This window comes from Sebastes fasciatus, chromosome 6 (genome assembly GCF_043250625.1).
Source record: "Sebastes fasciatus isolate fSebFas1 chromosome 6, fSebFas1.pri, whole genome shotgun sequence".
In the NCBI taxonomy this organism is placed as follows: domain Eukaryota; kingdom Metazoa; phylum Chordata; class Actinopteri; order Perciformes; family Sebastidae; genus Sebastes; species Sebastes fasciatus.
In genome coordinates, this window is record NC_133800.1 from 32,040,017 (window position 1) to 32,111,723 (window position 71,707).

The following is a 71,707-nucleotide window of genomic DNA, read 5'->3' on the forward strand; positions in this document are numbered from 1 at the left end:
TTTGATTGTAATGTGATTATATTTTGTATTAAAGGGACTGTTTGTACCTTTCAGAAATGCTTATTAACAGCGACACCTGTGGCCGTTAAGTCAATGAAAGTCTGCGTCGGGCTCGTGCTTGTGCTCGCTCTAAATAGACATGAACGAGCATCGCTCAAAACAGTGAGGCGGCACACGTCAGCTAAAAGCACAATATCACTCTATATTTCAGCTGCTTGGCAGCAATGTTAGCTGACCAGACAAAAGTCTCTCCATGAATTACTGCTGATCCTAGTGTTGGCTTAAAGGCTGAAGCAGGAAAAGCGGGTCGGTGCCGGGGCTGAAGCAGGAAGAGAAACGTTGTCGCCTCCCGACTGCGCCCGCAGGGAGACACCGGCACCCGGTAACGGTAACGTTTCTCTCTGCGGAGCCCCGTCACTTCACAAGACACGGGAAACCTCTGTTGGTCTGCAGCAGTTACTTCTGCACAAACGTCCACCGTACATTCACTAGATATTCTCAGAGCTAAACTACCTCTTCTGAAGTGTGGAGCGAGCGCATGCAGGTCTAGAGGTGGAGAGAGACAGCAAGGACGTGCGCAGTGCGTTAGTGAAGGCAAGCAGGCAGATATGCAGATATGCAGAGACTCCAGCCACACGCGAGTGCGCATGGGATCCCGACCCGGTAGATTTATACGTGTAAAAAGTTACAAACAGTCCCTTTAAGTTTTATTTATTTGTTTATTTTTTTTCTTATTTTATTTCATTTTTCTCTCCATTTTGTTTTATTCATATTTCATTTTTATTTTATTTTGTTCTGAGGAAAGGGAAGAAAAAAAAAAAAACTCCTCAACTGGCCGAGCATGGGCCATGATGCCTCAAGACCAACTGGGCTCCTCCTCCATCTCCTCTCTCCTCCCTCCAACCATTTCCTATGGATAGAAAAGGGCAGAAGCCCTAAGCTATCAAACCAAGCTCACGAATTTACGAGTACGAGTGGGTGACACTGTGGGTGACACTGTGGGTGACACTGTTGGTGACACTGTTGGTGACACTGTGGGTGCTTGTATGAGCGCAGGTTGAGAGAGGAGACAGGTCACTTTTGTTCCACATAAGAAGAAAAAGAAGAAGCAGAAGCAGGGCGTGGCCTCTGTGTGTCTGGATTACCATCTGAATGCAGCTCAGCGATGTAGAATCAAATCATATACCTCTGTTATTAAATCTTTTACGACCAAAATCTTCCACGTTTTCCCAACAGCAGGCAGTTATAGGTCCAAACAGCCCAACCACACCCTCTCCAAACAAAGAGGCTGCAGGCAGCTCCCACACAAACCATCAATCAGGGCTTGGCTACCAAAGTGTCAGACTGGGTCAAGAAAAGGATCAACATGTTAATAGCTGTAACACTCCACATCCACCTCCAGAAAACACACAAACAACTTTTAAATATGTCTCAATCAATTAGAAGAATGCAGCAACAACACTGTGTGTAAACTTTATTCCTCTTTCTGTATATGCATGACTTGTGCAGATAAAGGGAGTGCTTCGTGTGCAGCTCAGGCTTTCCGCTTTGACAAAATCCAAAGTTGACACCATGTTGGGACAGAGCTCAGTGCATCATCATCATCATCATCATCATCATCATCATCATCATCATCATCATCATCATCATACAGGGACTGTCCAGCACAGGAAGTAAACGACTAAACCGTCACCGCTTCCAGCAGCCTCGCCTCAACACTTTGCTGTTTATTATTAACCTGCTGTTTTTTGCATTTTTTGTCATTTTTCTTACAAAAATTATTATGCTTTTTTTTTAAGACTACAACTACACACTATAGACAATACATACGGTATTCCATAATATTTGACTTCTTTGATTAGTTAAGGTATTTCAATATATCTTAAATTATACAATGTTTTCAGTACAATAATGATTATTTCTTTTTTTTTGAACCACCAGGATGTGAGCTATAATGTTCCCCCCTCATGTTTGTCACCGTCTTTCTGTTAGTCGGGTGAGAAAGTTTTCATCGAACATCACTTCGTTTTTGACACAACATTAGTAATACTTGATATACTTGAGTGTAACATGAAAATTGTGCTCCTGGTTGCAGCATTATAGTTTGGCAGCACATGCACAGACTACAGCATATAGCATGTTTTTGTATCATTTCACCTCCTTTCTTTCTTTCTTTCTTTCTTTATGTCTTTTTGTCACAAGCATCCTGAAAGGTTTGCGGCTGCACGGGGATGGATATTTCATTGAGTGTCTCTTGGTTTTGGTGTCGTATCCCTCGAAGGCTTTAGAGGCTACACACACACTCACACACATACACAAACAGTACCGTAAATCCGTACAGCAAACACTTTGTACCTGTCGTGAGAGGACAAACAAAACTATTGCACAGTAACCGTCTTTCTAATCAGAGCATGAGACAGTTGTGAAATTAAACACTTGAGTCCGTTTTTTTGCCACCTCCTCGGAGAGTATAAGGCCGTAGCAGTGCGCCTCCACTCCTCAGTTACAAAGTCTCTTCCTCATCAGTGCTGCATGTCTAGGAACAAAAATAAAAAAGCTGCTCTATGGTTAATAAAGTCTACATGGAACAGCAACAGGACAGAGTGGTTTGGTGGTAATGTTCATATCTTCTTCGGTATGTTAGTTTCTCTAGGAGCGGAGAGGTGACTTCATGCTGTGTGGATCAGTTATAATGTCCGAGTGGGAAAGAGAAGAGAAGAGGGGAGGAGAGAGGGTCCAACAGCCTCGCGAGAGCCAGTCCTTCTGCTGTGTGTGTGTGTGTGTGTGTGTGTGTGTGTGTGTGTGTGTGGAGAACGTAGACATGACGGGTTTCTATTGCAGTTTCAGTGGAGTCTCGTTGGGAATGAAGGCCCAGTTAAGTTTTCAGGAGAACCAGAGCAGCGCGGTCCAGTGTGGTTCAGGTCTGAGGTGTGTGAGTGTGTGCAGGGGGAGAGAGGAGAGGAGATGGGTGGATGTTGTCTCTACATGTTGTTGAAGCCGTAAGCGGGCTGAGCGGGGAAGCCGGCGGGGGCGGCGGGGTAGCCGTAGCCCGGGTACCCTGGCTGGGGAGCCGCAGGAGAGGGAGAGGGAGGCAACATCAGCTGCTGGCCTGAGCACACAAACACACACAAACAGGGTTACATGCTAATAGACAAACAAAAAATACAACTAAATGCACATTGCTGTACTGTTAATGTTCACTGTCTTTCACAGAGATCATTTGTCAAACTGTTTTTACCAAAATGGATTTCTTTGTCATCAGGTTTTCAGTTAAAGCTGCAGTTGGTAACTTCAAGCAAATATGATAAAAAGTTATTTTTATCAAACTGTCACTATATCCTGACACTGCCTCCTCCTAGTTTCCACCGCACCCGAACAAAAACAACCAGAGCCGAGCTTCTCTAAAGTAGCTGTCTATCACTGTTCGCAAAACTCGCAAACTCCGATCAAACTGCCAGACTATCTGTCAAGTTTCTGTTACTGTAACGCCTATTTCTCGCCTGAATTGTTTTCAGAAACATATTGTAGTGTACTGATTAGCTGTAAAATTAAAAAGTTTGCTGTGAGCGGTTGTTGGTTTTTGCTTGACTGCTTGTGTGCTTCAAGTTTCAGTGAATGGCTCATTACCTTCATCCAATCTGTAAACCTTTGGTTAATGTTGACAGACATTTTCTAATCAGGTTTTACATACAGTTTGACACACACACAGGTAAATACAGCAGCTCACAGCCTGCTGTTATCACAGCGGGAGGCAGTTTTAGGCCTGTAGACCTACCAAACACTATCGGCTGAGGCTCCGTCACCTCCTCTTCAGTTTTCCTCTGGCTGTCGGCCTCCTCCAGTTTGTCCACCTGAAGGCAACAAAGAAAAGAGAAGAGATCAGACGAGGATCACTCACACACTGAGCAGAATAAAAGGAAGTACATACATTGTAGGTATCCTGCAGAAACCTTGTTACTCCATGTACTCTGCTTGTTTAAACTTAAAGATTTTAAATGCACATTTAAAAATGTGTCCCATTAGTGACATTATATAAAACAATGTCAGCTGTCAATAAAAAAGAAAATATTATGAATATAAGATTTTTGCCGGACACCTACAATGTAGTGATCACAGTGTGCCAGTTATATTTAAATTACTATGTATTTGGTGTACTACAATAGACCATAAACTCAATACAATATAGATAACACGGTAGACTTATCACACCCAATTCTGAAAGACAAAACTACACACAGTGCTTCACAGTGCAGCTACGGTTGGTTACCTGAGAGAAGATGCCATGCAGGTTTGGTGAGAGTTTCTAACACAGCGTCCAGTACAAATGTTAAGTCAACAGTTAAAGTTAAAGGGCCGGTTCACCCAAATCACAAAAAAACAACAACCACTCAACCCCCTAGTGGTATCTGACCATGCACTGCTGAGACTTCTACTCCTACTATCACTACAATTCAATAAAGTAGAATAAAATTCAATTTATGCTGCTAGAAGCTGAAAAATTACATTTAATAAAAACCTCCAAAGCAACGTCTCTTTCCAGATATGATGTCCTTGTTGTTTCCAATTAAAACTGTTGACAACAAGGTCTGTGGATTATCATGAATAACAAGATAGCAAGGACATCATATTTGGAAAGGCACTGCTATTGAGTTTCTAAAATTACATTTTTTTAATGTTTTGAGCACCAGAAATAAAAGCAGATTCACAACACCTACCTCAAAAACACAGGAAATAATCCTAAAACTACATGCTGGCTAGATACCACTGGGGGAATATGTTTGTTTTCTTTTGGGATTTGTGTGAACTGACCCTTTTAAAAGTAAAACATATAGTGGGATTCAAGGTTAAAGAAATATTACATTGTGTATTAAGTAAAGGAGGAGCTATTCATGCCTATATGCTGACATTTGCAGCCATTCACAGTTAACAGTCTCATATCAATTAACGACAATCACAGCTTCCACATGCATCCTGTCAGCAGGCCCTCCTGACACAGTTTCACTGAGTCTATTTCATTAAAATCAAGCTACATATTAGAATATTAGCCAGGCATATAGTGTTTGTGCGGTGAGCTGGGTGTACTGCCAATCTTCCTATAGACGCTAAGTGCGAAGAAATGATCAGGCATTGTGCTTCAACTGCTGAATACAAAAGGTTTCTGATGTAAGTGGAGATTAATTAAAAAACAACGGTTCTGTTAAATTAATCTGGTTGTGTAATGTGAGTCAGAATTTCAAGAAATGAAGAAAAGAAATTTGGACAAAATAGTGAAATGGTTAAACAGCACTTTCCTGTATATGACAACAAAACATTATATAGAGTGTGAATAAAAAATTATTTCTGAAATGCAGATTTGAAAAACAGGATTCATCTAATAGAAATGGATGTGATTTTAGTATAAAACGAGACATCACTTGGCTGTGCTGCCTGTCGATTGCCAACAGTAAGATGTCAAAAAAATGTCTCTCAGTGTCATGATTCCATAACAACCAGTCTGACCAATCATTTATGCAATAAAGCGTTTGGTCTCTTGAAAATAAACTGTATGATGAGCTGAAATAAACTAAGAGAATATCCGCAGAGACAGAGGAAAAGGTGTCCCCATAACCTGTAATTAGTGTTTGTAGCCCTGCGCTGATCATATAGTATAACAAATATACATCTAACAGTTAAACATCTGAACCTAGAACGTGTTAACCTGGAGTTAGAAACATGGGGATGCATCTAACAGGTCTGGAGTGGCTCGCTCTCCTGGAGTCTTTGGAAAGCATTAGCCAGGTTTTATATTATACTGTATCGTACCAAAACATCAATCTGGTGATTTTGCATCAGCACGACAATAGTCAGGATTTTAAAAATGCCACTTAACACGAGATGCAGCCCCAAGAGAGAGGAGTTAGAGGGTGAGAGGTATCTGTTAGGCCAGGATGGACTGATCCTGGAGAACAAGATGGTGCACAGGCTTTGGCTCCAGACATCAACACAGCGTTTAAAGTTAAAGGGGCTCTCGACTGGTTCAAGACTTTCACGTTACACCTCCTGGATACAGTGAAAATCTGTTCAACCATCGATCATAAAATGCCAGAAAGTTAGGAGTCTATAGAAAATACCGTAGAACTAAAATACTTTTGTTGCATATTTACATAAAAGCAGCAGCTAAATATATTTCCGTTGTTAACATACAGTCCTTCATAGTGGTTCTTAAACCCTTTTAGTCATAAATAACGATAACGATTATTTAATCTGTCGTTTATTTTCTCGATTACTCGATTAGTTGTTTGGTCTATAAAATGTCAGAAAATGATGAAAAATGTCCATCAGTGTTTCCCAAAGCCCAAGATGACGTCCTCAAATGTCTCGTTTTGTCCACAACTCAAAGATATTCAGCTTACTGGAGTAAAGAAACCAGAAAATATTCACATTTAAGAAGCTGGAATCAGAGAATTTTAACTTTTTTTTCTGTAAAAAATTACTCAAACCGGTTAATCAATTATCAAAAAAGTTAAACTAATCGATTAATCGTTGCAGCTCTAGTCACAAAACTGTTAAAGCTGCTACTTCAAATTGCAATAAGCTATTTCCACATTTAGCCTGTTGTTTTATATTTTTGCACTGAGCATCACTAGACACCTCATTTGCCTTTTTTCATATTTTCATGAATTTGTTTCTGCTTCGCTGCTGAAAGCCTTTATTTGAAAAATGCTAATTCTTTAACCCATAATGTACCAGCGAGATAATCAGGTTCCCCAGGAGGATATAATTTAGAAACTGTTTCCAGCAGATGAACTCAAAATGTATTAAAAACATGTTGTTGTGTTGGCGCTGAAGTGGAACAAAAGCCTGCACAGACCACCACAGCTCTCCAGGACCAGAGCCGGTTTAGGCCGTTATACTCAGTCTACAGTCCATGCTAGGTTCCTACATCAGAAACCTGAGAGATGAGTTACAACAAAACAACAGACAGAACACGTAAGAGGAATAAAAAAGAGGGCCAGAGACCGTCACCTTCGCTGCAAACTCATCAACCTGGAAAAGAACCCAAAGAGATGACCTCGAGTGACCTCACATGTCTACAGGTCGGCATTTTAGGAAATCATGGTGACCAGAGGGAGTTCACTGGTAAATATGCTTAACTACCATTACGTAAGAAACTAAACCTCCCTGTATGACCTGTTTTTAAATACCTCCAGGAGATATTACAGACTACTGTCCACCTCTCACCTGTCAGGAATTTAAACAATCTACAAAAAATAAACCAGTTTTAGTGCAAAGTAAAAATGCAGAACTTGTTTCCTCTAAAAAATATACAATAATTAAACCTACTTTTACATTTAAACAGAAACTTAAAATGAACAATAAAGACCATTAACTCTTTGTATTGCTCTTCAGTGGAGCACTAACCTTCGTCAGGTACTCCCTCATGACCTGGATGAAGTACGGCATGGCAAAGTCCATGATGTTGTGCCTCCAGGCCAGCTCCAGCACCACGTCAGGGTGCAGCAGGTCGTAGGAGGCGAACAAGCAGGCGGCAAAGCACTCCTTCCTGTCCTCCTCCAAGAACCACTGGAGCAGAGTCTCCGCCAGCTCGGCGTCCTTAGACTCTGCGGCGTACAGCATGGCATCCTGGGAAAGACAGGAATACAGTGTATGTAGTAGTGCACTGACATGATTTGCTTGATGTTAGTGTTACTGTCCATGTATCCCCATCTCTAAAGAATAAACAAACAAACAGCGCCATCTATAGGAACATGGAGGTACGTGCAAGAGCTTTTCTGTCATTAAAGGTTTCTTTTCTCACCTTGTAGAGTTTGTCCTTCTTGCAGAGCTCCACACTCTGTCGCCAGCGGTTGTTGCCTTTGTACAGGTAAGCAGCGATACGTCTGAACTCGATCAGCTCGTGTTTCTCTAACCTCTGCGCCAGACCGATGGTGTCAAAGTTGTCATAGGCGTCGATGGATGCTCTCAGGCCCTGTGGATAACACACAGAATAAAAAAATATCACATCACAGACCAGAAAGTGAGACAAGAGATACCTGAACCAGTTAGATTCTAGTAACTGGACCTCAGCAGTGCCACTTAATGACCACAGAAGCTGGGTATATTTATTACCAGAGGTGGGACCAAGTCATTGTTTTGCAAGTCTCAAGTAAGTCTCATGTCTTTGCACTCAAGACCCCAGTCATGACGTGCTCGTCACCAAATGTAATGCCATTTTAACAACAGAGTAACTGGCGCCAACTGGCGCTCAGTAACGTTAATAAACGTTAGTTCTTCATGGTTTTCTCCTGCAACTTGATTTGATGCTGTTGGATCGGTTCAAACAAAGTGGATCTGGGTAATTCAGTGTAAGATAATCAAATGCAAGTCCCAATAATATTCACCAAAAATAAAGAGATAAACAACAAAAGATAGAAATTCCCCACGAGTAAATCCTCTTCCTAAACAAATATAGGATCTTTGTTCAGTTGGTTCAGTTTAGTTATTTCCTCACGAGTAAGTCCTCTTCCCAAACAAATCAATAATGGATCTCTCAAAAAGTAAATAAACCCAACATCTCTGATGCTGTCGGAGTTACCCCCGGTAACGGGCAGTTGATCGTCTTCGTGCACACACTTTTTAAATAACTTACTTTTTAATTTTTGGGTTTGGGGGGAAGGTATCAAGTCCAAGTGAAGTCACACGTCAGTGGTGTTAAAGTCCAAGTCAATTGCAGGTCTTTTTTTTATTTTGTCAAGTCTAAAGTCATGAAATTCGTATCTGACTGGAGTCCACACCTCTATTTATTACTAAATGAATTTAATATTTTAAAACTTCCCCTCAAACACCATCTACAGTGAAGCAGCTACTGGGAAAGTCTAAGTCCCTTTTCATCAGGTGTTTGCATCATTTTGTCTACTTTGTATTATCAACATGAATGGCTGAGAGACCTGGTAGTCTTCCTCCTCTGTCAGCAGGTTGTTGAGGGCTTCGTTGACCGACTTGTTGTTGGTATTCTGGACTGACCTCAGGTAAGGCTTGACCAACTCCAGCTGGTTCATCTGATCGAGAAAAAACAACCCAAATCATGTTTGTCTCTGCATACTGAATGTAAAGAAGGTTTGGTTCACAGAGGTTGACCTCGTCGCTGGTTACCTTGCTGAAAAAGTTGACGGCTCGGCTGTGGTCCAACCGCGGGGACAGGATGGTCAGCAGGTCATTCAGTAGGAGGGGTTTATATTCCAGGTAGAAGGAAAGAGATTTATAGTACAACTCCACATTGGCAACCTGAGGAGAAATAATCATACATATCAAGATTACAAAACGCAAAGATGTTTGAGAAGAAAATGAACGGTTCAGTCACTCTTTTACCTTAGCAATAATGTCCTTGAACGGCACTTCTTTCCACGCATCTGTCGCATGTGACATCATCGTGATGGCAGCGTTGTCAAACTCCTCATATTTATCGTAAAGGAAAACAAGCTCTGCCCATAAATGAGACTGCTCGGCTGCACGAAGGACCTGCAGAACACAGAAAACACAGAACAATGTCATTCAGGGTTCAAACTGAAGCACTCTTTCATGACTGTCAAAGCTTAGTTTGGTTAAATTCGTGGACTCAGATTTGGTATTTTGGGGTAAAACTTGACATTATATACATCATGTCAAAAGACAGACTTAATTTGAAACACACACAGAGAGAGACATGCTGTACCTTTGGGATGTTGACCCTGGACCAGAAGAGCTCCAGGTGCTCCCTCATCTTCTGAGGTTTGAACTTGGAGTAGAGGATGGCGAGCTCGGTGAACATGCCCATGTGGGCCCGCTCCAGACCCAGCGCGGCCTCCAGCAGAGCGATGAGCTCCTCAAAGTAGCCGCGGTCCTGATAGTAGCTGATCAGGTCCTCCAGCTCGTCGGCGTGGATCACGATGTGAAGGCCGCAGATCTGCGCCAACCGAAACTCTTCGCCGTCCACACACGCGAAACACACCTGATGATCGGAGAGAGGATATGCGTGAAATCTTCTGTCTATATCAAGGTTATAATAATTTTGAATTTTGAATTAGTTTTTATTTTATTTTATTTTTTACTTTTCAATTTCATTTTAGTTTAGGTGATAAAATCTTCTGTGATGGAAAATAAAGAATCCCAATTGTCACAGTTTAAAAGAGGCTAAAGGTGTTTGTGTGCCAGTTACCTCCTTCCATGTCCGTGTGCTGTTGGCTTTCCTGGCGCTGTCCACAGCAGCCTGGTACTCTCCCAGGTGGACTAGCGTCGACGCGAGGCGAGCAAAGTTGGACACATTGTTGTATAAGAGCTTGGCTGCTTCATACATGCCTTCATCATAACATCTATCGCCCACCTGGAGAAAGAGAGGGAGAAATTAGCAGGTAGATATACAGCTACTAGAACTACAACACTCCAGCTGTGGTGTTTTTCTAACCTGCTGTATGTGAGCATTGTTGGGCCCGCTGATGAACTCCTCCAGCTCAGCCAGACGGTTGGTTTTAGCTAAAGCAAAGATCAGCTCCGTCTCCACATACGACTCTCTGGCTTTCTTTCGAGCCATCTGGAGAAATTTAACCAAGTCCTCCCAGTTATCTGCAAAAACACAAAACCTCAAAGATCAACTCAGATCAATCACACAGGACAGACGATCAATGTGAGTGCCAATCAGTCTTACTGTTCTTGCTGGCTGCGTTGACCACCTCCATGTACGCCGAAGGGTCCACAGCTTTGATATACGAGTCAATGGCCTCCTTCACCAGGTCTCTCTGCAGCTGAGCTCTGGCTAACTGGCTCCACACCGCAGGCTCATTACAGCGCTCAGCAAACTCATAGGCACGATCCAAGTTCCCAATGTGCTCTATCAAAACCTGGAGAAAACAGGAGAGAGATGCTTTAAATGATCTGATATACAGGCACGTACAATGAGATTACGTTTTTTAAAAAGTCCTAAGAGAGATGCACTGACCTGCAGCATTAATTTCCAATACAGATTCTAAATACTCAAATGAATCAATACTTTTAATGGCCTGAACTTTGGAGAGAATTGCACAAATCCTTTGTTAACAATGTGTAAGTGAATAAATTCCTTACAATAAGAAAAATATGATCAAAATTAAAAATGCAACTTGTGCTAAACAATGTTTCTATCTGGGACGTCTTGCCTTAAAATCAGTGCAGCTGAAGCAGTAATACTGTTATTCTACCTGTATTGCTGAGGTGTTGACATCGAACTTCTTGAAAATGGCGAACGCTTCTTCAAAGAGCTCATTGCTGATGGCGATGTTAGCGATGTCTGGAGCGTCGTAGTTGTCTAGTTTGTTGATGTACTCCATCACACGAGTGCGGTCGGCCTTGATGGCCGTCAGAATCAGCAGGTTCTGGAGGTTTCTGGGAAAATAGAGGGAATACTTGAAAACAAGTATTGTGGTTAAATTATTATGATGCCTAACAAGCTGTACGTCTGCTGTACCGGTGTTCACTGAAGACGGAGTTATCAAGCACAATCTTCTCCAGCAGTTCGATGAGCTCGTTGGGAAGGTCTGCAGTCATGAAGGCCTTGACGGTGACTGACACCTCCTCTGGGTCCTGGGTCTCCGACAGGGCCGTCTGCACCACCTGAGATCAGATAGAAAACAAACATAAAACACTATTCAATCACAGCCTGCATCACTTCAGCTGGAGGACGCCTGACCTGGTCGATGAGTTGTCTTCTGAAGGGGTTGTTCTCTTCCAACACGTTCGCCCAAAGGTCCGGATCTTTCCGTCGCACCAGATACCGAGCCTCGCTCTTGAATAAAGAGTTCTCATTGCACACCTGAGAAGAAAAGATATAACGTGATTAAAGATTCATCAATGCTGGAGTTATGTAAATAATCATCTACTTAATGTGATCTACACACTTTGATGAGGTCCAGGTCACATTCTCCTCTCTCGTAAGCAACACAGGCCAGGTGGGGGTCCCTCTTCTCGCAGTATTTTCCCACCACGGCGCTGTCGTAGAACGTGTTCTCCTTCAGGAAGCGCTCGGGCGTGTTGTTGCTGTCGATGTAGATCTTGGCCAGGGCGTTGTGGGTAGCCGGCTCCTCGCATCCGTCGTGGATACGGGATTCCAGCCACGTCAACAGAAGTTTTAACCTGAGAAGATGAGGGAAAAAAACGCACTGTTTTGAATATCATCTTAACTAAATCACATAATATGCAGCATTTAGAAGAATCTTTCAACTAATGTGCATCAATATTTAAGGGAGAATGCTCTCTAACCCTCAATTATGTTACTGTTACTGTAGTGTAATGCACAGACACAACACTAGATGTCAGTGTTGTGCATCCAGCAGTGTCATGCTATACTGGAAGTATTCATGTTCACATTCACTCTCTAATACAGAGGTGTAACAATGGGTTTGCAATGAAAATAGCTTCGCTGGATAAAGAAGAGCACATTTGTTGAGCCTTACTGAGTATCTGCGTAAAACACAGGCCTCCAAAAACCCAGAGAGAATCAACATCGGTGGCACCTTGTGTGCTAAAATGAAAATATTTATGCCATCTTCTGTAGTGGAGAAACTGCTGAGCGAACACAGAGCAAAAGACAAACACAAGAGCCCACATATTTCTTCATATTTACTTATCTGCATATTTCAGTCACCTCTGTTTGTCTTTCGCTCTGTGTGTGCATTCAGTGATTTATGGATATCAGACGCTATAATAAATATTTAAATTTCTGCAAGCAACGTGCGTCTAACTTTATTTCTGTTGATCGTCTCGAGCAGTATTGACAAAAAGATGATTGTTTTTCATGTCTCGTCCCAGAAATAATGCATTACTACGATCTTTTATTTATAGATCAATTTCTCTCTGGAATAATTTGCCTCAAAGTCTCTGCTGCATTGTTAGTAAATCAATGTTTAAAAAGAAACAAATGTTATCTAAGACTGTAATTTGTTTGCTGTGGTTGTATTTGTTTTGTTTGGTATGCAACCTCAAGGAGTCCTATTAAGTTTTATCTGTAACTAGTTATTTTCTAAGGTTTTTATTTGTATATTTGTATGGTATCTTAACGTGGGTGTTTTAGCTGGTTTAGATTAGCTGGTCGCTATGGCACCAATTAATGGGTATCCTTAATAAAATGAAATCAAGTCAGTATTTATTTTTTGACTTCTGTGACTTGAAGATCGCCGTTTTCTGTCTGTACTGGATAAACATACGGTATGAAGCGGTTCAACAGAACATAAACTGGTTTTGTCTTTCAGTGTAAGGGCAGCCAATATAACCACTACATTACATTTTTAAAGAGGCTCAATTAAACACCTATTGGGTACCTACAGAGATGCATAAGATGCTTTTGCAACAGGTACCAAGTTACTTTGACACGCAAGTATCAGATGTTGCATCCAATGAGACATACAGAAGCAACTATGCAAACTGACAAGAAATAGCGGAAGTAGGGCTGCACAATTAATCCAAATTGTATCAAAATCTCAAAATAGCCTATTGCAATGTTCAAATCGCAGGATGAGGAGGAAATCGCAATATTTGTTAAACAGGAAATGTTTGTCAAAATACCATTTTAAATTAAATATTATGGTGCAGCAGAGATGTCCTGGCCTCCACGTCATATTCTACAGACGTAAGAAAACATCTTTGTTTGGTACAGATTCCCTCAAAAATCACACCATAATTACTTCAATATGTTTTTCAATGAAAATGGGACTAATGATGTAAAATATATAATTTCCTATAATATCGCAAATCATATCGCAATTGCAATATCAGTCAAGATAATCGCGATTAGATATTTTTTCAACATCATGCAGCCCTAAGTGGGAGTCATTTATCATTTACCTGTTCCTCTTCTCTACCTCCTCCACCAGCTCATCGGTGGAAAACTGCCCTCTGACCACCATGATCAGGTTCTTAATGACATCCTCAGTAGCGTCGACATCCAACAGACCGCCTATCACCACCGGTAGACGACTGGGGTTCACCTGAAAACATGTGCAACGAGTTGAAAATAAAGATGTCAACATACAGCCCAAATATGGCTCAAATGAATATAAAGTCTCAGCCGTAGTGTTGATCTTACTTTCTGTACGTAGATTTCAATATATTTCTGCAGATTGTTGCGGTAGAGGTAGAGCACTAGGTCGTGGACGAAGTCAAAGCGATCACACACAATGATGAGAGGAAGCTGGTCTGTTAGCTTGGCCTCCTAAAAATAGAAGAAACATGAGATTAAACTGCATCAAACGGGTACTACATCACAAAACTGCTGCTGAGTGATAAAATCAATCTTCCCTTTTTACCTTGAGGAAGTTTTTAACCCTCTCCGGGTCGTAACAGTTGCTCTCTCTACAGATCCTCTCCACTTCTTTGATCTGGCCTGTTTTGCAGGCAGCCTGGATGTACTTAAAGTGAACGTCGGGCTCCTGGCTGAAATTCACAATCGACCCAAGGAAGTAAAACAAGCCTTGAATGGAGACAGGGGGGGGGGGGGGGAGAAACAGCACACAAGTCAGCTCAATCTATGATAATTTACAGCCTAAATTTAATACATTCTCTTGCTCTAACATGACCAAGAAGTGCACCCCGCCCCCCCACCTATGTGTGACACCTACCCTCATAACTCTTGTAGGATTCAAAGAGCTCCACTAACGCCTGCGTCCCCAGCTGCTCGTGGTACTTAGACGCTACCTGGACGCAAAGCTGCAGGTTCTGCCTGATGTTGGCTGACAACATGGCCCTTAAACACTCCAACGAGTCCTCTACTGATAAAGAGCCAAAGAAGTTCACCAGCCACTAAAAGGAAAAGAGATAAGAATAAGGAAAAAGACAGAAAGTGAGACAGAAAAGTAAGAAGGGAGGACAAGGAGAGAGGGGTTTAAAGGGCATTTTCACGCATTATCACAAGCAAAGGTGGCTGTTCCCGAGAGAGCGATATTCTGAGGTGTGACCGAGCATCCACAGGCTGCATACCTCAGGGTTGAGCAGATGTGTGTGCACCACAGCTCGTTTGATATCGTACAGGTCCGTGTAGTGTTCAAGAGCTCTCTGCAGCAGACCTGCCTTCTCGCACAGCTGGGCGACGTGGGGGCGGTCATAGTGGGTGAACATCTGGTTCCCCAGGATTGCATCTGCTACCTAAAAAAAAACACACCAATCGCGTTCAATATCGGCAAAGGTGAAGTTGCTTTTTGTAACCAGGACAGGAGTGTTCACCTGGGGGGCGTGTATGAGGTTCATCTCAAGCAGACGTGTCTGTAAGTGTCCTTCAGCGGGGCGGTTGTTCTTCAGAGCGTCCAACAGGAAGGAAGTGCACTGCTGGACCAGGTTGCCCTCCATGAACACGTCTACGATCTACCAAAGGGCAACAGGAAAAACAAACAAATGTTAGATTCCTACCATCTGTGAACTATGATTTGAGTTAGCACGCATGGCAAGATTAGAGCCGCACACCATTAAGAACCACAGGCCCGGTAGCCAGATGTTTCAGCTTTTCTTATTTAACAACATCTGTGGAGGCTACAGCTGAAAATGGGGCGTGCGTGTTGACTTAGAGAAGCATCAAGTTCTCTGGTTGAGATCTGGACGGAGCGGAGCGATGATGTGGCTTTAAAAGGAGGAGGGGAGGGTCACTGACTCAGTGGATTCCTGGTATTGCTGGCACATCTGGAATAACACAAATGGAGGCTCCCACACACACTGGGCACTTTGTGTGTCTGCGTACATGTGTGGGGGTAAAACGTAACATTGTAAATCTCTAGCGAGTGTTGGTGTGTGTTGTTACCTGGTTGATGTTGGCCAGCGGCTCCTCGTCCTGGACCAGCATCTGGGCGAACTGCAGTCCCTGGTCTGGATTGACACGCATCACATTTCTCAGCAAAAACACCCAGTCTGGGGTGTAGCCCACCTACAAAAGTACCGTCGATAAACCGGATAAAAATGCAATTCTCAATCCAGTAATAATGAATTCATACAAAGACACCTACTGTGCATTCCAATTATTTTAATTCTATTTAGTATGCCAGAAGAAAGATTTAGTATGTCCCAATACATAGTATGTCAAATGCAAAAATACCAGGATGTCCTGCTACATCCAGTTGCATTTTGCAGTGTGCAAGCCAGCATGCTTTTCTGGCTATTCTGACCCACAATCCTATGCAATGTTATGACAAAGTAGTGTATCTCAATTGTATGCATACTGCATGCAACAGTACGTACTAAATGTAGGCCCTAGTATTATAATCTGTACTCAATATACAAACTCAATAAACATTCTACCACAATATGTTTCCACCAAATAGCATTGTGCAGTGTTTTCTCATGCATTATGAATTATACATGCAATGAATGAATGTGTTTTCAATGCATAGTTAAATAAAGGAATGCTCCTTGATTACCTTTTTAGCATACAGCACAATCTTCTGGAACTGGCCGGTCTCAGCGAAGCACTGGATGACCTTGCTGGGGACGTTAGCTCTGAGGTACACACTAAGAGCGAGGGTGGGGTCGGTGGCCTTCACCAGGTCTCCCAGCTCCTCTGAGCACTCCAGCTACAACACAGACACAGTCACAGTTACCAGTTAATGATCATTGTGTGTAGATGATACGACATGGTAAGTGAGCAGTATTTATAGGTGTTCTAATCTCCCGGTCCTACCTTGTCCTCTTTCAGCCACTTCTCCAGTAGCTGTTTGCGGCCCTGCTGCAGGACGGGCCTGCACAGCTCCAGAGACTCAAACTTGTTGAGCTGGCCCTGATCCAGCAGAATACCAAAGTACTGCAACAGTGGAGAGGCCTGACCAGGCTGGGCCGGGACACTCTGAAACTTTCGGATGGTCTCTGACGTCCGCAGGATACCCTGAGGGGGGGGAAGGATGGCCAAGAACATTTAATACGTACTTTTACGGACTTTTTACAACACTGAATCACAGTGGGTGTAACTGCTATAGTGTTTAAATCATCACCAGATAAATACTCTATAAATTGATCTACATTAAAGGAACAGTGTGTAGCATTTCAGGGGATCTATTAGCAGAAATGGAATATAATATTCATTATGTTTTCATTGGTGTATAATCACCTGACACTAAGAATCGTTGTGTTTTCGTTAGCTTAGAATGAGCCCTTTATATCTACATAGGGAGCAGGTCCTCTTCACACCACTAAATCCCACCAAATCCTACACCTTGTACCTTAAAGTACAAATGTAAAAATGTCTGAACCTTTCCCTGGAATTGTTTCTGTCTTTTCGCCAATGCATCTGCTACACATTAGGATGTGTAAACACTATGATGCAGCAGTAGCTACAGGCGTACCTTGGGTGCTGATGCAGCAATCTTCGCGGCCTCTGAATAACTTCCCTGGGCAAACAGAGTGTTGAACTTCCTGGCAAAAATCTCCTCCGCCCCGGTGAGATTTGACCTCACAGCTATTCTCAAGGCTAGATCAGGGTTCTGCAGCACGTTGGTGGCGTAGTTGACAATGTTTTCCTCCTCAACACACACTGACAACACCTGGGAAGAAAAGATAAAAACATATAAATACTGCTCAGTAGATCAGTTTTCATAAAATGTGCGGGTTCACTGCTGGTTTCTCACCTGTCCCTTCTTGTTGACCCCGATAATTCCCGAGGTGGCTTCATGAGGGGCCGTTACAAAGATGGTCTCCGCACTGATTCGGTTCATGTAGATGCACACTCCAGACTCCAGGTCATACAGGTGAATGTAACCGTACTTTGTGATCAGATATATCACACCGTGCTTATTACCAATCTGAGGAGAACGAACAGAGACAGAGATTTAATCAGCAGTCAGCCTTATAGTTCACCCAAAAACGATTAATCAGCAGGGGTCTATCCTTACCTGCATGGCTACAGGGAAGTCTGTCTGGGCCTCTGGAGGGAAGAACACATCCACTGCTTTCTTAGCAAACGGCTGGTTTCCTGTAGCTGGCTGACCAACTTCAATGATGTGCAACTGGAAGAAGAAGAAAGCCCACATTAAGAGATGACCACAGTAAAGCAAATATAAACATGAAGGACAGCAGAGGGGACTCAATGCACTACTAATAAACTTCTTGATGTCAACATGTTGGAGCTATTTTGCAAATCAGAGCTCTTTGCCCAGAGCCTAAACACAATGTGACAGCATCATGAGTGATATCCTTGTGTACGGTCTCGGGGCCCTCACCTTTCCCCCGGCCTGTGAGCGCACAGCGAAGCAGAAGAGAGTGGAGGGTTTGGCATTCCCCTCCACTTTGAATTCCCCGAAGGCAGCGGCGTGCCCCTCGATGGGCTGGGACACTTTCCTGTCAACAGAATACAGCTGCATCGCCCCAACCACGCGGTTTTGCTGCAGGACAAAAAGAGACGAAGCAAAGAGAAATTAAAGAAATCATTGATGCATTTAAGTCATTAACACTTAAAGGAATAGTTCTAACATTTTGGGAAATGCGTTTATTTGAAGTCTCTGCTGGTTGCTGGCAATCTCACAGTGACGAGAAAAAATAGCAGCCCGTAATCCTCAGTAGAACCACAACTTGTCGTTTTTGCAAACCAAACAAATGAGATGTTGTTGACATGTTAATTAGTCAACTGTAGACCTATTTTCTAAGGCTGTCCTTGACCAAAAGAATTCTTAGTTGACTAACACTCAAACGATTTTGTCGACTAATCGATTAGTTGATTTTTATATATTAGTTGACCACTTTAAATCTTGTGTTTATCAGAGATGTGCTCATAAGTTTCTTGACTACGTTTTGATCCTGCTTGGATCTTCGTCGAAGTAAGATCGAAACATAGCCAATAAAAATATTATGGCATGGAGTAGTGTGCAGGCGTTACCTTTTTCTTTACTGACACTGTTCTGACATCCTTGCACGTACATGATGTGCGTATAATTCTTCTTCAGCTCATACTTTTTTTGGAAATAAGTCATTCAGCATGAAAAATTACTAATCGACTTAAGAAATCTCCTATTATTTTGGTACACTTGAACAGAGCCAGGCTAGCTGTTTCCCTCCATTTCCATTCTTTATGCTAAGCTAAGCTAATCACCTTTTGGATCCAGCTTCATATTTACCATACAGAAAGTAAATAAGCATATTTTCCAAAATGTCAAACTATTTCTTTCAGATCAAAACAAAAGGAGAATGTCTGAATCTCTTCTTCTTCCTCCTTTTCCAGTCTGCAACCAATAAAGTCATTCTTGACACCATCATGTCATTAATATGACATGATGCCCCTAAAGCTGTTTTGATTTACATATTTCTTTCTGTTTCTGTTGTAAAACAACTCACAGCCATCGACTCTGAACAGGCTTAATTCATCATTTGTGAAGCTGGCATCTCTGCATGTATCCACTCTGGTAAGTGTTTTTTAGAGCTGTGGTTCTGGCTGTGAAAACGCAGGATTAGTGTTGCCAGAAGGGGAAAAACGGAGAGATATCTCAGTGTAGACTTTTTGTCCTGTGACGCTGTAGATAAGGGATCAGACAGAGTCATAAATCATGCTAATTCCTTTCAAAGATATTTTCTGTCATGTGCACTTCAACAGTTTGAGGCATGTGTAAACACGCCTGCGTGTGCGTGTGTGTGTGTGTGTGTGTGTGTGTGTGTGTGTGTGTGTGTGTGTTTAATACCTGAGCAGAAATCCCTATCAGCAGCAGCCACTTCTGCTGCTCGTCAGTTCTGTAGTTGATGATCTGACATCCCGCCAGACTGGCGTGCCGATCGAATACTTTGGTGGGTTGGGAATCTCCCTCCATGCTCCAGTGGAAGACGGCAGTATCCGTCACCAAGGCGACGGTGTTTACCGATATCCACTTCCAGAACATGACCTCCTCCGTCATAGTGTGAGCTTTCACCTTACTCTTCATCTCGATGTTGAAGATCTGCAGCGTCTTGGCAGCTGAGGGAGGCAAACAAACAGAGACAGGAAGTGAGACAGACGGGCAGCGAGAAGTTAGAGAAAGACATCAGTAGACTCAACACTATCTGTCAGTAGATAATAGAGCTGGGTAATGTCACTTCTAATTGAAAATCTGAATAATTTCACACATTTACCTCAATGACAATGAATTAATGATGTCTTATTTAACGCTGGTTACAAAACACTACTGTATTTACTGCCTGTGTGGCATTCTATAACAACTACGACGACTAAAAGTCTGTATTTTCTGCTGAAATCATTTTCATGTATGTGTTTTACTATAAATACTGGGCTATTTTGTTTTGAATCTTCATGTATTAAAAACAATTTGGGCATAAATAATGACTGAAAACCTTTTAATCAACATTTCAACTGGCATGTACATGAATATGTGGATGTTTGAGATAAGAGGCTGTTTTGTTTTGTCTACATAATTTATACATATATATATATATACTTGATTTACTTAATTTCATTGTGCAATGACAATAAAGGAATTCTATTCTTAAATAAAATAAATAAATATATAAAAATATGACCTTAGTGCCTGCCTCTTGTCCCAAACAGCACTCCCATAAACACAGCCAGGAAATATTTGACCAAACAGATTTTCTGAAATGTATTTTGGTATCTGTATATTTTCACTGTTCAAGGCAGCCCATTCAGTTCAGCCAAATTATTTGAAAAACACACATTTACTCTCCTCTATCTTGTGGTATCCAGCCGCACATATATATATAGAGGTTTGGTTTTATTTGCGCAGGTTTCAAGATATCCGTGTCTGAAATCTCTGCCGACAACTCAACACAATACAGATAAGAAGGAATGTTCCTTGTGGAGTTTACAGCATTGAAAAAGTATATTTAAAAAACTGCTGCTCTGAGTAATCACAGACCTCCATATGAACATGTTTGAATGGAAATACTTTGGTAGTGCAGCAAACTGTATACAGCATGTTCTGTGGATTATTTAGAGCAACAGAGAAATAGTTTCTGTTAAAAATATGTTGTGATCACCACGAACTAAATGCCTCCACTGTAATGATGAAATCTCACACACAAATATCTCACTAGCTGGGCAAATAAAAAAAAAACTCTCTGCATAGCTACATACCACCAGAGGACAGAGAAAGGTCTGTTTTTCGTCATTGCGGTTACGAAGGTTTTATAGCCTGAGGAATCACCACTGTGTGCACAGTAACCTGGTCGACACTTCAACTGACCTCTGGCTTCTACAGGAGGTAGACGGCAGCTTTAAGAAGGTCATAATGAATGAATAACTGAATAAACTTGGAGATACAGAGCTCTAATACCTTCATATGACCAGTAAAGCTACAGCGAAACAAACAGGTGAGGTAATGCATGATTCAGGTGACTGTATGATGATACACTGATGGCATCCCTGATATGCAGATCTGATATGGCTCACTCAGGCGTGCAAAGACACACACGGTGACCCGACTCTTTTCGGCCAGTAATATCTGATGATGCATACCACACATACACCCCCAACAGCATACAACGAGTCATGCTCACACATGTTTAGTTCTCATATGGATATGTAGGATGTGTGCCAGCAGGTGACGTCGGAGCAGGGCTGTGATACAGAGATTATAGAAGTCATTTCTAAACTTCTTTTGATTGATCAGTGGTCACAAAAGCTCATATGTGGGAAGCTTTTATGAGAGAGACATGGCTACAGAGGGGTTAGACAGACGGACAGAAAGATACTCACCGTCTGAGAAAGGACAGAGAGCAAGGGAGAGAAAGCAAAGTGTCAATCAGGTAAGAACGAGGAGACAAAGATAGACCAGAAGGGAAAAGGGCAACTGGGGGCAACATAATCCTCAGAGGGAGAGAGAGAGAGAGAGAGAAGCATTATAGGCAAATCATCCTGATCAGCGCTTGTGTTTGTGCTCTAAGGGCTGGATTCAGTAGCAGAAAATCAATTCCCTCAACCAATTTAGTACATTCAGGCAATAGAAGTGAGTGCACTCTACATATTTACAACAGTGACGGAGCATTAGTCATTGCATGACCCACAGCAATACTAGCAGATCTGTTAGAACTAGAGAGAAAAAAACAGACTTCATCCTGGGAATTTAAAACAACAATAATAACCTCAGCGCTGATTTTTCTCACAGCAACAACAGTATTTCTGGTCTAACAGCCAGCGGTGTGGTTGCATACAGACTATACTCGTACCTTTCAGGGCGATGACCTTGCTGGCGGGGTTCATGATGGCGCTGTCGGCAGAGATTGGCCTCCTGATGGGGTTGGTGGGGTCGGACATGTCCACGATCACCACCTGGTTCTGCTCGCCCACCTTCTCTCTGATGCAGATGAACTTGTCCGACTCCATGGTCAGGTAGCTGAACCCGATGTTGGCCGGGTTCACGCCCATGTTCTGCAACTGGAAATATTAAAAAACAGCAACAATGAGAAGCTTTACCCTGATTGGGTAACTTGGCAACATAATTGACTGATAACACACTATAATCTGGTTGTAAGCAGATAAACGTACATTTTGGGAGTTAATTAATGTTTCGTTTTTCATGCACTGGTCAATCTTGAGATTTTTGCTTCCATAACATGTCTTCTTTCAGACTAGAGGAAAGAAAACATCCAAAATACACATCTAGGTGTTTATTTTACTACTTTGTCTCTTTGCGTCTGTAGATTTCTCCTAAATTCACATTAGATAATGCCTCATTTACATATTTAAACATAAAATTTCAGAAAACTCGTAATACAAAATATAATTGTCTTAATGTAAGTAATCAAATGGGGAAGTTTCATGGTGATATCTATAAGTTAATATTTTTACCCTATTCACATGTAGTGTCTTCAAAATGTATTGAATTTTACAATCTATATCTTTAAGGGTGTTTTCTCAAAATTAGTTTTTTTCTCAGACTTTGAGCCAGAAATCTCCACTTCAGCAGCACTTACATCCACCAAACTTTCCAGTTTCATTCCTATCTATATTCTGAAGGTTTTTACAGAGGGGTTTGTACATAGATCATTCATAACCTGATTTATACAACAGTTTGTTCCTGAAAACATGGCGAAAATTGATTTTTTGACAGTATTTGATAAAAAGAAATATCCAAAATCCCCTCTGTAAAAACATTTGACTCTAATATGTCAATGTTCAGATTTCTGATCTGGAAATGTATGCAAATTTGCACATATTTAATAAGATAACGCCTCATTAGCATATTTAAAACATACATTTTCAGAAAGCTTCATGGTGATATCTATTCGTTGTTGTTGTTTTTTTACTCTATTCACCTGGAGTGTCAAATACATTAATAAACACTTACAAAATATCCATATATCTGCTTAAAACTACATTATACATTTAATTCTAAATAGGGAGACTGTTACCTAGTAATCATTGGAAAGGATGAGCTGGTATTTGAGTCATATTAACATGTTAAATGAATAAAACCATGGAAGACTTCTTCATTATAGTGTGCCAACAGTTTCCTATATTTGGACTAAAAGTAAAACTCATCTAGAAGTGGATGATGACAACTACAAAGATGCAGTGGGAAAACATAAATGGCAGCAGCTGACGTTTGCCTCGCAGGGGGAAAAAAGCAGCAGCATGGCGGACCAAAAACGGTGTTTCGATTAAAATAGCAGCAGGTCTGCTCCAATTTTCCAGGGATGTCCTTAAAGGCTGTTTTCCAGACAGGAGGTCTGGTGGGAACAAGCGTGGGCTCACAGCGGACAACAGGATGTTAACTCAACAGAGCTTTAATCACACTCTTATTATAGCTGCTTAATAAAAAGCATTTTCAGAATGATGTTTGATGACGGATGTTTTGTTTTTTAACTTGCACTCCCATTATTGTGCCCATCATCACATCTCAATTATACTGAAAAACATCCAGCTTCACTTTATTCCAGCAAAGCCTGTGATTAAAGCCTGACGCTGCACTTAATCGTCTATGTGAGCAGCCGGCTGTAAGGAAGTTTAATACCGGGAGATTATTCAGCCTGAACCCGTTTGAAACTATATTAAAAGGAAATAGAGAAACCAAGAATAAATTTGAATATTTTTTAATAAAGCACCGTCAGCAAAACCGATTCATAATTCAGCGTATTTTCTTTTCTAATGAGAAGAAGTCCCCAGAGGCAACAAGACCACAGAGAGAGACTGAGCTGATGTCAACATGAAACCCTCCACCTTGGCTAACGGCGGCTGAACAGAGGAATTATTGTGCACATTGTCAAAATGACTGTGAAGTGAGAGGACAGACCCAAACACTCTCTCTCTCTCTCTCTCTCTAGGATGACTGCACTGACTGCATTATGCAGTCTGAGGCAAGCGGAAAGGAATCCTTACGCCCATCACAAGGACTGCACTATCTCTCAGTTGGCTGGTGGAGCAGGACAACAAATCATGACCGCTGCTGAGCCATTTAAATCATCTCCATAACAGGAAGGATGTATCATCATCAGCATCAGTCGGGGGTGGACGGAGGGGTCACAATGAAAGAATAAAGAAAAGTTCATTATTTATATCCGAGAAATGACATTTTTAGATTTTCCAACTACACCAATTAGATAATGTAAAGCTGCATTAATCAATATCGTTTATATTAACAGTGGATCAAATCACTGTGTGTAATGTGAAAGGAGTTTTCAGTGACAAACTAACAGAGAATTATGATGCGACTCCTCAAAGCTCTACAGAGCGTTTTAACCTCTTTTAGCTTGTTGTTTGTGTTTTATAACCCACACTCTCTCATCCACTCTCATCAACCCAATGTTCAGCAGCAATAATGCAGCTTTAATTTCAGCATTTACAAAGTTTTAACTATGATCTTATTGTTTTATTGTTCTACAAACTTCTGCTGTCCAAATTAATGAGACCAAGCAAGCTGAAAATATAACAAATATCAGATGTCTCATGCACTGCATAACAGTGGGACACAATTCATATCTTCAAACGTCAGTTTACAGCTGAAATGCGTCATTTGACAGAAAACTGAAGCAACAAAAAATATATTTTGATAATGGATGACTTGTATTAAAGAACATATTTACATGCTGTCATGTTCAAAAAAACATGTATTTTCCTCATACTGTCTGCCTGAATATGCCTGTTTTTACCCTCTGTCTGAAATGCTCTGTTTTAGCACATTACAACAGAATTGCGTTGCTAGGCAACAGCTTGGGTCTCTGTTTACTTCCTGTCAGCTGATGTCATTCACATACACTGTAAATGGAAATATGGTGCCTTCAAATGAATGCATGAGCTTGTGTTTACAACATGGGAAGTCGTGTACACAATATGTTGGCGTTCAAGTGGTTAAGTCGTGAAGAACGCAGCTGCTGAGCAACGGCAATATTAACGTTACTGTCGGCGTCTAGAAGCCATAGAGGCTAACAATTTAGCAAGCTTACAAACGGATAATATAATGCAGGAAATGCAAAGACATAATGACAGAGGAAAAAGATGACATATTAGACATATTATAAAATTACAAAGAAAAACAATATACGACTAACATCACAATATATTCACTTATTATGTACCGAAAAATGAACTTCCATGGCCTCCGCCATTTCTGACGTCAAGAAACACGTTACTGTGTAATGGTCTATATATTACATATTTGTGACATCGCAAATCCTGATAATAAAAAAGACGTTTTCAAGCAAAAACACTCACTGCTTCCAGCTTTTAGAATAAGAAGAATTGCTGCATTTCTCTCAGTTTTTCAATTTTTAATTAAATATGATTGGATTTTGGACTATTGGTGTAACAAAATTAACCAGTTGAAGACTTTGTCTTATGCTCAGGGAAACTGTGATTGGCATTTTTCACTTCTTTACGGCTTTTTATATAAATAATGTTGCAGATGAATCAATAATGTTAGTTGCAGCTCTGCACCATTTTGGTTGTTTTATACAGTACATGATTTTGCATATATAAGCCATATTGTGATGAGGATTTCAACCACTCAGCCGCAACTCAATGCACAGTTGGTTTCTGTGGAGTTATGGGGACGTACACGATAAAGACCTGAGGGAGGATTGGAGCCATATGCTGCATTTCCTCGAGACTGCCAAAACTATCTCTGGGCGTAGAGGAGAAGAGAGAGGGGAAGGGAAACCACAATAAAGATAGTGGGGGAGAAGATAAGGACGGGAGTGAAAGGAGGAGCTCAGGAAGACACAGTCCAGAATCGTACTAAAATCGAAGGGTGTTAGGAGGAGAGAACCAGTGTGAAGGAGAGAAGCCAGAGTGATAAATGTTCCTTTTACGAGATACGAAGAAAGAGGGATGAGGTGAGAGTATGTCTGAACAGCGCAGTTCCAGTAACACAGGCCTTTGGCAATCTTCGGCTCAGGGTGGGGCAACTGACTCACCGGAAGAAAACCCCCTCGCTCTCCTTCCTAGTAGAACATTCCAGACTAAAATCACACTTTAGCTACAACCTACGGCCTCCTGTGACCCATAAACTACCTCTCTAGTAATACACCTTCACACACACACTCCTATAAGTCCTCTTCCCTCAACAGCATCACAAAAATATCACAATAACAAAGGCCACAGCTGAACTTAACTGATGGTATTTGGTGAGTCACAGACTGGGTGGACGCAATGCTTGCTGAGGCACTGACTCGTCGCATCAGCAGCTGAGGATTTTGGGTTCATGAGAAGATAACACAAGCACAATCAAAACGGAGGAACGCAGCAAAAAGACGTGGAAGTGTTGCTACTTCACACTTTCTTACGTAAGCGGTAGCTACAGATGGTATATAGTCTATAGGTGAGGAGGTAGATAATACTGATGATTAAGAAAGAGCTGCTCTAATTCAGGATGAAATATGTGTATTTGAAAGAAGTGCACAACCTCCAGGTCTGAGAAGTGAAGCTAATGCTGAAGTGCCTTAACCTTGCATTCTTTCTAACAGCCAGCAGGGGGCGACTCCTCTGGTTGCTAAAAGAAGTCTGATTGTATAGAAGTCTATGAGAAAATGAGCCTACTTCTCACTTGATTTATTACCTCAGTCAACATTGTAAACATGAGTTTATGGTCTCAATCTCTAGTTTCAAGTCTTCTTCAATACAGCATGATGTTCATTTAGTAAATTATGGTCCCATTTAGAGTCCAATAGACCATAAAGCAGGGGATGCTTTAGGGCGTGGCTACTTCGTGATTGATTGGCAATGTCCGGTCTGGGAGTTGTCAAAAAAAATGGAGACCGCCAAAATGCCAAACTCAAGGCTTCAAAACGGCAGTCCACAAACCAATGGGTGATGTTACGGTTACTACGTCCACTTCTTATATACAGTCTATGTGTGAAAGGGGTCGCTCGTAGCGATAAACCCACAGGTAACTATCCCCTCAGTTCTACAGAGTTTTATAGCGTCTTTCAGCTCATTGTTTTGGTTTTCTAGCCTGCAACTTTACTGTTTCTGCTCTCATCTGCCCTCTAAAAACATTTAAGCCCAGCAGACAGACAAAGGGAATGACTAGCTGGTGAACATAGTGGAGCATTTAGCAGCTAAAGAGAAAGATATTTAATGCTGGAGTTGGTGGAGATGAAAAAACAGAGCTAAAAAGAGAGAGAATATTGGTCTAACATCCATCAGTGGACACAGAACCCCGACTCCAGATAAATGCAGATGTTGCTCCGTATCTGATGGATGAGTAAATTAACAACTGCTGACTAACATGATTTTTTATTTTAATCGTAAATAACAATTCAGTAAATGTATATCTATGTATTTATTTGTAACATATTGTTTTATAAAGTTAGGAAAGCAATGTTTAAAGTTAAGGCTGATGTTTCCTTACACATAAAGGAATGATCCCAGTCACTTCCACACAGTGAGGCATACAGCTTATACATTAAACACTGGAATCGGATCGGTATCGGGACTGAAAAAGTCGGATCGGTGCATCCCTAATAATATGTCAGTGTTGTGTTTACAGCTCGTTTCTGTGGCCTTCAAGCGACCAAAATATATGAATATCTTTGGATTTTGTTGGGCTCAGGGATATTATATTAAACATTTTTCAGTATTTTCCTGACATTTTATAGACTAAACAATGAATCGAGTTATCTAGAAAATAATCTGCAAATGAATCCTCAATGAAAACAACCATTAGTTACAGTCCAGTTCTAACAGTATGTGACTAATTTCACATTACAGAGACACACAGTGTGCGTATTGTTAGTGTGAATGACTGCTCTTTCAACGCATTCAGTTTTTGGTGACTGAACACAGACGCTCATCTTCGCCCCCCCCAGCCACTGCTGCGGTCACAGATGTGTCCTGTTAGACCGCTCTGTCATCCTGCTTCCTATCCTGATGTGATTTGCCGATCTTAAATAGGGCCTGCTTACCTCATTGCCCATCACATCCGTTGACATGGCGGCATCATTTCATCATTGCAGACAGATACAGCAGGATGCTGTAAACAGCCGCAGAGCAGCAGCAGGTTGGACTCTCCTAACTCAACCGGACAGGACAATGTTCGGGTTGCTTTCGGAGCTGCGGGACATTTTTGCACTTACGCAGTACGTAGGATGCTGCACTGACGGCCAGCAGCAGAGCCACAGAAGCTGCAAATGACTCTCACTTTAGCAGTTTCATAATTCAACAGACCATTCTGTCTTCCTTCATCTTGCCACCAACGTAATCAAAGTTTGGAGGCCACAGCGATGTAGCCCCACACACATCCCAACTAGGGCACTGGTCCATTTGGTCAATTAACAGCACACTTTGACACCCTTATACACAGCCTGGACCTTTGATCATAAATCAAAGCAAAGCAAACAAGCAAGGAAGACAAAGAGTAATGGCATACTGATGTGGAGTGAGACAATGATTATAATTGAATCTCCAACGGTTAAAACAATAACTCTAAGATGCAGGCGTCATCCTCCACATCTGCATTAAAGCTGCAGTGGGTAGAAATGGAGCAAATATGATTATAAAATGACACTATATCCTGACAGTAGTGCATGAGACAGGTAATCTGAAAAAATATCATGTTCCTCTGTGTCCTCCGGTGCTCCTAACGGCATCTGCAAGATTTCACAGACCGAAGGAAAACAACCAATCAGAGCCGAGCTGGAGCCCGCAGTCTCTGAACAGCTGTCAATCACTCGCAAACTCCGATCAAACGGTCAAACTAGGCAGCGCTGATCAAATATGAATCAATATTCTGTTACTGTAATGCCTATTTCTCTCCTCAAATGTTTTCAGAAACATCTTGTAGTGTACTGTTTAGCGGTAAAATGAGAAAGTTGAGTTGTGTGTTGAGATCAAGTTGAGGAATTACCAAGAAGCCCCGCCACCAGCCGGAGCACAAACTTTCTCATTTTACAGCTAAAGAGTACACTAGATTTTTTTAAAGCCTGAAAACAGAGCCATGAGGAGGTGCAGAAGTCTAGTTATCTCTCAGAACACTTTAATTACAATAGGCTGAAAGGTTATTGTTGCATTTTTGTCCAATGACGCCAAAAACATTCTGCCTACTGCAGGTTCAAACACCAGAACTGTTTTGAGTGGACTAACCGAGACGTTTGGAGCATTTTGGTTTGCTCTTCATCTCATAGCTCAACAGGCTGGTACTTCATCCTGAAGCCATGTTACGCTCATGAACCCCGGCCCAGACTGCAGACACTGAGCTGTAAATACCACACCAAGAAAAAAAAAAAAAAAAAGCTAAACAACTTGAGGCCCAAAGTCCTGGGTTTGCAAATTCCAAGCATTTTTCACTCTGCTGGAGCCACCTAGATTCACAGAGGGATACGAGCGGGGCAGAGCTGAGGATTTCACGGTGGAGGTGGAACGTAAAGCAGTCTGCTGCTTATCACTGTCAAGGCTTTGAGGGTTTCTTAGGAGATGTGTAAGGGAAAGGTATGTGCTGTTGAGAGCCATCTGAACTAATAAACCCAGACATTGCCCGGTTCTGCGCTGCCCTCCATCAGAGAGCAACAGGCCCTGTCAGTGAGGAGAGGAGCCTGGTGGCTCTCTTGGCCTGCACAGTTTTTTTGGAGGATAAAGGATCTTTGGCTGACGATAGTGGGGCTACTGGACAGAGGAAGGGAGCAGAGAGCGAGAAGGGGGGGGTGGGTGGCGTTTTTTTTTCTAGTGAAAGGCCATTTCACTGCCTGCTGTTACCATAACAACAGGCTACAGACGAGGGGAGGTGGAGGGGTGCGTCACAAACTTTCTCTTCTGGCTGCGAGACACCAGGCACTGCTATGGGACAACGATTATCAAACACTTTAACTAGAGATATAAAAAACATAAGGGTGCAAAATGGAAATAGTTCCTCCGCAGATGATCAAATAACTGGCTGTTTGTTTTCCTTTTTTTTTGTCACAGATTGTAAAAGGTGCATTTTGTATGTTGTTTTTTTTTTATCCACCAAGCAAAGACTGCAGCTCTCTTGAAGCTGCACAGATGCTCCTCTGGCATGAAAACGCCAACAAGTAGAGCAGGGAGACACGTCAAATCAATATTATATTGATGCCTGTAATATGAAACTACATTGCATTTCAATCAAAACTCAAAACTCACTTTTATTCTTTAGCTTTTGGCTCGGCATGAGAGTTTAATCCTTTTTCCTTTACTATTGGTCTTAACGCTTTTATTATTTTAATGTCCTGCTGGTTTTAAATTGGTCTTATTGTGTTGTTTTTTATGTTTAATTGTACAGCACTTTGGTCAACTTTTGTTGTTTTTTAATTGGCTTTATAAATAAATTTGGATTGGATTGCATATGGGGGTTTGGGTTATTGCAGTATGAAGTAAATAATGTGTTTTACTGGCTAAGTGATGCAGTTTTCTGAACTTATTTAACTATAACTGAGTGAGTGCAAAACAAATGCTTCTTCACGCACCTACTGTGAAAGAACACTGTCTAAAAACACCTCAAATTAGCATCAATAAAGGCTATTATGGTTTATTATGGTTTTGTCAGTTACGCACAGCATTTGCAAACACACTGGCCGGTGTTGTTCAAGGTTATAAAGTAGGAATATGTTGCTGCAGGACATGACAACAACATGGTAGCCACAAAGCTGGAGCGCATTACCTTACATAATATGGTTTATTATGGTTTTCTCAGTTACGCACAGCATTTGCAAACACACTGTGGTGTTGTTGTTATTATTGTTGTTGAAGGTTATAAAGTAGGAATATGTTGCTGCAGGACATGACAACCACATGGTATAGCCACAAAGCTGCAGTGCATTACCTTATATCTATTATGGTTTTCTCAGTTACACATGGCATTTTGCAGAGACACTGACCAGTGTTATTGTTGTTTTTGTTGTTCAAGGTTATAAATTTGGATTGGATTGCATATGGGGGTTTGGGTTGTTGCAGTATGAAGATAAGCTCAAATAATGTGTTTTACTGGCTGAGTGATGCAGTTTTCTGAACTTATTTAAGCACAACAAATGCTTCTTCACACACACCTACTGTGAAAGGACACTGTCTAAAAACACATCAAATAACATTACCTTACCTATTATTGTTTATTATGGTTTTGTCAGTTACGCACAGCATTTGCAAACACACTGTTGTTGTTGTTGAAGGTTATAAAGTAGTAATATGTTGCTGCAGGACATGACAACAACATGGTATAGCCACGAAGCTGGAGCACATTACCTTATATCTATTATGGATTATTATTATTTTGTCAGTTACGCACAGCATTATTGCAGAGACACTGACTGTGTTATTATTTTTCAAGGTTATAAAGTAGGAATATGTTGCTGCAGGACATGACAACAACATGGTATAGCCACAAAGCCTATACCATGCATTACCATGCACCATGCACCATGCATATACCATGCATTACCTTTTATCTATTAAGGTTTATTATGGTTTTGTCAGTTACGCACAGCATTTGCAAACACTGACCGGTGTTGTTATTGTTGTTGAAGGTTATAAAGTGGGAATATGTTGCTGCAGGACATGACAACAACATGGTATAGCCACAAAGCTGGAGCTCATTACCTTATATCTATTATTGTTTTTACGCGCAGCATTTGCAAACACACTGACTGTGGTGTTATTATTGCTGTTCAAGGTTATAAAGTAGGAATATGTTGCTGCAGGACATGACAACAACATGGTAGCTACAAAGCTGGAGTGCTCAAGTGCCATTCAGGTCACAGTTCTGTTCCTGTTCCACCAACAGCTGAGCTCAGTTGTCTGCTGCTGCAACAGAAAGTGTGAAGAAGACGCCGCAGCGGATTGGAAATGACAGCAGCGTTTTTCCACTTGAAGGGAAAAACTGCGGCTGTTATGTATCTCCACGGACACACACACACTCACACACACACACACACGCACACGCACTGATCCGCATTGGAGCTGCTGTATCTGACTGGTCAATTTTTTACAAGTCATCATCTGGCCGGTAGAGGAGAACTAGGCCTGTAGCTATATTGAGCAGCAGCCTGCAGCCTGCAGCTCTATTCCAGATCCCATTTAAATGCGACATGTGCCATATGTGTGTGTGTGTGCGCAGATCTTTCATATGGAGGTGCGTACATGGATACATGGATAGATGCGTAAAAGGAAGAAAAAAAACTGAAATGCAATATAATATTAGGGCTTTTTTTTTTTTTTTGCTTACCTGCAGATGTTCCTGAAATCGTATCGGCAGTATCTGAGCCATGACTGGAGGATTTATCTATTTGTGGAGAATCCGTGAGGAAGGAAGGAACGGAAAGGAAAGGGGGGAAGGGGACAGCAGCAGGAATAGAGGTGATCTGGTTCTTGTTTGTGGTCTAAAAAACGTCCCCAAAAAGTCATATATGATGTGCAGTAGTGGGTAGTCTGGGTGGCTTCCGTTGCTATCGCACGAATCCAGAGACTGCTCCCATTCAGTAGCCCCACTACGCCAGTCCTGAGTCACAAAAACTACGCGCATCCGCGAAGAAAAGTAGTGCGCCTACTGGTGCGTAAACCAGCTCATCCGCGAGCGCGTGTAAGGATAAACAGCTGTCCTAAAAAAATGTATTCTAAGTGATGACTTCTCATAAGCTCCCCGTGTTGTGGATGTATTTCCCCTCATCAGAGCTGTCAATATGTGTGCAGGATGTGCAGCTTGTATCCCTCCGCCGCAGCCCCTTCCCCCTTCCTTCCTTCATTCCCACCAACTTCAGTGAAATCAGTGCTCGTGATCCAGCGCGCCCCACCTTTGCATGATTTCTCCAGAATCACACACACATACATCTTTCCAGAGAAGTGTGTTTTTGTATGGATGACGTATATCTGTACCAGAGAGCACTGCTGACGTTTCAATGTGTTTTTGTTTTTCTGTCCTTCCAAGGAGCTGAAACTGTTTTAGACTTCCTCATCTCATCTACTCTCATCATCATCATCATTTCCACCATGCCTGGTGCAAGCAGCAGGTTGTGCACAATTAAAAAATATATATTCTTATTAGGGCTGTCAATCAATTAAAATATTTAATCATGATTAATCACAAATTAATGCACATTTTTTCAAAATGTACCTTAAAGGAACTGTTTGTAAGAATCAGAAATGCTTGTTAACAGCGACATCTGTGGCCATTAGGTCAACGGAAGTCAGCGTCATGTTGCTCGTGCTTGTGCTTGCTCTACATAGACATGAACGAGCATCTATCAAAACAGTGAGGCAACACACGTCATCTAAAACCACAATATCACTCTATATTTCCTGCTTGACAGTAATGTTAACTGACATTTGGTGACATCTAGTGGTGTGGTTGCAGATTGCAACCAACTGAGTATCCCTCCGCTCACTCCTTCCTTTCCAAGACCTCGTCAGACGCCATCCTCACCATAATAACGGTACTTTAGGAGCAACGGAAGTCAGACGGCGGCTGGATGTACCACGGTTTTGCACTCTGTGGCTCATGTTACTACAGTTTCACAAGCCTGAAGGAGAACTACAGTGGCCTTCAGGTAACGTAAAAAAAATGTGAAAGGCTCTCTCTAGAGCCAGAGTTTGGTGTGTCCGTTCTGTGGCAGAGCAACATGGTGTACTCCGTGAAGAGGACCCGCTCCCTATGTATATATGAAGGGCTCATTCTAAGCTAACGAAAACACAACGATTCTTAGTTTCAGCTGATTATACACAAATGAAAACATAGTTATGAATATCATATTCCATTTCTGTTCATAGATGCCCCGAAATGTTTCATACTGTTCCTTTAAGTAAGACTTTGAATGCAGCATTACTACAGTGTTGCTACTTTTACTTAGGATAAGTAAAATGTCTAAATACTTCTTCCACCACTGTTAGTTTGCTATTAAGACAAACTTCCTGTTCTTATACAATGTGAAATGCATGATGAGACTCTGTGGACACATTTCTGCACATGGAAAAATATGGAAAACAGTATAAAAATTCAGTATTTAAAAGCCTGTTTAGACCTGTCAGCTGTTTGCGGTTGGTCTGGAAAAAAAAGACTTGGTCTGAAAACAAAGGCCTTTACACCACTGATGTGAGTCAGTATTACACAGAGGATGTGGACAGCACAGACGTAATTTGAAATAAAAAAAGCTACTGTTCCAAAGGATCTGACTCACGCAATACTGTTTTAACTTCCTCAACTGATACATGTGGTTAAGTTTCATATGGAAGGAATTGAAGTAGGTGTTTTATAGACATTTATGATCGTCCTGGGAAGTGTTTAGTTGCTCCTGTTAACACACAGAAAGCAACATGTTAAGAATACAGTAGATTTAAATCTGTTTATATGATTAATAAAGCAGAGGATCTGTTAGGTCATGTTATTAACCAGTGGCAATAGGTCTCCATGACATTATAGTTTATGTAGTTTATTATATTTTTGAATAAAAATCTCTGACTTGGGGCGTCCTCGTGGCTTTAAGATGTTCGCCATGTAATTGAAATGCCCCGCCAGGGATCTTTGCTGCATGCCAACCTCCATCTCTCTTTCCCCCCTCATTTCCTGTCATCTTTTTACCTGCACTACCTAATGAAGGCAAACAAATGCACAAAGAACTATGAAATTAAATGTATAATTAAAAATTTAAGATGAGGTAAGATAGGATAATCCTTTTTTTAGTCCCACAGCGGGGGCATTTGCAGGATTACAGCAGCAGAGGGGTACAGTGCAACTAGCAAGACGCCTCAGTAAAACAAACAAAATAAGATCTAATAAATAAACAAGTACACAATAAAGATATAGTCAGTAAATAAAAAAACAAGATATAAAAAATAGACTGAATAAGTGGGTTCAGATGAAGAGAAATATATTAGATTTCTATCCCGGCAGTAATCCTGTTACAGAGCTACAAGATGCCTTACACCCACCTGCCAAATCACACTGGCTCCAGGAAGTTATTTAGTACTCATTTACACCAGCGGCCTCTATGCAAATACAGCAGCTCCGGCTGAACGAGCTTTCTGCACTTTCAGCCTGTACTGAAATCCACCAGGTAACACAGTAAGACAACGTTAAACTGTGTTATTACTGTAAAAACATGAGTCAATTCTTAAAACTAAAAGACATAATGTCATGATGTTTGCTCTGTAAGTCATTTCACGGCTTTCACATTATAGCCATTAACCTATGCTGTAATTTTTACACCTAAATGCCCAATAAACCCACCACAAAACATTGTAACAGTTAGTTATTTTAATTTGCATAGCATTATAGATAGTCAGTGCAAGTACTCTCTTATTCACATGTTGGCGTGTGTATCGGCCGGTATCAGCAATCTCTTGTGACTTATTCCTATTTATTATTTCTTTTAGCATGTTATACTGTGTCAGTCATAATCAGCTGTTGTTTTATTGCTATATTATTATAATACTTGGGCTATGCATCTTCTATATTTGACCTATATAGTGCAGACGTTATATGTCATTTACAGTAAGTCACCCGCGCCTGAAAGTCACCGTAAAATACAATAACAGTGTTGGCGCTTATAGTTAATAAGCTGATAGCACTCTGAGAAAGGTGATCCAAATGACTATATGTGTTAGATTTAACTCTGATATGTGTGTAATGTTGTTTTTTTTACACTCTTAGTTCTGCTGTGTCGTACGCTGACAGGTCCAGGATATATGGTTTGGCCACAGAGAAGGTGGTTTCACTCTGACAGGAAGCAGGTGTAACCAACAGTGTCTGGTCAGTGACCACTGGAAGGCAAAACACACACACACACACACACACACACACACACACACAAAGCTCCTGGTGTCTCGATTAAAGCCACAAACCCTGCACTCACCACGCTGACCCTCACTGACGAGGATCCATCACAACTAGAGGTTTGAGTTCACCCAAAGGACTTCATCAACCTTTCACATGACTCCTCTAAATGAACCTCAGAAACCCCAAATAAAGACCATAGTCTAAGTTAACTCCCTGTGCGTTTTAGGATTGATCCTAAGATTTTATTATTAACATATAAATCGTTAAATGGGCAAGCTCCGACTTATCTCTCAGACTTTTTAAAACCAAATCTTTTATCACGGACACTCAGATCCACTGACCAGTTGCTTCCAACTGTCCTACAGGTCAAAGTTAAAGCTCAGGGGTGACCGAGCCTTTTCAGCTGCAGCTCCAGAGCTCTGGAGCGCTCTGCCTCCACATGTTGGGCTGTCCCCCACACTGCCTGTTTTTAAATCAAACCTCAAAACACACTTTTATTCCTTGGCTTTTAGCTCGGCATGAGAGTTGCCTTTTTGGTCTTAACGCTTTTATTATTTTAATGTCCTGTTGGTTTTAAATTGGTCTTAGTGTTTTATTGTGTTGTTTTTATGTTTTTTTTTATCTATAATCTTACAGCACGTTTGTTGTTTTTAAAAGTGCTTTATAAATAAATTTGGATTAGATTGGATTAACTCATTGTTACTGGCCAACAACAGTAGATTATAGGGAAACTGCGGTAAAATAAATAAAATTAAAATGTAAAGCAGATGCATTTTGTTGTTGTATTACACAATATCACACCGAAAAGACGCCTGTAACATACCGTTTATTTAAAATCAAAGTCATCAAACGAACTTGGGGAAAGATACACACCAAATCTATACTTGTGACAAAAATAAAAAAAATCACAGCTTCTTAGAGACATTTATCTCAACGGTTCATGATCACACATGACCATACAGTAATGATGATGATGAGCATAATGAACATTTGAGCTGCAAACTCTGAGGCTCTTGTGAAGCGGTTTGATATCTTATAACAGCGGAATGACGCTCTCATCACGTCTTCATACGATGGCCGAAACATACATGAGACATTTTCCTCTATAGAGAACAGTTAACAACAACAGAACTTTATGATCTCTGATTTCTTTGTTTGTGACATTTACATAATCTCTGTTTCAGTGCATTAAAAGATAGCATTGTCTATTTAAATTGAACATAAAGAAAACAGTACTTTAGCTGTGATTTCATAGTAGTGAGAGTTTTAATTTCATCTTTTTGACACACAGTTGACCAACAGTGAATTTTCAAACTGTGCCATTATCCTTATATAACCCATATGAAGGTCGTAGTGGTGCAGTTTTAAGGGCGTGCAGGATAGGTTAAAGATGTCGTGTGCTTGGCCTGGCTCTTGCTGTCTATCAGAAGCAGCTGGTTATTCTTGTGGTGAGAGATCATCTCGTCGAGGGTGCCGAAAATCTGAGAGAGAAAGATAAAGTGGGAGAGGTAATGAAATGAAAAGCCTGAAATTCCCTTCCTGTCTCTCTCTCTCTATCTGATTTGCCCTCCTCACCTCTACATTCTTCTTGCCCTCTTTTCCGAGGGCGTAACCATGCGTGTCCTCGAGGAAGCGGATGGGAACGTTGTACACCTTCTGCTGGTAGAGCACGGCGAGGGTGAACGGCTGGCGGGCGCCCTGGGCTGAGCTGTGTCGTATGAGGAAGGCACCGTCCTACAATGAGGAGAAAGAGAGAGAGGAACATCTTGACACAAAGAATAGGGAATAAAAAGTGTAGAAGTAACGTTTGGGAAGCTTTGATAGAAGAACGAGGGCCAAAGGAGATCAGGGAAGTCGAAATAAAACTGAGGGATGGATAAGCAGTGGAGGAAATGGTGGGAAAACAATCACAATCATGGTGGCCCTGAAGGTGTCTGACTCAGGTTTGGCTCGCCAGCAAAAATATGCACATAAACATCCAGCAGATTGTCTGTGCAACACCCTCGCCTGAAGCCCTTGTGTTTGCTTGGTTAAATACGAATTGGGGGTTGAAATGACTCCCATCATTAGCTGATTAAATGAATCATAAAGTTGTTAACTGGTTTACCTTGTTGACCCTCAGTAAGAGATCCTCAGCTGACTTTCTGTTGCAATTCCCAGCAAACCATTCTTTGCCCTGTAATATGACATAAAGATATCAACAACCAGTCCGCACTAACTTGTGTTAGATTTCCCGTGTGCAGATTGATAAAATACCTCATTCCCAGATTGTTTGGTCGCCCTCGTACCACCAGAGGAGGCTTCAAACAGATAGAAAACATGTCATGTGTTTTCCCAGGTTTGGGAAATCCGTACTTGGCAACGGGCATATGTTTAAAGAGAGTATGATCCATGCAATGTTTGGATTGCTTTAAATAAAGAATCTAAGCAGAGCCCTAATGATCACAGTCATCTCTTGGGATTAAAAAGAACTTTTTGGAAAAATGTGAGCTTACCCACAGGCTTAGTGTCTGCCATCGGAGGATTCAGAAGGCTGGAATCAAGACAAGAAGGTTAATGTTAAACACTTAGTGTTTAATTCTGATGTACGTGTGCACTTACAGCTGCAAAAACGTGCTGGGAATGAACACTTTTAAAGGTGCTACTGATAACATTCACCCACTACAGTAGATGTCACATTCTCTCTCCTCCTGTTCCACTGTATTTACTTCACAACAAGTCATTGTCAGGCACTTTGTTTTCCCTTTTATACCAAAAACATACCGAACCGTGAGCCCAAAACCAAGGAACATACTGAACCGTGAATTTTGTGTACTGTTCCACCCGTAGCATCCTTGACCTCTCACCTCAAGATATGTGAATGAAAATGGTCTGCCCTTTACAGACATACCCATCTTACGCTAATCACATGCAGTTTTTTTGCATGCACTACAAATGTGTTATTTTCGCCTATTCTAAAATGGTGTATTTGAATATTTTTGCACACTGGGGTCCCTAAACCTTCTTGAATTACATAAATTGGGTATCACTGTAAAGCTGAGACTCTTGTGGATACAATGAGCCCGACTGTATTCATGTGTGATGATGTTAGTCCCCATAGTAGCTATTTCACATAGGGACTTTATTTGTACTCAGATTTGATACATATGGTGATGTGTCTTTATATTATGAAAGTTTTCCTAAGATTAGATTTGGAAAAAATCACATTATATCTATATTGCTTACAGTATCGCAATATATTGAATCGTTACCCCTGTACCGTGATACGTATCGCCAGATTCTTGCCAATACACAGCCCTACAATAATGTGTATGTTGCATTGTAGATGTTTAAAGGTGTTATTGAAAACATTTATAACATTCGGCCACTAGATGTCGCATTCTCCCTCCTCCTGTTCCATTGCATTTACTCCACAACAAGTCGTTTCCAGGCAGTTACCGTCAATCTCAGCCATTTATCCGTTTTTTGACGACCCAGAGACACCACATGATACCAACATTGTTTTACTATTGGCTCATAGGCCTTGTTAGAAGTGGGAACCAAACATCAGATATCTTCCACAGAGATAAACAAAACATTCATTTCGGACCCACCAATATTTTTTAAATGATTAATTCACAATCATAATAATTTTTTTTCAGGAAAAGACATCTTCTTTCCAAAACTCTGTAGATGTATCTTCTTTTTTTTTAAATACTCGTCTACATAAAAATGTTATCAATAAGATCTTAACTAATGTTTCATGTGTCTAACAAACCTCTTACCTGTGTTTAGCTTCCTTCAGGTTTGAAGGCAGAGGGGGTTTAACACCGGTAGATGGCGGAAGGGGTCTGATAGGATATGAGGCACGCCTCGCTTCGACTGAAGGAGCTATACAGACAAGATATGTGCATCTTCATCATCATGATCAAAATCATTCCTTTTGGTTTGTGCTGATATTTTCATAACAAGTAGAGAAGATGCGGTCTTTACCCGTTTTTAACTCATTCAAGGAAGGCAGGTATGAATTCTGGAAGGAGGGAAACAGAAAGTCACTGCTGTGTCACACTGATGAGTTTCATTTCCTATGTAGGAAATGCCTCTATCTTGACGGCCTTACTTTAAATGAGAACAGAGTTTAGCATGAGGAAATGAGATGAATAGACACACTCACAGACTGAGGTCTGGGAACCGAAGGCTTCATCCTGCAGATAGAGGGAGAATGTTAATTTTCATTACATGTTTAGTACCAGGAATTTACTGTGTAATGCCACTGATATATAATCTGCCACATTTGCATTTTGCAGCCAAAACACAGCAGCATCATTGTGTGATGTGACATGGAGTATGAAGCTATGCAGACAGATCATATCGCTGGTTAGTGCATATCACCATGCTCTTCTTATAGGCAGCAGGTTGAAGTGAACTTACATTTGCATGGGGGGAGGTACAAGTGCTGTCTTGGGAGGTGAAGGCTTCATCACACGAGGGTCAGGAGAGAAAGCTGAGGAGCAGGAGGAGAGGAAATTATATTTCTTATTAGACTTTTCATCATCTGGGAAAGAGATTTGATGTCACTCATAGACCAAACTTAAAGTTTGTGAAGTGTGATGCAACCTACCAGCAGGTTCTAGATACACGTCATCATTATCTTCCTGAAACACAAAATGACAAATACATAGTATATTTATTTATACACATGGAGAAATGTGCCAACAGTTGGCATTCAGTAATGACGCATAACATTACAGTTCAGGCAAAGCACTGAAGTCACGCTCGCATTAGTTTCATTCATGCTTCGTGATGAGCGGCTCATTCACAGCTATGTGGCTGGTAACATCCGATCATATTCATGTGTGCATGGCTATTACAATCTGATATACCCGTTATACTCTCATACCAATAAGGCCCTTTGCTGCCTCCTCCTCTTTATGTATGAAGCTTTTGGTTTTGTTGATTTATGTTATCTCACCTGTTCTTCATTTGGATCCAGATACACATCTGAAATGCAGAAAGAAAACACTGGCAGTGATCTGTGTTGTTGTGGCGTCATACAGGCCTCTAGCTTTTTTAAGTGACTACAATATTAAAAAATAGTTAACAGTGCATACAGTCAAACATGGGTGACCAGAGAATGTGTCACCTATTTAGTCAGTCACTTAATATATTATTAATATAACAGGTGGAGGCATTTAAAACAATGTAAAGAAAAAAATGTAGACCAAAACAACACGTTGAGTAATGAAACAGACTTGGGAAAGATGCAGGACTGCTTATTCGGTGTTTACTGTTTGTGCATATGTGGTATATTGGTGATGCACAAGGAAAACAAGTAGAAGAAGAATCAGACCCAGAGGTGCTGTAGGAAGGGGGACCAGGTGTTTTCAAAGGATTTTACGTTGTCTTGTAAGTTTCATCTGGATTTGAATGATCTGTCATATGTTTAACTGTCATCTATACATCATTTTGTTCTGTATTTACAGTTTTGTAATATCGTCTTCTTAGCTACAGTTGGTGAGATTAATAGGAAAGGTTTCAGGTATTCAGAAATGTATAATAGAGAGATGTCTCCAAGTGGTGGGACACAGTGAATCTCAGATAGTTCATGACCTTTGACCTGAAGCTTTGGACAATCAACACCAGATAGAGAGTGGAAATAATCTTCTATTAAGATGACAGGTTCCTCGTCGTTTAAATTTTGCCAACATTTTCGGTGCAAAGTGATGATTGCTTCGGTGTTCTTGCAGATCCATTTGTTAATTAAGGCTGCGTTCCAAATTGCATACTTTTTCTATTTACTTTTAGTACGTACTACAGCTGCCCTTACAAAGTACGTACTGTTGCATGCAGTAGGCATACAATTGAGACATACTACTTTATCATAACATTGTGCTTTAAACTTTGCCCCTCTTGCTCATATATCCTTATATATATATATAGCCCATATATCCTGGTATTTTTGGCACACTACATATGTATTGGGACATACTAAATCTTTTTCTGGCATACTAAATATTATGGTAGTATGGTATTGGAACGCAAAGGAACTTGAGTCTCTGAACCACTCAAGGTGCAGCTCAGTGGCACAACAGTAGGGGGCACTCTCTTCTTTGTTTCAGTCACAGCTTCAGTCTCTGCTTAACTACCCAGTTCTGCTTGAATTTTATTACTCCAAACAAACTGTTGCTGCTGGAAACATTAAACACAATATTTTGTGACTGTGCACTGTGAGGATTTTTCCTGGTAAAGATCTATGACACAACAGGCGTGCACCAACAGCAAATGCAAAATCTTTCATGGAGTTGGTTGATCAAGTGACTGTATTCCTGTAAATAGCACATGACTAATAAAAACAAATATTTATTTAAGTATATGAGGTGGCCATATCACCTCATTGATAAATTGACCTTCCTCTCAGTCAACATTCATTTACAGGCTGATGAAATACTTGTATGAAAGGCTTATTTGTGTTGGTAGAAGTGATCACTGCACCTTCCTCGATGATGTCTGCAGGGTCCGGAGCCGGAGCAGAGCGGCCCGGTGGAGGAGGCTCTTTCCTCCCAGGTTTCCCCTTTCTGTTTATCTCAGGAGCTGAGGAAATGAAGAGATGAAGAGAGGCGGGTTATACAGTGAATGAACAAAATCACCAAATGCACTGTTGGTGTAGCAGATGAATGACTCACGTTTCTTGGTTTTGTTGTCATAGAATAAATCCTCAGCACGCTGTTGAGGTTTCTGGATGGCAGGCTGTTTGATTAAAAAGAAATGAACACATTTTAAATGTCTTGACGGAAGCAGAGACACATAGAGGCAGACGTCCAGGACAGTGAGCTGCTGTTACCAAGGGTTTTCCTGGTCTGGGTGGAGGCCTCTGTAGAGGAGCAGCCTGCCTCTGTGGAGGAGCAGGATTGGACGTCCTCTCTGCAAAAAGTAACATCAAGGAACCGAATTTTAGGGAAAAGATTAGTTTTATATTGTCAGGGGTGTCTATGCTGAACTGTTTATACCCTAAACCTTATATATCTGCTGTAATGACTCAGTGGTGTTACCTAGATAAACGTTCTCTTCCTCCACTTGTGTCTGTGGGACTTTCCCAACCGGCAGACAGGGAGGCACTTCATACATGTCACCTTCCTCGTCATCCTGCCAATAGAAAATACAAAGTATGACTATTTTAAAGGCGCATTTTCACAAATACTCATCACCACATGAATACTGAGACATTAGTATAAGAGTTTCAAGACTGGAAAGCCTTATGTCTGCATTTTAGAGTATATTTTGATCAACAGCGTAAAACTATGCAGGAAATCTGGAGTATAAGCAACATAACTGGTTGATAAGTGAGCAAAAGGCCAAAAAGAAGCAACAGACCGTATGTTAAATTTGGTATTATAATGAGATTTTAATAATAATTTATCACCTTTAATAATACCTCAAATTCAGGAACTTGTTGTCTTTCTACTTACAAACTCATCCTGTGGCCACCCAAGGTGTGCATTGTCGTCTGGGGGGAAAAAAATACATTGATAGATAATAAAGTCTGTAATCCAGTGAGGAAATAAAGACAGGAGGAATCAAAATATATTTCCCCTTCAGTAAATCTCACCTGTCCTTCTGGGTGGAGCTGGAGGTCCATTGTGTCTAACGGAAAGAAGAGAGGTAAGATGCTGCAGTACTAATATATTTCATGCATATTGCATTAACAGCAACACTAATGACGTTTTGCTAATACTTACATGTTCTTTTTTTTCCCAAAGAAGCTCTGAAAAACACAGAAGCTTCAGATAAGTATGCAGAACTTTAACACAGACTAAATAAACGTAACTGCATGCCTGGCTAGCAATCATTTACTTTTACTTATCAGCTTCATCATCAGGCCTGAGTGAGTCAGTGGCTGCTTTTTTGGGGAAGGCACCCATGATGGACAATAGAGCTTTATTTAGTACGCAAGGTGATGTAGTTAAATAAAGTACTAGGTAACACATTTAAAGGGACTGTGGCGACACATGTCAGCTAAAACCACAATATCACTCTATATTTCTGCTGCTTGGCAGTAATGTTAGCTGACCCGACGGAGGTCTCTCCATGAATCAATGCTGATCCTAGTGTTGGCTTTTCCTGCTTCAGCCTCCCGACAGCGAAGCCGGAGACGATAATGGAGACAATAACGTTTCTCGCTGCGGAGCCCCGTCACTTCACAAGACACTGGAAACCTCTGTTGGTCTGGAGGAGCTGCAGCATTTAGTTCTGCACAAACGTCCACTGTACATTCACTAGATATTCTCAGAGCTACGAAGTCTTCTGCAGTGTGTAGTGAGCGCGCATAAACGTGAGAGGTGGAGTGAAATAGCGAGAACGAGTGCGGTGTGTGAGTGAAGGCAGGCAGAGGAGCAGAGTACAGCAGAGACTCCGGGCCTGGAGACCAAAGCTACGGTCTCCTTCGCGTCCTCCGACCCGCGGCCAACACTGTTTAACAGATGGGCTTCACTAGATATAACTTTGCGGTTTTGGTGCTTCCGTGTAGTTTGTGTTGGAGTCTTGTCTGAACAGCGAAGCCACACGCGAGTGCGCATGGGACACCGACCCGGGTGATTTATACGTGTAAGAAGTTAAAAACAGTCCCTTTAATGAGTCTAGTTATAGGCTAGTTGAGACTGAGTTTGGGAAATAGTAGTAAGAAGAGTGAGAAAATGAGATTTAGCTAAAAGAAACCTGAGAGGATTTAAGTTGTAAGTGGTAATATTTTGTTAATATTATACTAATTCAGTTTTGCATATTGTTTTCCAGCAAGTAATTGGTTTTCTAATTTTAATAGAGATAATTAAATAATGTGATTTTTAAATAGAGCATAATAGTCAACTTGAAGAGATCTACTGCTAAGTTTGACAGTTTCTTTGTTAAGTTGTAGGGCATTATAAGTTTCCTTCAAAACAGGGAAACCTTCAAATCAAATCAATTTGATTGTGTAGCCCAATATCACAAATCACAAATTTGCCTCAGGGGTCTTTACAATCTGTACAAGATACCACACCCTCTGTTCTTTACAGTGCAACCCTCTCATTGAATAAGGAAAAACTAAACCAAAAAATAACATTTTAACAGGGAAAATGTTTGGAAGAAACCTCAGGAAGAGCAACAGAGGAGGGATCCCTCTTTCAGGACGGACAGACGTTCAATAGATGTCGTATGTACAGAGTAATAACATAATGAAAATACAACATAGACAATCCATATGACCTCTTATGTTGCAGCAAATGCATAATATAGAGTGATGGGATGCTATATTTGTCTATATACTTTATATAAATGTTATCAGGTTCGGTTTCAGTGTTCCCACTGTAACTTATTTATTCTTCGTGAATCTTTTCCTCATAGATAGTATCTCTGTGACTTTTGGTTTCTGCTACAGTTAATTCACAATCAGTGCTGTTTTAAAGCAGAGATTCATGAACATTATCAGTTCAAACACAGAATAGTTCATCTGCAGGGATGTGACAGAGGTGTGACAGGAGGAGGCGGAGATAAAACACGCACGTCAAGTGAAATCAGGAAGTGGAGAGCCCGTATCTCTGTTTTCCCACAGTGCCAGGTAGCCGTAGAGGAAGTAAATTATCATAGGTGGACAGGGAGGGAGGGAGGAAGGGCTCCTGAGTTTCTGTTTCTCACACATTGGCACACAAAATATCAAGTGTCACAGTTGCGCTACTGTTGTGATATTTATGACCATTTCCTATCACAGCAATTCCAGAAATATCTGCATTTTAAGGCCGGGTCAAGTTACAGTGACAATGTTCTGCTTTGTGTCAACCTGCTGTAACTTATCTCTGATGAACCACCTGTTAAAGCGTGACAAGTGTTATCAGTGTACCAGGAGGCCAACAGGAGGAAAAAGGAAAAGGTTATGTAACCATGAAGTGAAATCTGATAGGACAAGGACACACATGCTATCATTCAAATGTGTCACGGTTCAGACAATAGAATTAGTGTATCTGTTTTATCACGAGCAAACATATTAGGTATTAATTCAAATTTTTTTTTAAAAACAGTACTGTAATTTTGAATTTTTATACTTGAAAAGACAGAAAGATAATAAGATACTATATAGGCGTGCACGATGATATCAGCACGTCATCGGTCGAATTGAAACGTTAAAAAAGCACAATGTCTCCAAGAAACATGTCCTTTTCCATGACAGGTGCGTGGCCATAAGAGCAGCCCCCTTTCCCTATGATAATAAAATTAAACACTGCTTGTAATATAATAAGCTGCATAAGAATATATTAGTTAAAGTTAGTCTGGAGCCATGTTTTTACATGAAACCTCAGTTGAAGTAGTTTTCTTATTTTGCCCAGTGAATGTGTAAATTTTGAAAAGCATTGTGCTTTATGTCTGCATCTGCCATCAAGATAACACTAGGTATTATAATATGTTAATTCCACTACAGGAGAAACTTGATGTTCTTTACAATTAGGTGTAAAAAATATGTGCTTATATCTGCATCAGCAATCAGCTGAAATGAATTGGAAAATATTAGCAATTCGGCATATCGGATATTGGCAAAAATCCAATATCGTGCATCCCTAATAATATATGTGCTGAATAACATTTATTAAACATGAGAGTATTGATTGCTAATGCAGTATTTTTCCAAGTAGATCAAACGCAGAGTATTCTTAGACACACAATTCCACTGATGGATAAATATCAAAAAGGCTCACAAGAGGTCGTAGAGGTTAGATTTTTTGTTACCAAAAACCTCTGCGAGAATACTTCTGTAATAGATATCACTTACACACAACGATATCCGTGTTATGTTGAGAGTGAAAACCATTAGCAAACATGTTCCGATGTAATCTCACTGTGAAATAAAATACAAGTTTTTCTGTAACTCGCTGGAATCTCTGCAAGAACCTCTGAGAAATGTGGGAATGTTTGCATGAGATACAATAATTAAAACTATTCAAAAAGATCACCACCATGGTTAAAACAAACAAACAAACTCCTCTCAGAATCAGAGACACGGAGTCTCAGACAGATTTCTTTATTACACCATCTCTGAGTAAACAACAGCACCTTCCATACTGCATGGTCATGTTTACTGAAATAGAGTCTGAAATGCATTATGGGAAAGTGAGGAACAACGATGGCAAGAAAATCACTACATTTCCAATAAGATTATAGTTCAAATCCCACAACTACAAGCTAAATATGAAGCTTGAGATGTTATATGCAAGCATGTAGAAGTGACACTATTTGGTTTACCTGAAACAAGTTATGCTTTTGATTGCTAGATTTCCCATTTATTTTAATTCAATACATTTCAGACAAAACTTCACCTGCGTCTGTGTCAATTTTGATATGAAAAATCCTAGTAAATTACACTGAGACATGTTTGAATGAAATCTAATACATTTAGTCAACTAAGAAACTGATTTTATGGAGATCTGTTCAGCAAAGAACAAACAAAAGAAAGTTGGTTGACTTTTATTCTATAGTAAAGCACAATGCTAATACCCGCAGGTGTATTTACTCTCATGTTATCTGGTTATTTTTACTGTTTGCCCTCACACTCCCACACAATCACAACTGTGTAGCTGCCATCATATCTTTCTCCTATTCAGAATTCCCTAAGAGAAAATGCTGAAATAAAAGTAACTACATGGAAGGTTTACAGCTGGACTCTGTTACTAAAACTGCCATCGACAACATTTGCTCACTTCCTTCTCACTCCACCCAAAGTTATCAGAGTGTAAACCAAAATATGACAAAAAATAAAACAGTACTTTACCATTGTCATGATTTAGGGTCGACTCTCGCAGCTCAAGTCATGAGGAAATGTACTTGTTTCTGTCCTTGGATGCAAATGGTTTTGGAAGTCTGACAGCTGGCGATACAGAGAGAAAGTGAGGAGCAGCTCTAACCGATCTCATTTGCATTTCCTACCTGTGTCAGACAGACAGCCTCACCTGCTGCTGGACTTACTCTCTACCTTTAAAATGAGCTGCAGCCACTGCACAGCTAAAATACGGCTCCAAATTTACCTACTGCAAACTACTTATGGCCATATAACTGAGTTTTACATCATTTGCTGCAACTGGTAAATAACATCTCCTTTGTATGCAATCAAAACAGGAAATTAATTATTAACTTTTGATACGCACACATGCTATGACATGCTGGGGCTGGGCGATATGGCCTTAACCCTCCTATTGTCTTCCCGTCAACCATACAACTTTTGTCTTCCCTGGTCAAAATTGACCTAGTCTGTCTTACAGTATAAACTATCACCCAATTCTGTGTTACACCTTTTTGGCCAACTTCATTCCTAATTATTAAGTTTTACACTATTTTGAGGGGAAATTAAGGTTAATAAACATAATTTCTGTGAAATTATACCTATTTATTTTATTAAAAAAACAAACAGATATTATGAATTATTTTGACTATAGTTATTATCAGAGGAACATAATGTTGATGGATTATCACATACTGGTATATGTAAACTTTTAGTCAGAATACTGTTTTGAAAGCATTACATTTTTTTAATAGCAGCACATAATGACACTTGTTGACTTCCTGTCAATTTTGACTCGGGAAGACCACAGATGCTATATACGATACGATAATACTTTATTGTCAGACAGGTCTGAAATTTGTTTTGCATAACAGCAGCTCCATTTGCAACATCACAGAAAGGACAGAGACAATAAACAAGGATACAAACATTTAAACATTACAATCACAGAAGACGATATTCAGGGCCCTTTAACGCACATTTGATCTGGGATTAGGCTCCATATTTAATTTAAGGATTGACTGGTGTACAAAAGAGTGCTTCTTCAGTCTAACTTTATTAAATCGTGGAACCCTGTATCTCCGATTTGATGGTAACAATTGATATTCACTGTTCAAAACATGGTTGGGGTCAGAGACGATGGTGTTAGCCAGCCTTAAGATGTTATTATGATAGGCTGATTCATAGAGTTTCTCAAGGGGTTGACCTACAATCTTTGAGCAGATTTTCATTTGGTGGAGCAGTTTTGACTTTAAAGTAGTGGACAAACTCTTGAACCATGTAGTATAACAATACTGGAGAACACTCATAATCACAGAAGTAAAAAACAAAAGAAGAATTTGTTTACTCGCCCCAAAACACCCGAGGCGGTGGAGAAAGTAAACTCTTTGTTTTGTCTTTTTACAGACAAATTCAATGTGGTCTTTCCAAGATAACAGATGGTCTATCATTACTCCCAAATATTTATATGAAAATACCTGCTGGATTTTTTCGTTATGAATAACAATATGAACTTTATGAGAGTCAGATGGTGAACCATTTCAATAAAACACCCACAATTCAACGAAAGTAGTGGTCAATATTTTTGCAAAGACCACAGTAGGCAACCATCCATGATATTTTGGGGCAATTAGATTAAAGAAATTCATATTTATGATATAATGAAGTTTGAAAACGGGTCAAATTTGACCAGAGGACAACAGGAGGGTTAAAGTCAAATCAGATTTTTTCTTTTTTTTAAACAAATTAGGCGTGTACATAGTGTACGTTTTATATATGGTTTCTTTTTGGCAACAAGTACCTTTTTATTCATCACTGGATAATATCAATGCTGAAAATATCTGTATGTGGTCTGTTTTATTCCACGATGGACAAAAGTACAGAAATGGAAGGTAGTTTTCTGTTGTTTTTATCTATGGTTTTATTTTAAGGGCATTTATTTCCTATGTTTGTTTATAATTGGCGTTGGTTCATTTGAATGGGATCACTGTAAATTCCATATTTTATGGATGAATAAATTGAACCTTGAACCTTAAACACTGTTCTTTCAAATGGGTGAAATGTCTGTTTCTTAACATTTTCTGAATGGGAAATTGGTAAAAGGGTAAACGCAAAGGTCCACAAGGTCATCTACAAAACATAGCTGTTAAAGGGACTGAATGTGAGAGCTGAAATCTGGGGAGGCCCATGTTATGTGACCGTCTATTTCAGATGAAAAACATTAAACATGACATTTTAAAGGCCAAAAACACACCAGTCTAAGAAATATCTTATTCCACAGGTCAAAAACGCATGAAGCATAAAAAGATTTATTCCAAATATTATTTATTGACAAAGGAGTATGTTGCCAGATGTGGTTATAATGACAGAGACAATAAATTATCAAACTACAGTTCACACCTTGAGGCTACAATACAATATAAAATACACATAAATATTAACTTAGTAAAAAAAACATTTAAAACCCAGTCAGAGAACAAAGTGAGTTTGTTAAGGAAATAAGCTTTGCAGTCAAAAAGCAGTTTAACGCAGAAAAGAAGTCATTTCAATATAAAAAAAAATCAATATTCAGATAATATACATGTTATCTACATGCTGGGCTCAACCCAGGAGTCTGGTGGAGAAGTGCTCTGGAAATCTGAATTAAAAACAAATAGTGAGAACAAGGAATAAGGCACATGTTTGTTTAATGGAGTGAATATTTCAGAGCTTCCACCTGTCCAAATCTAATCCCATCTATGAGGCAGCAGGGAGCTAAAGGAGTTCAAACTGCAAAAACAAGCAGAATCTGAACCAGCAGATAGGTTTTGGTCTGGAACCCCTAAAGCCCCAACAATTAAGCCAACATAACCTCACATCTATAAGTCTGTAACACAATCTTTGCACAAAAAAATGCCTACATTCATATTGTTACTGTGCTGTGCAAAGTAAATGCTTGTGTTGAGTGTTCTTTTTGGATTAAAAGCACTACTGACCTGAAGTCTACCGCTGTGACTTCTTTGTATAAACCAGCATTAAAGCCAGCCAGAAAGAGCTCTTTGTCCCGTTAGGTTCACTGCCTGAACCTCCAGTTTGTTGGATGAAATATTCAGAAAACACATGCTTGCATGAAGAGACAAAAAGTATTATCAAGATGGTCCAGAAGGAGGAAAGAGTTTGTCCTGTTTCTGTCCATAAATACCGTCACATTCAACACAGTAAGGAACAGAAAACGTGGAGCTACATTGAGCATGAAAACTCATGGTTGAGGTCCTTCTTGTGTGCCTCTGTAGGAGTGGTCCTGCTGGTTTAAAACACCATCAGTTTGGATTTAGATCAAAAGATAAACCACAGAATCAGAGTCTTGTGGATCTCTCTGTGTATCTTCTCAATGATAAACATCAGCTGTGTTTATGGGTATGGTCATCCATCAACATCTTTGCAGTCTCTCGTACTTTAGACCGGGTTTGCCTTAATTTTGCTGTTGATCCAGTCGATGTAATGGGTGACACGGGTGTAGACTCCAGGCTTATCCTTCTGCCCGCACCCATCGCCCCAGCTGATCACACCCATCAGAGTCATCTTGTCATTGTTTCGACAGACGAGCGGGCCGCCGGAGTCTCCCTGTGGGTGAAGGTCAAGAAGCAAAATTAAGAAAGAGAACTAGATCGAGTAAATCAGCATTGATTTAATGAGGAGGTTAAGGGTAATAATTCAGCATTCTCACCTTGCAGGCGTCGTCGTGGCCTCGGGTGTCACCTGCACACAGCATGTTGGATGTAATCGTGCGATAAGACAGCACATCTGGGACGCAGCGCTCTTTGGGCCAAAGGCGAACATAACCTCTCTTAACACGCTCGGAGAACTCTGCAGAAACTGTGGAGTGAGTGTTTAAATTAGTATTTTGGCATCTCCTATCCAACAAGTCTCGGTCAAAAACAATTATATGGCTGGACCGTGTTTGGTCAGTTTGTGAATGTGTGGCTAAAATGTCTTGTTTCATTTAAGAACTAGATTGCCTAGTTTGACAGCTTAGTCCCAAGTTTCTTGAGCTGGACTCATCACGCTAGATGGTCTCATTTGCATAACGGACAGTTCCCCGCGTTTTCATTTTGAAAGTGCAACGGCCAATGAGGAAACTCCAACACTCGGCCGACCAATCGTGTAACTTCATCACTCACTCAGTGACAGACTTTTGCATTTGTAGGGCTGGCCCTCTGCAGTCCAGCCAAAAACAAATCAATTAAAGGTTTGTGGAAAAGCTTACTCTGCCCTCTGCTGGTCAGTGAAGAGAGAGATACCACAATAGTAGCCATGCAAAATTAGAGCGCGCCATGATGTTTGCTTACATTCTGAGTCTTTTCCATAGCCTGAGATCTCACACTCGGTCCAGTCGGGCAGCACCAGCCCACGTTCAGGCAGACACGCAGGAAGAACCTCCGGAGAGTTTACAGCACAGATGCCAATGTCCGTCTTCAGCTTCAAGAGAGCTGCAAGTGGAAAGTGACCAGAGGAAAAGTCAGGGTAATGCTCTGGGAAAATGTGGGATGAAAGCTGAGGGATGATTTTAGTGGTTTGACAAGCATCCGCTGCCCACCTAAGGTTCCATACCATCACTGCTGGGGGAAGGCATGGTAACTAAAGTGTCTCAGTCGATTATCATCATTATAGCATGCCAAAACTCAAAAATGCTGTTTTTCTTAGTTTATGAAAATCTGACCTTTTGATGCCACAAAGAATATTATATGCAAAAATTGTCTGTTGAAATGTTCACTCACCGATGTCATTGTCAAATGTCTCGTTGTCAAACTTCTCATGATTCCAGTACTTCTCAACCTTGAAAATCTGCTCGCTGCTGGAATTCTGTTTCCGAAACGTTCTTCCCAAAATCACTTCCAGTTTCTCTGCTTTATCACTGAAAGATAAGATGGGGAATATGTTTGGATGTTGCAAACATGTTAAATTACTGAATGTATTCGTGTGTGTGTGGGCAGGTGTGTCATTCTTACTTGTCCTCGAAGCAGTGTGCAGCTGACAGGACCCAACAGGAGTCGATGAGGACTCCTCCACATCGGTGAAAGTGTTTTCTGTGACGGGCCTGGTAGACATTAATGGCCACCTGCCACGGTTGCTCTGTGATGTCGCTCTCTCTGCCCCCAAACATGCGGAACGCCGGGCGATTCAGGGTGTTGTCTAAGCGCTGGCCACATGTTGCTACGGAGAGGACAGGTTGCAGGATGATGGTTAAATGACCGAAAAAATTACCACACATCAGAGGAAATGGACGGATTTTCATTTTATGTGAAGATGTCTCACCTCTGTTGTTAGTGGTAGGGGCACGTGGGCCGAGAGTGCTGATGATAGATGGATGTCTCACTATAAAAGACAAGTATGAGTAAGTAAGATAGCACATTGCTGCATGGAAGATTTCAGTTCCTAAACTAAATGAACTTGCAGTTTATAATCTCACTTCCACATTTTAACATTGCTGCACAATGAAACAATGGAATTAAAGGAACTCACAGCATTTAGGTATGTCACACAACTCCCAGGTCAGCTGCATGTTCTTGTAGGTGTGACACCATGGAGCCACGTCACCGTCTGGATTCCTGTTAGATAAAGGAAAAAGAAAAGCAATGAGTTATTCTGATCTTTCTGCATGCTAGGGGGAACCTCTCACAATGAACAACGGTGCTCTACCTGCAGAAGCTGTGGCTGCCCAGCCCGTTCTCTAGTGCATCTGATTTCCAAGCATTGTTGAGCTTGTGCTTGACAGCAGGAGAGTCCCACGGGAGGCAGCGAGAGCCACTCTTAGTGGCGGATGTTGTGCCTCTGTATGACTTACCGGAGCCCACCACACATTCTTGGTACTTATCTGCACCAAAACACACCGAGAAACTGAGTGTTAAAGCAATTCATTGTTTGATTGGTAGTATTTCAGCTTACTATATATTAGCTTTTTGTAAAGCCGTACCTTCTGGACATGTGGGCATGGAGCAGTACTCCCATTCGATCTGAGTGCCTTTATAGATGTAACACCAAGGAGTGTTGTCATTGTCAGGGTTCCTGAGGGGGAAAAGAAAGGCAAGGACAATGAGTAAACATGTTCATGCTTCACATAGATTAACTAAAAAAGCATGTCCTAAACCAAACTGTTTTAAAATGCATCATCCCAATAAGGTTTTGTAAAATAAGACAGATTGTCCAAATCTTAATTTTTGCATCTTTTTTTCTGCCTATTTTCCTGCAAAGTCAGTAATTCACGCCTCGTTGATTCATTTTTTTGCCTTTCAAAGTAAGCTATAATGCCACAATCAGACCAATAGATTCATTGCATTAAATGGATACACTGGCAAACGCATCATTCCTGCAGGTTTAATTAAAATTTGACCAACGTGTTTTGGATGATCAGACCCCCCGCCTTGATTTAATCGCTTTGAATATTTGCTGTTTATTCCTACAGATGTTCCGGCATTAAACGGATGACACTGGTCACATTATACCTGCAGAAGTTGTGATTGCCCAATCCAAGACTGCCGGCATCCACTTTTCTGGCGGTGAACCTCCTTCCTCTCAGAGACGTAGAGTTCCAGTTGATGCACTCTGTTCGTGAATGACTGGAGCTCCAGGTGCCGCGGTACCCTTCACCCTGCCCCACAACGCACTTCTCATTGGTGTCTGTTAGAGAATAAAGGGACAAAGTTAGACTGGATATAATGTCACTCATTTATATATGAGACTGATATCACTATAATAACTGAGCTAATTCATTTATTCTGACACAATAAAGCATGTTAATTAGATCTGGAAAAACTTTCAAAAACATTCCCACATATTTCGACACAATATGAAAACATTGTTATTTCTTATGTAAGCCATTAAACTCACCACTGTGCCCTAATAGCATTTATATAGTATTTTTTTCCAATTAGTGGTTTAAAACAATGACTAGACCTAAACTATGATGATCGTAAATGTAATCAGATTTATTGAGTCTGGCCTAACTCATTACTCTTTGGCTGAAATCACAATGCTGTGACCGCTGGAGTTTGCATAATTATCCCACCGAGAGGGCGGGGTGTCCCTAACGCCTCCAAGAGTCACCCGCAGAAACAAAAACATTCATATCCCAGAATGTCTTTCCATAGTTTATGATTCTTCTCTCCAAACCACAGGCCCATGACACCTACTGCGTGAGTCACACAGTCAGACTGTGACTTTATCTAGAGTCATTAACAAGTACGTAGAGCGTTTTAATCAGTGTTGTGTCACTTAACTGGCCACCCTGTTATGGACATGACTGGGTGTATTGTTGTTTTGAAAACAAATTCTAGACATAGTGAAAGATCTGGGGTGTACAAGTTGCAGCGCAGAAGACATTGAAGTACTTCTCCATAGTAATGATTTGCCTCTTTTCTCTGTTTTATAAACTGAATATTTTGGGATTTGGACTGGACAAAATAAGATGTCACGTTGGACACTGCCTCTGACATTTTACAGAATTTTTTTTAATCGATCAACCGAAAAAAAGCAGGTTAATTGTGCCGTAGATCATTGGTTCCCAACCTGGGGGTCCCAACCCCCATTAGGGGTCGCGAGGCCTCCTTTACTTTAAGGGGTGTAAGACAGCTTTTTAAAAAATATACAGTTGGTCTATCTCACATTTCTGTGAAGAAAACTTAATGAAATTGTTATTATTATTAAGATATAAGCTTTAAATATATCTCACAGGATCAGGGCACGGTGAAGACCTGAACGGCCTCGTCTTGCATTAGAAAAGTACGCAGTTAAAACAACCAAAGTTTTCAACCTAATTGAACAATGTCCAAGCGTCAGGGAGAAGAAAACACTGAATTTGTCAAAAAAAAGAAGCCTATTAAGTATGTATGGTTGTTAAAAATAAAATAAAAAAACATAATACAGACAAAGAATTGTATCGAAAGTTCCTAAAAATAACAGGAAGACTCATCTCTGATGTAATATTCAAAGGAAATAATTTGCTCAAAAACTTGCTCTGTGTCACAATCTATTGTCCCAAAGCTAATGTGGGTGGGAGTAATGGACCCAATATGCTTGTTTTATTGGCACAAATGGTTCCCATCTGTAGAAATGCACTTTTTAATGCTGAAGCACAATTTTATAATTTATAGCAAATTATTTCACGGACCCCTTGACCCCACTTCAGAATCAAAGCCTTAGATGAAAGAGTTTGTTGAGTACTTACTGATCTCACACTGAGTCCCACTGAAGCCTGGAGGACACTGACAGATGTAGTCTGAAGTGTACACGGCCTCCTTACAGGTCCCTCCGTTGTAGCACTGAGACACGTAGCAGTCTGGAAGACAGACAGAGAGCCGGTTAGTCAGTCATTCGTCATCCAGTTCTTCAGAAACCATTTCAATATCACAGTGTGATTGATTAGACATGACCACTTGCGTATACGGATAATTAAATCTGTGGGTTTGGCCTCGTGTGTCACATAGAAACATTGAGAAGGTTCATCCTGACTCTCAACCATCTGCAGAGCTTCACTTTTAATATACTGTGTCAACGCCAAGTGTTTCTTTTCTAGAGCGGAACTGGTTTTATGCCATCACCAGTCCGGTTTTTCATTTATTATTTCAACATTTCCTAAAGGCTAGCGTTCCGAATAACAGCACCCCACTCGCTGCCAGTGGTATGAGCTCACAGACGGAGCCGTTTGGCGGGCTGAAAATGTGGTTGTAATTTGTCTGAGGGAGGGGCAATCGTGCTGCACACAGAATTCGTCAATGGGGGTGAAAAGTGCGCACAAGGGCTCGTCTGGCAAGAGTATTTCAAACAATCTCAGACTAAACTACACCCACTCCAAAACACAGAAACCCAACGGCTCTTCATTTGGACGCACTGAAATAACAGAGATTTGGACACGTGAGTCAGGCAAACCAACAAAAAATAATCATCTGAGGTCGTAACAGCAAGTTAGAGGTAAAGTGAAGCTATAATGAAAGACAGAGAGGTCAGAGAGGGCAGGCAAGCAGACTGACAGACAAATGAACAAACAGAAGATCATATTCTGCTCATAAAGTCTGATTAGAAAGAGACAAGAAAGTCTGTGATTGTGTGTGTTTGCATTCATATCACACTCACTGATGACGGGCACAACATGACAACGCTCTCGTCCTCTTAATGCACAACGGCAATACTCCACACGCTGTCCCCTCCATTGCAGCCAAGTGTCCCCAAAACTACGCACTGCTGACGTCTCACTATTCGTACAAAGTACTGAGAAAACACACACACACACAAACAAACAATAAGTATACAGTCAATCAAACAGGGAGACACATAATCATTGTCACATGTAAAAGCGGTTAGAAACACGTGAATGACAAAAGTGAATTAAAAGAATCTGAGGATGGTGGTGATGGTGATGGTGGTGTTAAAGAGACAGACAAACAAAAAAGTGTGATGGGGCTCACAGGAGGTGTCAAATGAAGGTGAAGACTTCTCGACATGAATAATCAAAAGCGTCCGTCTGGATGGCCGCCGGGCAGGCTCACCTCTGTAAAAACGAGTCCCTCTCTTAGTGCGGATCAGGTCCACCTGCAACAGAAAAGAGATCATGTTAAACACAGAGCAGCAGTGAATGGGAACTGGTTGCATGGCTTTGGTTTCTTTAGGGTTCTACTGTGAACAATAACTTGAAACTTGCTTCACAAGCTGCTTTTAAGTTTTAGTCAAACATCACTTGTTGGTATACATACAGTACAGTAGTGCTCCAATACAAACCATTTGAGATTATGAGCTATACGGTTTCAAAGTCAAATAGTAAAAGAGAAATGAATGAATGTTTATTCTGTTGAGAGATTCATGAAGTAGGTTTTTGCATTTAAAATGTTGTCCAGCAGTGCACTCTTAAAGGGATAGCTCAGGTGTTTTGAAGTGGGGTTGTATGAGGTACTTATCCATACTCAGTGTATTACCTACAGTAGATGACGGTCGGCACGCCCCCAGTTTGGAGAAACAGACAGGAGTTACCGCACGGAAGCAAAGCAATACAGTGCTGTGGACGGGGCCAGCAGTGAAACGTATTTTAGCTACCTAAAAAATCAATGTCAGCTTAAGTGTACGCTATATTAAGAATATATTTTCACCTCTTTACATTGCCGTAAAACAGCCCTTTTTGACAGGGAACTGAAGCCGTTGTATTCATCTAGGCTCTCGCCAAAGCCACCAGACTCCATTCAAAAAACCTGTAATTTTACCTCGTAGAACATGTGATCTGCTGTTCTACCGCTGCCTCAATGAGTTAGTTGCGGTAGACCAGCAACTCCCGTGTTCTGTGAGGTAAAAAGACTGTTTTTTTTTCAATGGAGTCTGGTTGCTTTGACAAGAGCATTGATAACGGCTTCAGTTCTCCGTTGGAAACATAGACTGTATAGCTGATTCATGGCAAGGTAAACTGGCGAAAATATTCTAAATATATCGTACACTTAGACTGATATTGATTTCTTTTATTTTAGGTGGTTAAAATACGTTTTGCTGTTGGCCCATCCACAGCAGTACATTGCTTTGCTTCCGTGCGGTAACTCCTGTCTGCTTCTCCAAACTGGTTGCGTGCCGACTGTCATCTACTGTACACTGACTATGGATAAGTACCTCATACAACCCCACTTCAAAACACCCAAACTATCCCTTTAAGTCTCTTAAGATTGAGGGCACTAGCACGTGAGGGCTCCACCAAGGAGGCGTTTTCAAACCAAGACATGCAACAAAAACACAAATACAAACACACTAAATGTTTGCTCAGATAGTTTATAAACCACAAACATGGAAATGCATAAAGATAAGCTCTTGTTAAGTATGTAGGATTTGTAATTAATGGGCTGAAATATGCAAAACCACTTGTATGGTCCTCTCACGACGAGGATGCAGGACTTACATTGTCCGCTAGGGTGCAGCAGAGAGCAGACAGGAGCATTAATAGTCCAAGTGTTCTGGTCATTGCTTCTCAAGTGGTCTTCAGTTAGCTGGAAGGAGAATATAAATACATATTAGAAATGTGACGGAAGATTTTACAAGTTAATACAGTTAAGATGGATAGATGTAAGCGCTGAAGCTGTGTGAGGAGACTGAGTATGGACTTCATTGTTGCATGTCTATACATCTGAATCCTTTTGTCATGAATCTGTCATTAACACTGAGGCAACAATTGCAGGAAAACGATGGACACTGGTCACCGTCTCCTGACTATACTGTTTCTGTTTGGCTTCCTTCCTCCATCCCTACGCCTGCTATTGAGGAAGACCACCGGAGAGGAAAGGGTGGGAAAGGTGGGCTGCTTGTGGGAAACTGGAGGTCATTTTTTTATAGTTTCTTGAAGTTGTTCTTGACTAAGACAGGAAGTTTTAACAGCATGTCCAGTCTGATAGGACAACTGTATATATGTTTTTGTTATCCTGCTTGAATTAATTTCCCTTTTATCATAACTCATCCCACTATAGGAATAAACAGGAAGCAGATAATCTTCACTTCACTAAAAATGAGATGCCACATCAAAACAACACATCTGGACACAGCACGCAGGCACAGCAGAGAGTTTCTGCACCATACTGACAGCATTCCTCTTCTAACAGAGCAAAGCAGCAGCTGTGGGAGGATTAAAGTGACTCAGGACTTTAAAGCGTAAGAGGAGGAAACAGAAGGGGAGAGTCCCCAGAGCGAGAAAAAGTAAACTAAACTCATATTTCCTTTTTATACTCCTAGAAAAAAGATGTCTGATAACGGACTTGTTCCTCTTCTCTGTTTTAAAGGAGGCATGCAGAAAAGAGATACGGAAGAGAGAGAGAGCGCCTGTTGAAGTCAAGTGTGAGTAAACATGAGTCACAAAGGAAGGAGGGGGTAGAGAGGGAGATGAGAAAGAAGAAAAAGAAAGTTGCACACAATGAGGGCTGAAGAGTAGAAATTACCTCAATATAAAAATAACTTTAAGAAACTTCTTCTACAGACACTTGCATGCAAAGACCCAGACATACAGCAGTAACCACGTGCACACACGCCTGCACGTTTTATACTCTCCTCTCCGTCGGCTGGTTCTCCACTGACTCACCTTCTGTGGTTGACAGAGCTAATAGAAAACATGGCTGGGTTTTGATATATCAGTAGAACAGCTACGCTGGCAACCACAAACACACACATATAGACAAAGTGCTCAGGAACGTGGAAGCTAATTGACACCCCGACAAACACAAAGGTTTACTGTTCATTCTGCTCATTGTTCATCGGAGCAAAGACTCAAGGTCTCAGGGTTTGACTTTTAAAACACACACATGCATTCACACACTCACCATTAAGAGGACGGGTCCCTTGAAAGCTGTCCTCGCCTCACACAAATAAAAACCCCTATTGTCCTGCACTTGTTTTACCCCCCAACGGAGCCTCACTGGCAACAACACACTAGTTCCCTTTTTGTTTTCCTTTGTGCAGCTGCTCTGCTCTGTCCAGTCAGCCGCCCCTCTCTCTCTCTCCAGCCCTGTCAGCTAAAAACATATGTTTCCTGCTAAAACACTGCCAGCGCGGGCCCCATGTATTTCGGAAACGTGCGTACATATCAATACATGCACGCAGACCAACACGCACACATCAGATATGAACATATGTGTACCCCACCCTTTTTGAAGCCTGTGGTGTCTCACATGCAGAGGCCCTGTTTGGGGCGCCATAAACACCACTCCTTTGGCAATCCCTCAAGAGTTTTAGCTGTTTTTGTGGTCTGTCTTACAACATTTAATGCATATGAACAGACATTAACACACAAGATACACATGAACATAACAACGTCTAATTAACAGGATACAAAGTAAAACTGTGGCTGCTCTTTTAATTTTATGTAGTTAATAGAACTAATTTCCTAGAGATGATCAGCTCTTACAAACTGTGTTTTTTGTGTTAGTTGCAGTTATCTGACTGTCAAAACCTCTTAGTAGCGTCACCATTAGATGTATCGCACATGTTCTTTTTCAGGATAACTGGGGCTATTTGAAAATGAAGAAATATTTGATGTGAATTTATGTTTGCCTGGAGAAACAAAATGCATTTTATTCATTTTATTTTAATTCTGAAAGTGTCAAATATTAGAGAACAGTAATCCAACTAATCAGTAAAATCTGTGAGGTTTTTGATGTAACTTGCAGCAACTATGGCTTTACAACAACCTCATAACCAGTAAACACAACAGGCAAAAAGGATTATTCAATTCAGGTTTTACTCAAGTCAAACTATGTCGCTAACCTTTTTGATTGCATATGGATCAAATAAGAGATAATGTACAGTGAGCCGGTCTTTGTTGTGAAATAAACCCTGACAGAAGGGGTTTATTTCACAACAATGACCCGCTAGCTGTACATTATCCTGCTTATTACACGGCTACTTACTTAAGAAATCCCTAATTTGACACAAAAACGGTCTACCAGAGTCCGACATCAGAACTGCGCCCATAGCAACGGTCTGTTATAAAGAAATAACAGACCATAGAACGCCGTGATTGACCAATCGAGTATTAAACAAAGCCGTGCAATAATAGCCAATAAATAACATCAGTAAAGTGTGAACTCTTTACAGTCTCTTCTCCCATTAAGGAACATGAGACCCAACCAAACACTGATGCGCACATGTTGCTTGGATCGCCATAACAACGCATCGGGAGGGGTTACAACCAATAATGACAGCTCATTTTGCTCATTAGAACCAGAGCTATTGCTATTCTGACTGGTAGTGAGATACAACGATCGCTTCATGAGCAATCCTCTCTTTAAAAACAAGAGGGACACCAGCCCAGTCCCAATGGTGCAGATAGGGTTAAGGCATCTGTCAGTTACACCCAATCAGTTAATAGCTGAAACATGTACAACCACGTATGCAGCCTGAGGAGAGTGCGGTTACCTTAGTAGGTCAAATATGTATGGAAGAAATGAAAACATCTTTGGAGTAGCAGCCAGACTGTGAGTCAGCAGCAGCTCCACAACAGCAGTTTTAAGATGCGCCACCTCAATAGAAGCAACAGACGATAAGACAGACGCACACAAACACACTCACAGGATTTACTGTATGTCTAAAGCTGAAAGTAAATGTTTTCCGCCAACGTTATTCATCTCCTGTTAGTGTGCAGTTTCGGTGTATTCAAAGAAACTGGGCCTAAGTGCTGAGCACAATCTTTGACTTCTTAGCAGTGAGTTCACCGCACCATTATCGAGGATGTGTAATGATGATGGAGCGCTGAGGTTGTAAAGGTCGGAGGCGAGACATTCTTGTCTTCCAGTAACAAGTCCGAAAAGTCTAAAACGGTGAGAATGGTTAGACGGCGTGCAGGGAACATAGTTGCATCTGCCTGTGAAGTTCAAATTATGGTTCAGTGTGCACTTTAAAGCATCTCTGAAGTTACTTTACCTGCCACCGTAGTTCTTCAAAACTGCGGTAACGTGAGCCGTTGAGTGCAAAACCACGGTACCGCCAGCCGCTGTCTGTCTTCCGTTGCTCCCAGAGTAGTGTTATTATAGTAAAATGACCTCTGAGCGAGGCGAACGCGTTACCACGTTGTTGCACTCGGCGGCTGACGTTACCACAGTCTTGGAAAGGGAGGAGTGAGCGCCGGGGTACTCAGTTGGTTGCAATATGCAACCACACTACTAGATGCTGCCAAATCCTACACACTGTACCTTTAATAAAGTTAGAGCGGGTGGACTGCCCATGCTGGCAGCCGGGGGAGGAACTGGCAGAGGAAACACCTTCACAGGGAGTATTATTGCACTTTTATGGTCTTGTTTTCTTTGGCACTGGAGTTACTTTCTTTACAATATTTCTTAGAGAGCTCAACATTCTTGTGATTGGATTGTAAATCCCATTCTCTTGTCACAGCAGGTTGGCGGCGGCAGCAAATGTGAACCTCAAAACACGTTTTTGAACTGGTTTGACCTGCTGGGAACCCTAAACCTGCATTCACCTGGTACAATAGTTTACCTGGCACAACACCTTCAGCTAAGGCGTTGTTTCTTCAGTTAAGTTTGCATGTGTGTAGCATAATTGTTGATGATGTGTCATGGCATGCCATGTCTGTAAGCTACTTAGAAGGAATTATGCATTCTTTACTCGAGGGGGATTTCTGTCAAGCTTCAATAACCCAGCTGTGATCCGTCTCTGAACACTCCCTGAGAACAGAGGGCTGCATTGTTGTCTTACAGTACAGCTCCCCTCTGTGCTCAATATGAAGCTCCTTATCAGAAAGAAAACACAGAAAAGAGGCAGGTAGAAAAGAGCAGGTGTTGACGTTAGAAATGAGTATAGGCTGAGGAGATAATGGAGTATGAGAATGCTACGTGGAAGGAGATGAAAGGATGGAGAGAAAGGGGAGAAGGGAAAAAAGAGGGAGAGAAAGGAGATGAAATGAAAACCCTGAGGTCAGCAGAAAGACGGTGACTAGTCCTGAGTCATCCCAGCTTCCAGGGCTACACAGAGACACAGATGGAGGCATTGATGGGATTTATGACCAGTATTGAAACAATTAGGTGAAGATATATAGGATGAATAGAGATGTGAAAGAGGGTTTTTGTTCAAGTGAAACTCTGCTTTAGTTGCAGCTCAGTATCGGTTTCAGCGTCATCCTCTGGACCGATTGTTCCCACAGTCTGAACCAGCTCTACATCCCCTGTCTGACCTGCTCTTAACTTACAGCTTTAAGGCTGATCCTGTGAGTCACAAACATCAGTGTGAGGCACAAACACAGCTGACCACAGCTCCTGGGAATGCAGATAATGGATACAAACTCTACTTTCTCTCAACATGCAACAGCACACACAGTATCAGTGTGAGAGTATCAGCGATGACGGATGCGCGGGAGGAGAATTCCCAAAGCAAAATCCAACTCATTATCCTGATAAGAACCTGCATGATCCTGTGCAGGTTTTGGCTCACATACACACTCACACATACAGGCAGGGATCACAGTATCATAGCGGGGATGTTCCTCGTTAACAAACACACACTGAGTCCGACCGCAAGGTACAAAATCACCATGTTCTTGTAACATTTTGAGTTGCAAAAAGATCTGAAGTGACACCATTTTTACTTTCCGAGAAGTGTTTGTGGGTGAAGAGGAGTGTGTGTGTGAGGCGGTGAAGTATTTCCTACAGTATTCTCACCAGATTAAACAGGTGGATGTGGATGTGAGAGAGGTAAATAAAGAGTTGCTGAAGTCAGAGTGAGAAAGTGTTGGGATGCCAAATGAATGAGTGAGCACAAGGTGAGCCAAAGTCACAGTTTCACCTCCCAACACAGACTATGGACCAAATTAATGTCACCATTATACAGTGTGGTAGCACTAACGTTTAATTTAGGGCTGTCAGAGTTAATGCGATAACAATGCGTTAACACCAATTTGTTTTAACGCCACTAATTTCTTTAATGCATTAATGCAACTTGCGATTTTTAGGTTGTAGCGGCTCAGTTTTAGTTCAGCGAAGGAGGCTAAATAATGCTCCAAACTTACGCTAATTTTGGCGAGGAAAAACTGGCATGGCCATTTTCAAAGGGGTCTGATTGACCTCTGACCTCCAGATATGTGACTGAAAATGGGTCCGATCAGTACCCACGGGTCTCCCCTTTACAGACATGCCCACTTTATGATAATCACATGCAGTTTGGGGCAAGTCATAGTCAAGTCAGCACACTGACACACTGACAGCTGTTGTTGCCTGTTGGGCTGCAGTTTGCCATGTTATGATTTGAGCATGTTTTTTATGTTAAATGCAGTACCTGTGAGGGTTTCTGGACAATATCTGTCATTGTTTTGTGTTGTTAATTGATTTCCAATAATAAATATATACATGCATTTGCATAAAGCAGCATATTTGCCCACTCCCATGTTGAGTATTAAATACTTGATAAATCTCCCTTTAAGGTGCATTTTGAACAGATAAAAATGCGATTAATCCCGATTAACTATTTTAATCGATTGACAGCCCTAGTTTAAATGTATATTCCATATTGTATTTCTGATTTCATTTCACATGAGATATTAATTGATTTCTGCTAATTAGCATTAAATAAGATGGGAGAATTGTGTGTCAAGATAACTCCATATTATTATCTAATAACAACAGACTCAACTGTCAGACTTTATGCATTAATACTGAATATTACCCAGCCATACTAATTTGGCTTATCGTGGTTAAAATATCTTAATTGATTTTCATCAAATGTGCCAGATTTTATGTATTTCCTCTTGAAACATCAAATAACGATCATCTCAGTCTATCCTATATGAACTCTACAACCTTAGATAATTATCACTTTTAAACACAAGAAGAACACTGTTAAGAATTTCCCAGTAAAATAACAGTAAAGAACTGGCAGCAGGGTTGCCTTTATGTTACTGTAAAATTAACATTATCATACTGTTGCTGAAATTTACAGCTTTGTACTGTTAATGAAAAATACTGGGGTTTTTTAAAATTAATTTCACAGTATTTTACAGTTAATTTATTGTTTAAAGATACACTATATAGCTGTTTTTCACCTTTCTTTTACATTATCTTACTGATTTGTTTCAATGCACTATTTAGGTTGTATTTTTTACATACATTTTAATAAACATTATTGTTTGCTTAGATGAATAGCAGGTTACAGACATATAGTCACACTAAATACAATTAAAGGCACTTGTTAGGAAAAAGGCTATAATAGACTTGTTGACACTTTTCCCAAAATGTCTGTCTCTAGCTGGCTACAAGCACAGAATGCAAACCATAACAACATGTGAGTGAAGAACAATAAAGCTAATTCACTGATTTTACAATCATGTACAATGTACAAGCCTCACATGTGCAGATCAGGTCCCAGAATAAAAAAAATACTGCATGAAACTGTTACTGATGATACTTTAGACAGTTGATCAGCAGTAAAGTTCTGTTTTTAAGAATGCATTATAGTTCAGTTAAAAAACAAACAGCCTATGAGCGTAATTTAACAGGTTTTCTTTTGTATTAACAGTAAAGCACTGTTTTAAGCAATAACAGGTTGAAATCCTGCTGTAAATGAACAGCAATTGTTTACATTGAAGTTTTAGCAGAAAACAGCCTGGTGCATCCTCTGTCTGCATCTGAGTCAAATAAAAACAGCTCTTACCAGATGAAAGTCTTGTGAATGTCTGTTTCTCTGCAGCAGTAGTGTTGGTGTCCTCTGGTTTAGTCGCTCAGATTGAACTGCTCTCTCTTCTCCTCTCAGGTTTTATTTGAGCGCTCCGGTTCCTGCGGTGCGTGAAGTGGGAGGGGTCAGCGGGGAATCGAGGCTGGCAGGCCGGATGATGATGCAGCCTGCTGGGCGGGACCGTCCCAAGAGCCCCCCTGGAGGCTCACTGGGAAAATCACAAAAGATCTGAAGTATTTTATCAGGAAGTCTTTAAAAGTACAAGGTAAATAAAACTTTCTGAAAATAGACCTCTGGAATTAATAATTTCCTAAATCTTAAAAGACAACAATTATATTTATATATTTATTATAACTGACATTTTTCAGGATATTTTGTTCTACAAGACAAACAGACCACCAATCAACACCTGTGAAAAAATACATATATATATTTTTTTATTTAAAGGGACTATTTGTAACTTTCAGAAATGCTTGTTAACAGCGACACCTGTGGCCGTTAAGTCAACGAAAGTCAGCGTCGGGTTCGTGCTTGTGCTCGCTCTAAATAGACATGAACGAGCATCGCTCAAAACAGTGAGGCGACACACGTCAGCTAAAACCACAATATCACTCTATATTTCAGCTGCTTGGCAGTAATGTTAGCTGACCAGACGAAGGTCTCTCCATGAATCAATGCTGATCCTAGTGTTGGCTTTTCCTGCCTGAGCCTCCGGGGCTCCGCAGCGAGTAACGTTATCGTGTCTGACCGCGGCCGGAGGGAACAGGGAAGACACCGGCACCCGGTTGGAGACGATAACGTTTCTCGCTGCGGAGCCAATGATTTATGGCTAAGTACTATACTAAAGTAGTATCAACAAGTATAAGACAAGTATACTTAGACTTCTCTGTATACTTGTGAGTATAAACTAAGTATACTTTAGAATATGTCTGATAGGTACATAAAAAGTAAACTGAAAGTATACTCTTATTTTAAGTTTAAAATAAGTATACTAATAGCACACTTGAATAAACTTCTGTTTGGTGAGGGACAAAGAAGGAATTTGACTTAAAACCAGAATATTACATTCTGATATCTATATACAACAAGTACTGTAAATACATGTACTATAGCCTTTGAATGCACATAGCCTCCACACACAGTGTCTGCAGTGGGTGTAGTATTTTATCATGTATTGTGTTGTCACGTTTTTAAACTACCAGAGCTATTAAACTAACTGATAGACTAGACTAAGTGTGCAGTGACATTAAAACTATTGATTTTTCGCCCTGTCAGTGATCTCTGTCAGTCTGTGGGTGACATTATATCGGTGTGGTTAACCACCTGGCACCAGGACTCATTAGTTACAACCACAATCCTCTTTATTCAACCCATCCCTTCCTCAGGAAATCAGTCACAAATTAGCCTCAGGAATAGCGCCATCCTCTCTTAGTAGTGATTTTATTTGCATTGGATAATTCACGTTCATTGTTTTTACTGTGTGTAAACTCCACATTAAATAACTGAGAACGTGGTACTTGAGGATGTAATGGGCGTTGGTACTGTAGTTAGTTTGGCGTCTGTCCTCTTTGTTTCCATCTGTGTTAGATTACAGCGCACTCCCACTTCTTGATGAGGGAAATCAAACGTAAACACACACGTACAAATGTTTTTAAAAATGTAATCTATAACAGACAGCTCAAACTAAACATCAGGTTCTTATCTCTTTGAGTTCTTCTCTGTTCCTTTAACACATAATACATATTCATTACACAATTGACCGTTTACTGCACACCTCTTCCCATGTGTTGAATGATTCAATCCTTTTTTTGACCGCCCATTACTTACATTGTGCAAAGATTGGCACGTAAAGGCATTTCAGAAAGAACACAAACACCTGTTCTAAACATTTTTGTTTACTTTCTTAATGTGTGGGTGAATGTTTTCAATTCCTTGGACTCAGATGCTCCAAATCCATAAACAGAGTAGTAAGTGCCACGTATAATGAATAAACAAGAATCTGTTGTAGTGAAGTTTGAGCAGAGACACAACAACAAGTTTTCTATCTGAGTAGGCCTATATATCACATACTGTATATATTCCAGTGATCTACACACTGTATGTAGCCTATATCACAGTATTGTTCATGCCAAGCTAACCAGCTGCTGGCTATAGGCCTACGTTTAACAAGGCAAGTTTATTTATAGCACATTTCAGCAACAAGGCAATTCAAAGCACTTTACATAACAACATAACAGACAAATATGATATGTGGTATTGATATTCTCATAGCCGTTACATTGGAATTCCATTGCTAGGCAACAGCTTGTTTCCATGTTTACTTCTTGTCAGCAGCTGATGCCATTCATATGGAGTGACATGACATATGAGCGCTCCAGGGATGAGGTATTTTTGTAGACCAACCATCACCCTGGGTTCCCTCGACAAAAAGCCAATGAGATTTTTCCATTGGGTTTTTGCAGAAAATAAGCTCTGTGACAAGCAAACGTTTATGATATGTACACATGTTGTTCAGCAAGATAATCTCCACAAATGAACACCACTTTTGAATGATTTTTGAAGTGTGAATGCAAAACTAACAATTAACTAACTAACTAATGTTAGGCTATAAATGAACTACACCACAGTCGCATGAGTACACACAACGCGGCTGTAAAGGCAGACGAGTCGTCGTGATGACGTTTAGTAGTCTTATTTAGCCACTTGTTAGCAACCGCCTTTTTTAAGGACAAATAAAGGCTTCAAAATTCATGTATTTATTGATGTATTTCATGTTTAAGAACAAGACGTTAAAATCTCTTAAGCTTGCGTTAACTACAGACTTTATTTCAGACATCTAACTAAAAACACATTAAAAAAACCCAGTGACTTCCAGACGAGGGAACTGGAAGTGCTAAAATACTAACTCATTTCCTGGTTTTAGGACTCATTCCTGTTTAACTGCAACAGGAAATAAACTTGGACACATTAATGATTACGTTTACAACTGTGTAATGGTCTATAACTATAGCTTTCGGCAGGATATTAAATAAGTGTATGTGGCAAATTGTCAAACTATTGCTTTAGCAGTTTCAATTTTGTATTAGCTAACACATTAGCCAATAATATATATCTATATTATAACAATAATATAATATTAACAATCATAAAAAGGTACTGACAGATGATAAACATATGCTAGTAAGGGTTGCTACTATCATCTGTTGCTAGTGGCAACCGTTGCTAGTAAGGGTTGCTACTAGTAACAGAATGTTCAACTGAAACTAACTGCTGGTGGCAGAATACAAAGATAAACGTGGCGGAAAAGAAACTCTTGTGTCATACTACGTGCAACATTTAAGCCATTTCCACAGGCTAGGATTACATGACTAAACAAAGCTAAATAGGACAACAATGGTCTTTCATTATGAGTTCCATCTGACTGCCATGAAGCCCTCTCTGTTGTGTGCTTACTGTGAAAAAAGATCAGGAAGCAGCACCATATTTCGTTAGAAGTTATAAACAGGAAAGCCTTTTTTTTTCTTCTTACAAACATTTACAATCTGATAAAGTGCACATTACACGCCCACAGATTACGTCAGAGGAACGTCAGTTATGTGTTAACAAATACTACCGATGAAGTCTGTTGGTTGTGTCAGAGTAAGTTGACCGTTTCCACGTGCTGTATTCAAAAATAACAAGTGAGGAAATGAAAAACATCACTGCTGTGTTATCTGGAAATTCGGAAGTGCATCCTCCCCAAATACTACGTCTGTTGGTTCGACAGTAATGACGTTGCAAAGAGAATGTTTGATGTCAAGCAGTTCAAATAAGAATAGCTGTCTTTTGAGTGTCTTTTTGAAGACTTTAAATCTATGGGTTCAGTTTTAACAGGTATTTTAACCTCCATGAAATTAAGATGTTGGATGATCTGTAATGTATCTTAGTAGATCTGCTACACGTGAATAAGAAAAGGAAACAGCTGCATTACAAAATAGTGTTAACAAACCATGAATAGCATTAAAAAGGAAGATAGAAAGTTTTCACTGTAATTCAAGAGGGAGACATGCAGTAATAGACGTTGTCAGCTCATGAAAGCAGATAGGGGGGGGGGGGTGATTCTGGTGTTCTGAATGGTTTGGGAAGTTGAGCCATCATTAGCGAGAAGTTGTAAAACGGAGTCTTTGTCAATTCCCAAAATAGTGGCAGCCTTAGACTCCATAATAACATCAGTGAATACAGGAATTGTCCTTTTGTAAGCTTTGACACTACTTAATGGACTATTCCACAGAAATGATAGGCTACTTTAAAGGACCAGTGTGTAACATTTAGGGGGATCCATTGTCAGAAATAGAATATAATATTAATAAGTATGTTTTCTTTGGTGTATAATCACCAGAACATAAGAATTGTTGTGTTTTCGTTCTTTTCCTGCTTGGGTCGGAGTCGATAACGTTTCTCGCTCCCATCGTCGTTGTCGCTCTCTCTCTCTCTTGCTTCACAACTCACTTCCCACGTACATGAGTAGTAGTATTTCTTAAATTTAAACCTTGTATAATGGCAAGGCTATTTCAAATTGTTCCATGTGGGACAATTCAAGTTGAGTTCTTTGTGTTGCCCTTAACTTAAGTGTATTATTGACACATTGATTTAGAACTGCAAACTAAAACTTGCATCATATGTGTTCGTTACACTGTGCGATTATGAGAAATTTATTAGAATCGATATTTTTTCATGGTATTTTTATTTTATATATATATATATATATATATATATATACACACACACATATTTTTGAGTAGTATATATATATATATGTATATACACATACATATAATAATAATAATACATTTTATTTATATAGCACTTTTCAAGAAACTCAAAGACACTCTACACAGATAAAATATACTTTACACAGATTTTAAAAAAAAGAATATACAACTAAAAATGTCTTAAAAATATTATATATATAGTATTTCTAGTATAGAAATACTATATATATATATAATGTAATATAGTATTTATATATAATATATTATTTAGTTTTATTTTATTTTATAAGAAATTTTGATTAGTATATACAGTATATATGTATATACACATACATATAATAATAATAATAATAATAATAATAATAATACATTTTATTTACATAGCCCTTTTCAAGAAACTCAAAGACACTTTACACAGATAAAGTATTAAATAAAGAAATAAATATATTACTAAAAGTTACTTTTAAAAATATTATATATATCAAATATATATATTATATAATGTAATATATTATGTATATATGTATATAGTATTATTATATTTTATGTATATAATAATGTAATATATTATTTTGTTTTATTTTATTTTTTTAAGACATTTTGAGTAGTATTTCTTAAATTTAAATTTTCTTAAATAACTCCATGTGGGAGTAAATGTGGGGACAATTGAAGTTGAGTTGTGTGGGTCTAAATTGAGCTGCAGACTTGAAATGAATCCCTCTCACTAAAGCACAAAATACATTTGACCAGGAGGAAGTTTTCATATAAAGTGTTCTTGAAACAGATTGATCATTGATGATCAGCATCATGTGAGAGTAATGTGCTTAAACACGAGAGGAGACTATCAACCAGCTGCAGGACTCTGGTCTGCCTCCCTGTGGGCGGACACCTTCAGGTTTACAGGAAATATGAGGATCAGGAAGTAGAAA

At 40.4% G+C, this 71,707-nt stretch overlaps 4 protein-coding genes and 1 long non-coding RNA gene across 15 annotated transcripts in view; 2 read left to right on the forward strand and 3 right to left on the reverse strand.

The window, feature by feature from the left end:
• Positions 1-2,185: 2,185 nt before the first annotated feature.
• cltcl1 (clathrin, heavy chain-like 1) lies at positions 2,186-32,822 on the reverse strand. Of its 4 annotated transcripts, none has more exons than XM_074639289.1 (32): positions 32,553-32,822; positions 22,117-22,324; positions 19,623-19,891; positions 18,174-18,335; positions 17,847-17,960; positions 17,583-17,756; positions 17,301-17,498; positions 16,643-16,843; positions 16,383-16,535; positions 15,770-15,892; positions 15,202-15,339; positions 14,959-15,123; positions 14,601-14,781; positions 14,289-14,452; positions 14,069-14,194; positions 13,828-13,970; positions 11,886-12,120; positions 11,678-11,800; positions 11,456-11,601; positions 11,190-11,373; positions 10,661-10,853; positions 10,421-10,578; positions 10,175-10,339; positions 9,692-9,967; positions 9,349-9,498; positions 9,133-9,264; positions 8,928-9,038; positions 7,799-7,969; positions 7,402-7,623; positions 7,000-7,026; positions 3,776-3,851; positions 2,186-3,109 (listed from the first exon to the last, which is right to left on the reverse strand). In XM_074639289.1, exons 1-32 carry the CDS (start codon positions 32,592-32,594, stop codon positions 2,982-2,984), a joined length of 5,058 nt encoding a protein of 1,685 aa, XP_074495390.1. In that variant the 5' UTR covers positions 32,595-32,822; the 3' UTR covers positions 2,186-2,981. The 4 variants fall into 4 exon arrangements, with proteins under 4 accessions (XP_074495390.1, XP_074495388.1, XP_074495392.1 ...); XM_074639287.1 differs by having other exon boundaries at positions 19,623-19,883; positions 22,106-22,324; XM_074639291.1 differs by lacking the exon at positions 7,000-7,026.
• A 4,080-nt stretch (positions 32,823-36,902) lies between these two features.
• On the reverse strand, positions 36,903-48,139 carry LOC141770152 (uncharacterized). The gene is given in 20 exon segments (XM_074639813.1): positions 36,903-37,576; positions 37,671-37,829; positions 38,203-38,271; positions 38,352-38,395; positions 38,591-38,628; positions 39,860-39,965; positions 40,068-40,104; positions 40,249-40,279; positions 40,506-40,578; positions 40,696-40,729; positions 41,047-41,075; positions 42,567-42,665; positions 42,758-42,821; positions 42,916-42,995; positions 43,124-43,217; positions 43,541-43,578; positions 43,681-43,715; positions 43,811-43,836; positions 47,863-47,999; positions 48,130-48,139. Coding segments are annotated over 20 exon segments (1,320 nt in total). The 3' UTR covers positions 36,903-37,459.
• A 2,037-nt stretch (positions 48,140-50,176) lies between these two features.
• plat (plasminogen activator, tissue) lies at positions 50,177-66,146 on the reverse strand. 7 transcript variants are annotated; one of them, XM_074639294.1, is made up of 15 exons: positions 66,007-66,146; positions 58,772-58,859; positions 57,390-57,432; positions 56,977-57,111; positions 56,072-56,182; positions 54,351-54,525; positions 53,822-53,913; positions 53,548-53,722; positions 53,371-53,456; positions 53,164-53,223; positions 52,857-53,061; positions 52,626-52,762; positions 52,197-52,337; positions 51,575-51,723; positions 50,177-51,471 (listed from the first exon to the last, which is right to left on the reverse strand). In XM_074639294.1, exons 2-15 carry the CDS (start codon positions 58,832-58,834, stop codon positions 51,304-51,306), a joined length of 1,740 nt encoding a protein of 579 aa, XP_074495395.1. In that variant the 5' UTR covers positions 58,835-58,859; positions 66,007-66,146; the 3' UTR covers positions 50,177-51,303. The 7 variants fall into 7 exon arrangements, with proteins under 7 accessions (XP_074495395.1, XP_074495393.1, XP_074495396.1 ...); XM_074639292.1 differs by having other exon boundaries at positions 57,309-57,432; XM_074639295.1 differs by lacking the exon at positions 66,007-66,146 and adding an exon at positions 60,177-60,497.
• On the forward strand, positions 59,424-66,244 carry LOC141769844 (uncharacterized). Its single transcript, XR_012594341.1, has 3 exons — positions 59,424-59,559; positions 59,643-59,697; positions 66,106-66,244. It is a non-coding gene; the product is annotated as an uncharacterized LOC141769844 (long non-coding RNA).
• Positions 66,245-71,665: 5,421 nt separating this feature from the next.
• ikbkb (inhibitor of nuclear factor kappa B kinase subunit beta) overlaps positions 71,666-71,707 on the forward strand; it is a 24,555-nt gene continuing 24,513 nt past the window's right edge. Inside the window, exon 1 of one of the 2 annotated variants that reach the window (XM_074639299.1) lies at positions 71,666-71,707. This exon is cut by the window's right edge and continues 125 nt beyond it. The gene's annotated coding sequence lies outside the window, so the exon portion shown is untranslated. The other variant, XM_074639300.1, reaches the window with a different exon arrangement.

What these genes read in the sequence shown, in the direction of transcription:
- plat (XM_074639292.1), bottom strand. Translation starts at nt 58,834, where the DNA reads ATGACCAGAACACTTGGACTATTAATGCTCCTGTCTGCTCTCTGCTGC. An exon ending in ACCTTCATTTGACACCTCCT is followed by an intron (nt 57,112 to 57,308) that starts GTGAGCCCCATC and finishes GTGTTTTCTCAG; the next exon opens with TACTTTGTACGAATAGTGAG. An exon ending in CTATGGAAAAGACTCAGAAT is followed by an intron (nt 51,724 to 52,196) that starts GTAAGCAAACAT and finishes CTCACTCCACAG; the next exon opens with TTTCTGCAGAGTTCTCCGAG.
- cltcl1 (XM_074639287.1), bottom strand. Translation starts at nt 32,594, where the DNA reads ATGGCTCAGATACTGCCGATACGATTTCAGGAACATCTGCAG. An exon ending in GGGTTAAAAACTTCCTCAAG is followed by an intron (nt 14,195 to 14,288) that starts GTAAAAAGGGAA and finishes TTCTATTTTTAG; the next exon opens with GAGGCCAAGCTAACAGACCA. An exon ending in TCCGTCTTCAGTGAACACCG is followed by an intron (nt 11,374 to 11,455) that starts GTACAGCAGACG and finishes CTATTTTCCCAG; the next exon opens with AAACCTCCAGAACCTGCTGA.